Source organism: Trachurus trachurus, assembly GCF_905171665.1.
Source record: "Trachurus trachurus genome assembly, chromosome: 10".
Lineage (NCBI taxonomy): Eukaryota > Metazoa > Chordata > Actinopteri > Carangiformes > Carangidae > Trachurus > Trachurus trachurus.
Window position 1 is genome coordinate 21994749 of NC_139894.1, and position 71226 is coordinate 22065974.

Genomic DNA, 71226 nt, shown 5'->3' on the forward strand with positions numbered 1-71226 from the left:
GACATACTGTCCTCTCTGAAGTCTCACCATTTTCAAGTACAACAAGAGTTATCAATAACCATGATGACCGTGAAATGACCATCCTGTCCGTTCTCAGTTTCCTGGCAGCAAACCTCAACATCAAAAGCGACCTGTTTATCCTGGAAACTCCATCTAGGTATGTCACTACTGTAAATGTGAAGGCTCTTGTCTTGAGACACCTGAGATTGTAACAGCATTGTTTTGTGTGTGTGCTGCGGTAGGTGGAGAGAGTATGGAAAATATATCCCTGTAATTCAGGATAATTGTGGTTGGAGACACTGCTTTGTCACTGCAAGAACATCCTTTCAATAATGGTCAATAAATTTTTTCCCCCATTGTGCCATCGAATTATGATGCGTTGAGTGTTAAACCACACAAATACGAAAGTGTACTGTATTACTTACTCAATTAGGTGTTATCAGTCAGAGATGTCATTGTTCTTATATGTATATGCGTTTGAACTTTTGAAAAACTGTCCAAGGACTTGGCCCCCGTGGCAGCAAATTACTACAAGATGTACCACTGTCATAGGAACACAACTTGAGCCAAAAATATTTTGGCCAATGAAGAACTTCACACAATAGTTTTGAAGCTCTTTGTTCAGAGCCCAGAGTGCACTATAGTGACTCTTGAACGGAACCCTTCTGCTAGTATATTTTATTCTACCACATTTTCTCTAACTAAGAATGAAAAAGATGAGGGATGAAGAGCAAGGTGACCAAAATAATTAAGCTTTTTTTTTAGATTAAATTAATTCAGCTTTAGGGAAGAACACTACACCAAACAAAGTCTCTGAAATCTCAGGTTTTAAACTGCATTGGACACTGAGAGCACTCTGCTGACCTGTCTATCCAAACATTGTGGATAATGCCAGCAGGACCACCAACCCTCTGGTTATTGGACGACCCACTCTACCTCCTGAACCACTGTCACTCAGGAGAAACAAGAACATGTTGCTGGTCTTTTTTTTTATTACCATTTTTAAAGATGACCAAATGTTGGAGGGTAACACAAAAAAAGAGTAATTGTGATAGTTAACTACATGACTTGTGACTTGTTACGAGTGAGAACGGAGGCTCTCTGCCTTCCACCTGCCGTCTCACGGCACCAACCTTGCAACATCAGTGTAGTACCTGGCCGCTGCCCCGGTGTCCCAGCTCTCGTCTCTGCACACCGCAACAAAAACACACTCCGTTATCCACCACTCCATCTATTGATTTTTCGCCGGCTTCGTTGAAAACAAATGCATATGGGCGAGAGGAGCGTAACCAAAACAGCAGAAAAGCGAGCAGACTTGCATAGTTCCCCTTTAACTTACAAGACATAACATTCAGCACTTGACATTATACCCAAATACTGCAAAGAGATGGAGATGGATTTGGGTACAATACCCCAAAGAGTATACACCTAAAAAATTATGATGAATTATGATACAAAGTCAAGAGAAAAGTGAAAACATTGATGAAAAAGTGAAACAATTCTGTATGGCTTCTAGGACCTACAGTAATTACATTTTAGTGATTTGACCAGGTTGTTGTAAACTGTTGTGTTCACTACATTGTTAACTCATTGAATAACAGAGAAAAGTGTATGAAATAAAAGTCTGCCGCTGTCTGTCAGAGAGGCCTCACGTTAATAAAGTATTACTGGAAATTACTTCTAATCTCTTTAACCTCAATTGTGGAAACACCCTGTCCAGACAGGGCTGATAACTGCTGACCTAGGTGCATGAAACAGAGTGTGTCACCAAGAAAGGTGTCTGTTTCCTCCTCAGACTTATTGCCAATTATTAACTTTTGGACCACAAATTAGAATGAGGAAAACACCCTGTTTTTCCAGCACTTCCTTTTTATTTCAAACCCGGATGCTTATTTTGCTCAGTACAGTACAAATGCACTCACTTGAAATGGAAAACACCAGATTTTATGTTTTGTATGCATTGCAGTTACTTGTTAACTTATCTTGCTCTGCAAACGTCCTGCTTGCTTCAACTCAAGGACACAAAAATCTCAGTCCCTGTGATGAAAATGAGGTTTAATGATCTCTACAAATAATTTATTGTCATAAATTAACCTAATATCAGACTAATGTGCTGCACTATTCAACCTCATAAGTCACTAATGTTCTCTGCTTTTTTTTAAACCACAGACAACAGATTAAAAAACATGGTCCTCTGTTATTGGAAATTCTAGTTATTGAATATAAAAACACAAACAAAAATACTACATTTATGTAATATTTATTTTTAATGTCAAACAACAACATTAACATTTTAAGAATTAATTGTTGGCATTAATCAGTATAATCAGTTTATATTCAGTATAATCAGTTTTATGTACAATGGTAATATTTGAAAGTATGTAAATCTTCCTTCATTTTTCACAAGCCATAACATTGATCTCATTGATCTGGAATGAAAAAATACAATCCAATAACTTTGCAATATACATTTGATAAAAATGTTCAGATGTCCCAGCAGGTATTTCTGTGTTTTTCAGCAGTGAATAATTGAGTATAGTTGTAAAAACAAAACAAAACAAAAAAACTGTCGATTAGCAAGTGTAGTTTAATGGCCTATACAATAGCTACTTCCCATGCAAATGTTGCAGGTTTGGCATGTTAATTTGGACATTAAATATTTGTCACCATTAACCAAAAATGCATAACTTTAAACATATTTAACAATATATTTGTGGGTAAAATGTTATTTTATGTATTTATGTACAATAATTTCTCTTTTGCATTGATATGTGTGTCTGTAAATGTTCATTGCAGCTCTGAGAGAAGGGAGGTGCAGCTCTCATGTTTGTGCAGCTCGTCCACCACATCAATCAGCCTCATAACCTTCTCTGAGTGAAGCACCGACCCTGCGTTGTTTCTGAACTTCTTCCTCAGGCTCTCATCGGTCAGTGGGTTGCGCCAGTGACCGTAGAAGGTGTCACAGCGCCCGCTCAGAATGTCTCCTCCAACAAGTGTCACCTGGACCTTGCCATACATGCGGTTGAAATTGGCTGGGTTGTCATCAGGATGCTCCATGTGAACACGGCTCAGCAGAGCGAGCAGCTCAGGGCGGCTCATGGCAGCGGATGTGAAGGACTGTACCGTCACCTCGCCATCCAGGAGAGCGCTGCAGGCATTGAACTGGAAGGAGTGGCGCGCCTCATGCTCAGACTCAGGGAAAGGCCTGTTGATGTACTTTGATTTGGGGACTCTGAGCTGGATGTCCTGGATTTGAGCTGGGGAGACGGTGCCAGGGCCGAGTCCCACAATAAGCTTATGGACCGAGGCTGCGGCATCTGCCACCCAGTGCATCCCCAGATGGGCGGGGAAACGCTTAAAGCCCATGTCTTGCTCCTCAAGCAGGAACATATGGCTGTCATGACTGGGTGATTGTAAAGGCTGTGGCACATAGTCTTCATAAAAAGCACTGAAGCCGGCCACCCCTGCCACAGCATCCAGCACCAGGGGACTGGCCTCCAGGCCTCGGGAGGCCAGCAGAGCAGCCTCCAGCCCCAAACGTGAAGCATTGCCAATGTGGAGGGGTTTGGACTGAGTGGCAGCATTGGCCATGGGGGCTCCAGATAGAGAAGCAGCTATGGCCAAGGCGTGACTGCACTGGGAGTCATCCAAGGACAAGAGGCGAGCACAGGCAGCTGCACTTCCCATTGTCCCCACCACACTGGGAGGGTGAAACCTGGTGATGAGAGAGAAGAGAGCCTTTGGTTACTTGTTTTGGAGCAAATTAGTCTCGTGACTAAAGGAGCATTTTAAATTTTCCTGGCTTCAGCAGAAATCCTGTGTGTAAATATGTCCCAGCCTGAGTGACTACGTGACTCTCCTCTCCACAGACAGAGACAGTGTATTTCAGGGATGTTAAAGGAAGTTGAGTTTTAGTCATTTCAGTACTTGAAAAACAAGCAAATGCTGTGGTGGGTCATTTGACTGGGTGTAAACACTTGGCAAAAGGAGTCTAGTGTGATTCTCCTCCACATGGCTAATTGTGCTAACATTACCCACAGAGCCTCTGCTGTCCTCTCTGTAACACGCCTTTCACAGCTCATTGGCACCACTGACAGACTGCACATTACATTGCACCGGCTTTGTAAACCACACTGCAGAGATCAGCAGAGTCATACTGTATATGGATCTCTTGAGACTTTTGTAAAAAAAGAAAAAAAAATGTTTTAGCAAGGAACTGGCTTTATCCTTATTTCCACCTGCTGCTATTAGCCCATAAATTATAGTTGGCGTTACCAATAGGACTCTGGGGTTCTCACCTCTTGGGGATGTTGTGGGCCTCATTAGAGAACCTCATCAGTCGTCCCTGGATCTCGATGCCGACATTGAAAGCCAGCAGGAAGTCCAGGCCACTAGGTTTTCTATTAGCGGGCATCATGTCACTGAGCGCCAACACAGCAGGAAGAACTGCTCCTGAGGGGTGAGTGGCAGGGTGCCATGTATCATCAAAGTCCATGGAGTGAGTCTGAAACAAGAACATTTTCATCATCATCAAATGTTTGAACATAATAGTTTCTTGAAAACAGATTGAACATCAGATGATTACATTTCCAATACTGCACTTCTTGGTCAACACTCACTATAAGTGCCCCCTGTAGTCAGTGTGCTTTAACTGGAAAATCTTTTCATTTGCCATAACATATTAACCATCAAAGGAACATGCAGACTGGAGGCATCAGCTTTACATCCTCATGACTTCTTTAGAAGTGGTGGCCAAACTATGTTTGCAGACATAATGATGGAAACCAATATGAAAAGGTCAATTTTCATCAACCCCTACTGTGGCAGGCTGTCCAGATTGTGCTACATCTAGTTGAGTATAAGATAGCCATGGTTCGGTTGAGGTAATGATATTAGTGCATCTGAAATTGTCTGGTGTACTGCAGACAATGGTGACACATCGGTTCCACCTATTCACACTCACCGCCACTCCATTGACAAAAGCTGCCAGTGTCGGGGAGAGCCTGGTGCCCCTACGTCCATAAACAGAGCTGATGTCATCGGGTGCGTACATGTGCTGAGGGGAAAAGACAGAGACAGGTAAACACAGGGAGTCGTCACAGGGACATTTTTAATACAATATTTTCCAGTCATCACAAAGACAAGCACAAATTACATGAACTTTACTTTAAATAGCTCAGGCACATCACTCTTCAGGTAATGGAGACTGAATAAGTTTCTTTGTAAGTCCTAAACCAATCAGGGAAATGTGTGGAAAAAATGTCAAAAGCCATAAAAACCTGTCTGTTCCCAAGTTATATGAGTGCAATGTTATAATAATAACAGTGTTTGCTTTCCTTCATCTCGTCTGTCCACACATAGCATTCAAAGTAAGGCATTTGCTTTCATCCTTCTCATTGCCACAGATCTGATAAAAATGTTAGTCTGTCCCTTCTTTTTAATCTCTCCGTCCTGTGCCTCACCTGACAGTGCTGCAGGGCCAGTTCAAACACCTCTGTTGTGCTGCCAATCAGACCAACCCCAATGCTGTCCAGCACCATCCTTTTGCTGCGGTGGAGGACGGTGGGGGACAAATGCTGAGGCTTTATTTCACTGATGAACTTCCCAAAGCTGGCTGTGACTGTGTCCTCAGGGGCTGGACTCTTCAGAACTGCAGAGGGGAAAGGAGCAAGGGACATGGTGATCAAATAAGAGAAAAGAGATGAGGGATACAAGTGTACATGTTTATGTCGAATCAAGTGGAAGTAATGGAAAAAAAGGAAAGCTGAGTTTACCTTCCACTGCTGACTTATGCAGTCCTCTGGCAGCCCACATTGGTCTAATGGTTTTCTGCCGGACAAACAGGAAATATATTTACAGACCCACATTTACTGCACTAATACAACATTGTTTTGCATCTTATATCTATAACAGGCTGTGGACATGTGCAGTGATTTGAAGCCATTTCTTTGTCAAACTCATTACTAAAAAAATTCCTCTTTTGAAAGAGCTGCTGTGCCGAAGAGGCGGTGCTGTAACAGGTGAGATATGCTCCACATTTTGCCAATAAGGTGCAACACCCACACAGTGACAGCTTTGTTTTATAAGTTTTATATTAAATCCTAAAACTACCCTCAAGGTTGCTCCACAAAAATCAGCTTTACATAAACTTGATTTATGCTTCTTCTTTTTTTCAAATCACAAAATATCACATCTCTATTAATATAATGAATCCTTACCTGTAGTGTGGAGATCATAGCTTCAGTCAGTTGTTTCTCTCACGTTGCTCTTATTTCTTCTTTCCCCACTGGTGCAGTAGTTTTGCAGTCAACAAGTTGTTGAAGATGCTGATGCTTTTCATACTGAGAGGGCACCTGCCTTATATAAGCCAGGACACACAATGACCCCTGATACCAGCCAGGGAGGAACAGGGAAGGGCTAGCATATCCTTAACAAAACATTATCAGATTTAAACAAGGAATTTCCAGAGTAGACCTCATCATTGTCGTCATCATAAACAGCACCACTAACTTCGAGGAGGGGGAAGGAGGAGTGTAACTTCATTGTCTATGATGAGAGGCAGTGATGTCACCTTCCAGGTAGCAGGTTATAGGATAGTGTAGGGGAATTTTCATGAACTCCTCCTACACATAAGGAAGCCTTATTTATGACAAACCTTCTTCGTTGCTTCAGAACAACTCAACAGCTCACTTGTCTGAGCATCTTTTTCAGGTAAGACACAATTTTCAAATGTCTTTTTCTGCCTAGCACAAAAAAAACTTAACTACATGTTGCCTATGAAATGCTATATAAAGAAATTGATGATCATGATGTGCTCTTCTAATAGGCTTAATATCTACCCACAGCCATATTATTACAATTTGATGTTGTTATTTATAACATTTGTAAATGTCAGCTAAGAAGAAGTTTATTTCCAGAATAACTTCCTAAAATTAAAAACAGTACCTTAGCCTTTGGGGTAAACATCGGTGAGTTAGTTAAGGATAAGTAGTTTACTTATGTGGACACCTGCTTTCCAGTCCTTAGGACAGGGAAGGTAAATACAGCTATTCTTCTGTCATGTTGCACCGTGGGTGGGTCTGGGACTCTGAGGCCTCTGAGAGAAAAAAGAGAAAAAACTCTGAAAGAGGAGAATGCCCCATCTTAATTTTAACTTAAAAAATCAATTATCATATAAATTAATGTCATTACAATATATTTATATTTCCTACATGTGTTACTATTTGCTTTTAATCCTGTTTTTTGTGTTTGTACAGTTTGACTAATAGAACGTTTGTATTTGAGTATTTTCCACTCAGACACTCACAACAGTAACTTTACTCACTATGCTTATAATTTGGATGAAGAATTGCCTCATATTTTGCAAAATATTTTTAGATAATCCCACTTTGACAAGAATAACACAGTATTCTCACTTTCTGACTCACTTGTACTGTACTGTACTGTAAGTTTTGTGTTAATGCTGAGTGCAGCATCTACATTCATTGAAACGTTTCCTGTGTCACACCTTTCACTGTTCCCGTACAGTTTGACATTATGGCAACACTAGATGGGTTTCCAGCAAGTTTTTATGGTGAACCAGGAGTTTTGGGCATTTTATCCAATGGGATCAGTGCATTCCTGGTACTTCTGCAGAACTTCAATGCAGCACATACTGGCATTGCACCAAAAGGAGTGGAAAACATACTGGCAGGTAAAATTGTTGGATAACTCTGTTTAGACAATATAGTCGACGGCCATGTAAAATTGTGACTAAATTCAGTTTCATGGTTTTCCAGGTGTCCATCTCATTGTAATTGGTGGCATTTGCCAACTGGTGGCTGGACTGCTTTCCTTCAGAAAATACGATCATCTGAGTGGCACTGCCTTCATTGGCTATGCTGCCCTTTGGAGCAGTTTTGGAGCAACTAGAATCTACTTTGGTGCCCTAATAACTCCCACTACTCTATCAGATAAAATGATGAGTACTTTTTCCCCATCCAATATCACGATGACCACCACAGATATCCCTTTGTACAATGTATTTCTGGCCCTAAACGAGTCCGATAAAACTACTATTACAGTACCTCTAGTAGATCAAATGACAAACAACATGTCCTTGTCCACTAATGTGACAAACAACACATGTCTGAATTCCACTTCAGACGCTTGCAATATATTTCTGACGCTAAATGAGTCAGCGATTGCTGGTCTGGTCCCCTACATCCTTCTGTCATTCCTCCTAGCCTTCTGCTCGGCCACAGTCAACTACATCATGCCTTTTGTTTTTGGGGCCATCACAGCCACCCTGATTTTTGAAGCAGTAGCTGTAGTGGCGAGCTCCTGGGCTCTTGTGGTCTCCGGAGTTCTGGAGTTGCTCATTCTCCTTTTTGCCATCTATGGTTCGGCTGCATTGCTTGTCAAAGGTCTGACTCAGCGATGGGTCCTCAAAGGCTTTGGCACCCCTCTCTTTAATGTTCTCCTGCTTGGGACCACCAACTCAGGAAGTGCCCAGAGCATTGGCCAAGAGAAGAAGAAAAACACAAAATATGCAGAGCCCATGGCCTTGGGTTTCTTCTGTGACACTGTTGCCCCCTTTGTCTTTGCTTTCTACAGCTTTGGGTACATGGACTCCTTTGGCTTAGGAGTTACATGGGTCTCCATCATCTCAGTCACCCAGCTGTTCTCAAGCTACTACGCCTATCTGCGCCAAGATTGTTACCATACAACAAAGTTTGGTCTACATGCTACATATTGGCTTATCAAGGCTTGGGATGAGTTTGTGCTATCTGTACTGATTGTTGGGGAGAATACAGTGGTCTCAGGGAGGGCAGCAATGGTGGGGGACTGGTTCTTTGTGGCAGCAGCCTTGGTGCTCTGTGTGGGAGGCCTGAACATGGACGTCTTGGAACTGATCCACAACTTGCTCTTTGTCCTGCTCACAGTATCAACAATACCCCAGATCCCAATCCAAGGTTACTACATCTTCTTTGGTGTAGCTTGCTCCCTGTTCACAGCAGCCTCCTTGTATGGTACCTTCTCACGCCTCATCAACACAATAGCAGAGAAGTCTCTCATCCCTGTAGGCCCACAGCCCATCTCCACTGACCAACTACAGAAAGCTTTCACGTGTGGCAAGTCTAGAGCAGAAGACCAGGAGGTGCTTCAGGTTTCAGATGCCCTGTTTTACCTCTCCAATGGGGTTGCAGCTCTCTCAGCCCTCCATACACGTGTGTCGAGCACAAATCCTTCCTTCCTCAATCTGACTGTCCCTTGGGTCCTAATCTCTGGAGCCATCATCCAGATCTATGTCAGCCGGCTGCAAGTCACTGGAGGTGGACGCTTTGGATCTGTCATCTCGTCCTTCTATGTAGCAGTGTGGGCAACCTGGACCTGGTTTAGGTTTGCTGGTATGTTGGTTCAAACATCTGATTGTAGAGCTACACAATAATTGAATTACACAAAATTCTAAGCACAGCTTGTGGTTTTGTTGTTTTTCAGGTGACCTGCTACAATTTCCCAGTGAGGCATTCAATGGCTTTACAGCAGGAGCGATTGCTTTCCTGGTCATTAATGCTTTCCTCATGCTGATAGGTATGATTACCCATGTTTGTTCTTTGAAAAGATTTGTTATTGTGCTTATGATTTTGAATCATCACTAGTTGAGACAGTAATGTAATTCCTTCCATTGTTTCTATCAGCTGCCCACAGGAACCTGGTTTTGTTGTTTCTCACAACAATCATGGAGGCTGTTCTGGTCTGTTTCCTGCTGTCCACCCTGCAGCGACTGCCATACCAACTAGAAAGTTAGTACAGCCTAATTCTACACATATTCATAGGTTTTTTTTTTTTTTTTAAATGTAGATACGGTTAAAAACTTTATCAATCTTTTCCACAGTGGCTGTGCTTGCTCTTTTTTCAATCATTTGTATATATGGAGCCCTGGCATCTCTGGTCAACTGCATCTTCTCACAGAGACTACTACCTATGGGCCCTCCCTTAATAAAGGTATCTATCAAAAGACTCATGTTGTATTACCCACTGATAGCAGTTTTCATCCTGTTCACCCATTATGAATGTGTTCCTTCCACTGTGGCCTGCCGTAGGAGACAGTGAAACAGGACACCTCTGAAAAGTCACCCTGTCCAGTGGCAAATTCACGACACACCAGCGGTCTCCTGAAGATCGCTGGCCTTCTGGAGGAAGGTGGAGTCTGTGGTATTCCCACAGACACTGTCTACGCCCTGGCTGCTTCCTGCAAGAACCCTCAAGCTATAGAAAAGATCTACAACATTAAAGTGAGAATAAACAATGAGGCATTATGGGATATGTCATTAATTCCAGATTCCACTGTGTAATCAGTAATCAATCTGTTGTCTTTGATCTGCCTCAGGACAGACCAGCAGAGAAGCCCATCTGTATCTGCATCTCTAGTGTGGACCAGCTGGTAGCAGCCAAGCCTCCCTTCAGTCCTCTGCTCTGGGAGTTTATGAGGAATGTGTATCCTGGAGGAATCAGCTGCATTGTCAGCAAAGGCGACTGGCTGTTGAGGCTAGGTACACTTGGCAGCTTCAGTTAAACATATGACTGACTTTAACTCCAATAAATGACAGTTACCAGCATTTAACTTTAAACTTACAACCTTTTTGTGTGTAGGAGTGGGGCCAGCTTATGACCGTGTTGGTACCAGGGACAGCATCATGATCCGTGTCCCTGACCACACTGTGACCTGCCATCTATGTGACATCACTGGACCCCTCGCCATCACCTCAGCCAATCCCAGTGGAGAGGTAGACAGCACCCACCACAGCATGGTCATCAAGTAAGCGTCTCTTTACAGGACTAAACTGTACTCAAGTCCTTATACTGTAGGGGAATTATTTGACCTATATATGTGAGCATCTCATGCACATTTACATAGTTATCCCCTTTTCAACATTTTTGTCTTTTGCAGTCGACTTGGACACAAGCTCCAAGGAGTTCTGTGTGATGGAAACTCGAATGAACTTGTTGCTTCTACTATTGTCAACTGCCTCAAGATTGACGAAGGTAGGTTTTACGAAGGAAAAATACCTCCAATACATTTGTTCTTTTTGTCTGTTGGTTTCTCATCCAAACCTGTCTAACTCTTTCCTCAGGGACAATCACCATTGTGAGGGAAGGCTGCGTCCCGGCAGTAAAGGTTCGACAGATTTTTGACAGAGTGAAAAGCACAATGGTGTGATCATCAACTTCACATCTCTACAAGATCTATTTCGAGCTGCTCCTCCATCCATCCATCCATCTATCCATCCATCCATCCATCCCTTAAGCAATTTAGGAAAAATACGAGAAAGTCTGATATAAGCTTAAGAAGAATAGAATATGAAGAAAAATAGAAAAGAGCTGCTTATACATGTTTAATTAAACATCAATGTGTCGCTCACAATTTACTTTCTTGGGAAGAAATTCCTTTTAAGAATCTCAGCTCACATAGTGTGGCTTGCCACTGTTTTAACACTGTGAAGCACTTTGTGGTTTTTACCTGCGAAAGGTGCTATACAAATAAAGTTTCTTCTTCTTTCTTCTTCTTAATAAAGATGTGGTCTGTCTGTATAAGTTTGGCAAGAAAAATAAAAACTCTGAGATTAGTTTCCAAAATGTCAAAAATGTTTTTGTGAAATTGTTGTTACATGATGTTCGGTGTGATAACTGTGTAAATATGTATTTATTATACTGTATGTTCCTCATTCCACAATTAATTTTCAGGAAAAGAAAACTGTATGTTCTTGTACTTAATAATTCTGTGAAAATAAATAAAATTTGATTGATATGCCGAAGATTTGTGTCCTAATAGCAGCATAATAATATTATAAGCAATTTAGGTTTTTAATAAATAGATGTTTCGTTTCAATTATGTTGAAAATTTTATGTTAGAGTGCTAACATTTGTTACAGTAATAAACACAAAAACACAGTAGGCTGTTGGCTATGTCAGTGCAAACATAACTGATTTGATTGTTATGAATGAAAAGCAAATCAATCGCCAAAGTAATTACAATAAATGATACAGGAACATGAAAGTTGAATCTAAAACAGCAGAAGAAAAGTAAGGGGACTGCCAACATGAAAAAGGATCGATCCTTTAAGAATCATGAAAATGTGTTGCTAGTCCCACAGATCTCAATCTGCTGGCAGGAGTGGATGAAAAGTATATATGACCAACCTGATGAAAGCTGATTTAACATTCACATCACTGGTTTGACTAGATTCATATGCAATGTCATTGTGCTCATTGGGGTGGTTTTCTATTACTGACTGCAACTTTATTTATTGTCTCGTAAACCAGGGTGCTACAATGCTTAAAGACAAAGAAGTCTGTGATTTAATTTTTTTTAGACAAGCATCTTCATTTTCAGGCCTTTTCTGGAAAGTTTATTTTTGCAATATAGTGTTGTTGCAGGTTAAATTATATTCCAAGTGTCATGATGAGTGATTTGCAAAAAAAAAAAAAAAAAACGAACAAAAAAAAACAAAACACAAATGAGTTGTGACATTAAACAAAACACAGGCAAACAGCTCTGCTCAAATCTGATTGGGAACGTCATTCTTCCAAGAAGAAAGTCTTTTTCCTGATCCATCACATTTAAAGAATGGTAGAGTGGAAAATGACACTACTATAACACATAATAAGGAAATATCCCTTTAAAATAAATCTAGCCTTTAAATATGATCAAAGCTCTTGTTGACATATGAGTAGATAATTTTCTTTATGTCGCTTTATCTGAAAGACTTGGTTGTCTGTAACAGTAAGGAAATATCCTTGTAATTACCTCAAGAGGGTCAGTGGGTCAATTGCCGTGTCACCTTGAAAGTATGTCAACCATAAACTAACGTATCTTTGGGATTTCCTTATTTAGATGATAAAAGTAACAGAGTAGCTGTTCCTTCTTAGTGACTCATTATCATAAATTAGGATAAATTACTCTGAAAGGTAGCCTACATTATAAACATTTACGATTTGTGGGGCAATTTTTCTGCCACTGACCGGAAGGAATGATGCTGCAGGCACATCATAATGTTAAAGCTGTTGATAACAGGATGCTTTGTGATGTTCTGGGGAAGGTGAAACAGATCTCAGCTCACATACTGTGGCTTAATAAAGATAATGGTCTGTCTGTAAGTTTGGCAAGAAGTATAAAAACTATGCGATTAGTTTCCAAAATATCAAAAATGTTTTTGTGAAATTGTTATGACATGTTTAGATCTTTCTGTACACCAATGTATACAGCTCACCTCTGGTGTAGCTATAAGAAAAGCAGTATGCGGCGGCTCATAGTGGCCTACAATGATGGACTGAGGTTGTTGCTTCAGGTGCCCAGGTGGCACAGTGCTAGCCAACTCTTTGTTAATTTAAATGTACCCAATTGTGAAGCACTTCTAAGAAATTTTATGTATCGTTTTATGTGCCGTCTGGATGACTCAGGGAACAGCATTATTGGGGCTTTGACAAGCCCTGATTGGAGCTGCTATAGGTATTCCTCCAGGCTTAGAAAACACTGGTGGGATAGCCTGCTTATGAATTATGTGGAGAGTTGATTCTCTGTGTCTGTCTTTTTCTCTCTCTCCTTCTTAACTCTGTTTTTATCATGTCTGTTGTTGTTGATATGGACGGCTTGTTGTGTCTGCAATAAAGATTAATAATAATAATAATAATAATAATAATAATAATAATAATAATAATAATAATGATGATGTTCTGTGTGATAATTGTGTAAATATGTATTTATTATACTGTATGTTCCTCATTCCACACTTAATTTTCAGGAAAAGAAAACTGTATATTCTTGTACTTAATAATTCTGTGAAAATAAATAAAATTTGACTGATCTGCATAAGATTTGTGAAGTGTTACCGATTTGTGTCCTAAAAGCAGCATAATAATATTATAAGCAATGTAGGTTTTTAATAAATAGATGTTTCGAGATAATTTCAATTATCTTTAAATATCAAGATATAAGACAGGAGGCAGAAAAAGAGTCCAATATTAAAGATACCATTCATCCATATATTCTCATGTTAAGATGCTAACATTTGTTACAGTAATAAACACAAAAACACAGTAGGCTGTTGGCTATGTCAGTGCAAACATAAATCAAAAGTTAGATTTTTGACTTGATTGTTATGAATGAAAAGTAAATCAATCGCCAAAGTAATCACAATAAATGCTACATGAACATGAATGTTGAATCTAAAACAACAGAAGAAAAGTATAGGAGACTGCCAACATGAAAAAGGATTGATCCTTTAAGAATCATGAAAATGTGTTGCTAGTCCCACAGATATTTCACTGAAAACCTCAATCTGCTGGCAGGAGTGGATGAAAAGTAAGATCCTCAGAATCATCAGAATTGACCAAAGATACCAAATTTGAGATCAATTCAACCAACATGTCTGTGTGGACCAACTGACAGATCCTTATCCCCTAACAAAGGTGCACTGTTTTCACAATGTTTGTAAGGATATATGACCAACCTGATGAAAGCTAATTTAACATTCACATCACTGGTTTGACTAGATTCATATGCAATGTCATTGTGCTCATTGGGGTAGTTTTCTATTACTGACTGCAACTTTATTTATTGTCTCGTAAACCAGGGTGCTGTAATGCTTAAAGACAAAGAAGTGATTTTAATTTTTTTTTAGACAAGCAGCTTCATTTTTAGGCCTTTTCTGGAAAGTTTATTTTTGCAATATAGTGTTGTTGCAGGTTAAATTACATGTCAGGTTTCATTTGCAAAAAAAAAAAGAAGGCAAAAGGCCACCCAATGTCCACAAATACTTTTTGATCATGGTAAAACTTGCACAAATCTGAGTTGTGACATTAAAAAAACACAGGCGAACCCGGCTCTGCTCAAATCTGATTGAGAACGTCATTCTTCCAAGGAGAAAGATTTTTTTTCCTGATACATCACATTTAAAGAATGGTAGAGAGAGATAAGGAAATATCCCTTTGAAATAAATCTAGCCTTTAAACATGATCCAAGCTCTTGTTGACATTGGAGTAGATCATTTTCTTTATGTCGCTTTATCTGAAAGACTTGGTTGTCTGTAACAGTAAGGAAATATCCTTGTAATTACCTCAAGAGGGTCAGTGGGTCAATTGCCGTGTCACCTTGAAAGTATGTCAACCATAAACTAACGTATCTTTGGGATTTCCTTATTTAGATGATAAATGTTTCCTTAAACTCATGATGTTGCTTTAACTGAAATACTTGGTTGTCTGTAACAGTAAGGAAATATCCTTGTAATTACCTTGCATTGATTTCAGTGGGTCATTTGCCTTGTATGTTATATGTCAACCATAATACATCTTTGGGATTTCCCTATTGAGATGATAAATGTTTCCTTAAAGTAACAGAGAAGCTGCTGTTCCTTCTTAGTGACTCATTATCATGAGGATAAATTACTCTGAAAGGTACAATGTAACATTTACGATTTGTGGGGCAATTTTTCTGCCACTTCCTGAAGGAATGATGCTGCAGGTACATCATAATAAAGCTGGTGAAAACAGGATTCTGGGGAAGGTGAAACAGATCAGTGCACAGTCTAAAAATGTAAGAGCTATTTACACATGCAATGCAAATGCTTGCACATTAATATCAAAACACAGTCCGAAAAAAATCACTGGTCTGAGAGTTTACTGTCTGAGGTCCTGGGTGTGGATGTCGCTCTGCTGAACGTGTTGTTGCTCACAGTGGGTAACAGTGTCTGAAGAACACACACTGCTGCACCCTTTGGTGCAGACAGCCTGTTTATTCATTGACTCCCAATGAAGGAAATAACACGTTTCTGGAAATCAAAGCCCTGCCCTTCACCTCCATAGTTCTTTTCAGTCTGGTTTCTGGTAAAGGTCGATTTATTTGTTGAGGATTAACCATCACTCTGTTCATTAATAATGAGGAAGTGTTTTCCAGAGCACTTGCCTTACCGACATAAAATCAGGAAAGAACAGTATTTAATTAAGGCATCATTTGCTGTTTCAATTTGTTGTTGATTACCACCTATCACAGGACAAAGGTTTGCTAGGTTCAGGGCGCAGCAGCAGAGCCAGAATGAAGGAACTGACTGCCGTATCTCATGTACTTGGGACTCAAGTCAAGTAGCCTACTCCCTTTAACCTCAATTGTTTATCCATCCATTTAGCCATCTGTATTTGTATGTTCTGCATGTTTATTATTTGTATATTTATTTTGCTACTGTACTAATGTCTGTTATCTGTGTCGTTGTTTTCTATTATTGTTCTTTCATCTGTAAGGTGACCTTGGGTGCTTTGAAAGGCGCCAACAAATAAAATGTATTATTATTATTATTATTATATTTATTATGCCCTCTTTTCGCTTTAAGACTTGACAGTGTCATTTGTATTGTGAGACAGCTGTCGTATGTTTTATCTCTCTGGGTTTTTAAGAGGTATTTTAGCGTTTCGATTGAATTCTCTTTCATAACTGTCTCTGGCCTTTGTCTACAAAGAACCTCGCACTAATGTGTGACATGTGTTTAAATCAGAATAAACTTTATCAGGGATTTTCACAAGGTTGATTTTCTCAAGTCAGGTCATTATTTTATCTTATCTTATTATTTTAGCTAATCATTTCAGATAATATACTGTAGGCCTATACATTATGTTAGTGAAAGAAGCTTGACACGCTGAAGTACCAACAATAAACTCATTTTCTTTAAAGCAGAAGTAAGTGGTCCGGTCGTTTTCGCTAATGCTGCGTTCCAGGCAGGCTTTTGAAATCGTAAATTACAGCTTCAAGTCACAACTTACGACTTTGTAGCGTTTCAGGCAACCCACTCGTGTTTTTCCGACCTGTTTTACCGGTGAAAGTCACTATAACGGCCACTCGTAACTTCCGACCGGTGAACTCGTACCAGATCGAACTGGTACCACTTCACGGTCGGAAAAATACGAGTTTCCTTGAACGCACCATAACAGTCCTCGTCCCTACGTCGCCACATTCACGGCATTCCTTGGCTGCACACACAGCCCTGCATGCCGTTCTCTCTCCTCATTGGATAAAAACTGTAGGATACGATAAATGTTTTCTCTTCGGCTCAGAGCAGAGCAGAGGGACTGAGAGACCCGTGTTTCAGACCAAACACTCTATGTAAGTGATTGCTGTCGGAAGATATAACTATTTAAGACTTAAATTAACACAAATATATCACTTACTTCTGCTTTAACAATAAATTATGATAAATAATACTGAAATAGAACGAGTTAATATAAATGCATTTTTAGGAGTTATTATAGATGGGAAACTAATCTGGAAACTACATATAAATCATATAAAGAACAAAATATCAAAATCTATTGCAATATTAAATAAAACAAAATACATCCTCAACAAATACTCACTACATTTATTGTACCGAACATTTGTTGAGCCATACATTACTTATTGCATAGAGGTCTGGGGGAATACGTATAAAAAAATTATAAAACCAATTTTCATATTACAAAAGGGAGCAATAAGGATAATCAAAAGGGCTGATTATCGAGACTCAACAAACACATTTTTCATAAACCCACAGACCTTAAAATTCAATGATCTTGTGGACTATAAAACTGCTCAAATTATGTATAAAGTAAATAATAATATGCTTCCTGATGGTGTCCAGAGGATGTTTCAGACCCGAACCAGTAGATATGAACTAAGAGGGACTTATGTGTATACAAAAGCAAAAGTACGAACAAATGTGAAACAAAGATGTATATCAATTAAAGGAGGCAATCAATGGAATAATCTAGAATTAGAAATCAAACTGTGTAACACACTTAAAGCAGAAGTAAGTGATATATTTGTGTTAATATAAGTCTTAAATAGTTATATCTTCCGACAGCAATCACTTACATAGAGTGTTTGGTCTGAAACACGGGTCTGTCAGTCCCTCTGCTCTGCTCTGAGCAGAAGAGAAAACATTTATCGTATCCTACAGTTTTTATCCAATGAGGAGAGAGAACGGCATGCAGGGCTGTGCAGCCAAGGGACGCCGTGAATGTGGCGAAGTAGGGACGAGGACTGTTATGGTGCGTTCAAGGAAACTCGTATTTTTCTGACCGTGGAGTGGTACCAGTTCGATCTGGTACGAGTTCACCGGTCGGAAGTTACGAGTGGCCGTTATAGTGACTTTCACCGGTAAAACAGGTCGGAAAAACACGAGTGGGTTGCCTGGAACGCTACAAAGTCGTAAGTTGTGACTTGAAGCTGTAATTTACGATTTCAAAAGCCTGCCTGGAACGCAGCATTAGCGAAAACGACCGGACCACTTACTTCTGCTTTAACAGATTCAAAAACGTATTTAAAAATAATATTATTAATGAATAAAACTGAATTATAAATACCAGTGTGCTCATACTCATAAACTGCTGTATGTAGAATATGCAGGTTCTTTGTTCTGTCAAAATTTTTTAAATGAGTGAACGGAAAATGTGTGTGTGTGTGTGTGGGGGGGGGGGGGTGCTGTACTTGCAACAGTATGATGAATAGCCCACTTGGTCAACTGATATTTTACATTTACAATTGTCTTTTTTATTCTTTATATATTTAAAAATGTTCTTTGTGAGACAGTTTGATAACCATGTAAATATGGTGATACATGTACCAATGCTGAATTTCCCTTTTGTTAAATAATAAGTAATAAGGGTATCTATCTATCTATCTATCTATCTATCTATCTATCTATCTATCTATCTATCTATCTATCTATCTATCTATCTATCTATCTATCTATCTATCAGTCTGTCTGTCTCCTTTTGCATTTCAGACAGTATATTCTGTTGTGTGTGTATATATATACAGTATATATAGTTATATATATATATATTCATATGTTTTTGATGATGTGTTTTACTTTGTTCAGACATGTTTTCATGTGTATATGTAATTGTAATTACATTTTACAAGTAATTTTTACGTAATTATCAATTTTACAGTAATTTTATTACGTATGAAAGTATGCAGTCAGTTGATGAAATTTAAAATACAACATTTTCAAAAATAATACAGAAGTTCAGGCAATATACATAAAAATCAGCACGTATATATAAATATATATATAAATGTACAGTACAAAACACAAATTACATTTACGTAAATAGTCATATTACATTTGATAGTGCAATCGTTTGTGTGCTTTAAATTTTTATGCTTGAAATTTCACACATATGTATGAGAGGGTCATGTAAAAACTGGTTGGTGACATGTCTCTTTGATTAAGCATTACAGTAATATTTTTTGTGTAGCAAGCTACGCTCTGCATTGATCCTACTATCCATTTCTGAGGTCTGGGCTTTGTTCAGGTGAAACTGTGGATGGTGTTGTGCTGTCAGTTCCTCTTCCCGACTCTATTGTGTCTTCTTCTCTTGAACTTAGGTCCTGTGTATCTGGTAGAGTCAGATCATACTCAAAAGCTGGATTGGTCTGTCCCTGTCTGTGTCGCCTCTGAACCTCCTCAAAGATCTGAAGAACCTTACAGACAGAGACACAGATGCAGACAGCATTAGTGAGAACATACAATACACTCTGTACTCTGTATGAACACAACAAAATGGTTATATTACCTGGGATTTAGGAATGAGACCAACTCTGAAGAAACCTATGTGTCCCGTTTCAATTTTAGTACAGTCGACCACAGTAGATGCAATGTTCTCTGGGGAGGGGCCATCACACAGGACACCTTCCACCTAACCCAGCAAAATACATTAATACCTTACTGTAAAAAATAAAATCCGTGCCTCTTGGATTTAATAAAAGTAAATTACAGTAATATCATTACCTTGTCTCCCAGTTTGGCATAAACTTGGTTGTGGTGAGTTGTGTCTGCCTCGCCTGTAGGGTTGGCTGAGGTTACTGCGATGGGCCCCACCTGCAGAATCAAGAGTTATTTGTATTCACTAAAGGCTCTGCTGACAGGTTTCTTCCACAGGCCTTCAGTGTTTGTTATGCACTTACCAGATTAATGAGGTGGGTGGCCACAGCACAGTCTGGGTTTCTGATAGCTATGCTTTGAGGAGTCCCTATGTGTTTGGCAGCATCTCCTAAACCAAAAATGTCCATCCATGGACCTGTGTAAGACAAGAGACCAATATCATTCTGGAAAAACATGCAACATAGGGCACACACATCCTTATGCAATAAATGTCGACTAACGCACACCTACCTCTGGGTATAACCATGCTTATGGAGGAGGGCCATGCAGCCTCCATGAAGTCCAGCAGCAGGGGGCTCAGCAGGTGTCGCACAGGCTCCAGCTGCTTGATTGAGGAGATCCACATGGACATGGGTCTGTCCTGCGCCTGTTTCTTCACCCTGAAGTCAAACACAACAATTAGAGGGAAATGAAAGTAAATCAACAAATGAATGCAGATCAGGACATGGTCTTAACCTTCCTCTTGTGTTAGGGTCGGCACCGCCCCGTTTTTTAGGTTTTTAATGCATAAAAGTACCACATAAATTTGTTTATTGCATCAAGGCTTTTTGACTTTGTCAGGAAACTATTTACACCCATTATTTAAACTACAGTAAATAAAACAAACAAAAATCCTAAAATGCTCTGGTTAAAATGATGACATTTGTGTTGTTAGGGTCGGTTTTGACTCAGTTATAACACTAAAAACAATAATTAGAGTTAAAACTGAAATCATAAGTACAAAACCAACCTTTTCATGGATAAGGAAGCCTGACAACTTAACCAAGAGATGAGAAACAAATGGGATGATAAATAATTGTTTTACAGCTGATTTAAGACTTGGGTCAAAACCAACCCAAACACAAGGGATGGTAGCAGAAATCTAACACAAGATAGTTTAAAAAAACTGACTTGTAAGCTTTAACAACAGCATCAGGCCTGTTGCAAGCTGCCACCAGGACATAGACAGTGTCAGTAGGCATTCCACATATGCCGCCGTTTTTCATGATTTCTGCAGAAAAGAAGAGAAGAAAAATATCTCATATCAAGTACATAATCAAATATATATTTTAGAAATCTGCATTTTTGTCTTTTATATCTCACCTGCAATCTGCTGGACAGATGTGGCCTTACGGGCTGGTACATGTGGACAGACATTTACGCCTCCCCCAACACCACTCAGCTTGATTAGAGGATTCCCAAAGGGGATCTGCGGGGACTGGAAGGTGCTGTTGAACATTTGGCCGAGGAAACAATAAAAGCTGACGAGGCCGAAGATGATGGTGACTCCTATGTCATAACCAAAAGGCAGAGCACCCACTGCATCCAGCAGGAAGCTAATGAGGATGAGCTGGAAGGTGAAGGTGTAGGCAAACCAGGTGAGATTGAGAAACAGTGCTGCAGCTGTCACTAAAACATTAAACAGCATGAAGCTAATGATGCCGACAGCCACACTGAAGCCTCTGGTGTCACCGTACAGGCCACCGTACCGTGTCAGTCCCCAGATTGTCCACATCATGCCATAGACGATGAAAACTGTACTCTCGAAGGTTTTACCCCGAGAAAAAGCAACTGAGCCACAGAGCAGCTGAAGCACCCCGCCAGCCACCACCACCCAGGGCAGCACCAGAACAGAAAGAGGATTTCTGTCACCAATTGTGGCTGTGACGGCAAAAGCAGCCAATACGTTGCAGGCGTGGCCTAACACCTCAGCATCTGCGTATTTGGAGTAGCCCAGGTGAGGTGTGTGCAGCTCTTTATCATGTGCTCGGATGGTAATTTGCTGCGTCCTGGAGAATAAAACCTTGAAATAGCCCTGGCCTGTGGGAATCTTGGTGCTGGAGACCATGTTGAAAGTGGTAACTAAAAGCATGAGGGCAGAGACTATGAATATAGCTGCCTGGACACCCTGAGTGCCTGCTTGGAAGAAGCCTCGAGGCTGGGCTGCAATGGCAATACAATAGGCCACAAAGAATAACTGGTAGAGTAACTCCACCAAGCTCTTCTGAAAACTGAACAGAGCCAAGATGAAGAAAAGCACAGAGAAGACGACAGGGAAGGGAACTGGGGAGAAAGGCTGGATTGAGTAGAGCGATAAGAGAGCACTGTAGCCTTCTGCAAATCTCAACACAGCAGTGAAGCCACAAAAAGTGGCGGCTAATGTGTCCAGTGCTCTGTAAAAGAGGACACACATGCCGAGCTGGTAGACTCCAGCCGTCCACAGCCAGGGCACGTGACCGATGGAGAGCTGAGGGACCACACCTAACAGAGGACAGGCCAACACAGAGGCAGACAGCAGGTTCATCACCAAAGCCACTGACACCGCGTCACTACAGCCCTGGTCCTGCTCTGTTTTCAGCTCAGCTTTTCTCTTCAGGCCTGTTCCTGGAGGTTCCACTTTACCGTGAGTGATAATGGACAGCAGACGCCCAAATCCAAAGTAAACACCAACCAGGCAGACCAGGAGGTAGTTAGCAGCTGTTGCAGACTGACCGAACCCTGCAGCCACAAGACCAGCAATTTGATGGGCACTTGCTAAGCTAATAGCAATAGCTATGACCGCCAGAACAGCTTTCTTTACTATGAGGGCAACGCTGCCGATGATGAACAGAGCTAAAGTGAACGCTGCCAGACCTGGGATCAGAGAGGACCTCAGGTCTGTTGGCCGTACCACTCCCTGTCCCACCAGGATGTACACCAGACCTGAACCACACCACAGGGCAGAGACAGTCAGACACACAGAGGAAAACAGCTGGGCGTGGGACAGACTGCGCCGGACACCTGCAAGACAGAAAGGGACAGAGGAGAGAGACCAGGGAGAGATTTACCACTTTCACTCATGAAAACAAAACAGGCTTAGGCACAAATGAATTAAATGTGTGATTGCAGTTTTCAAAACCAACCTGCATAAGCTAAGAGAGCTGCAATGATGAGGAGCAGAACCCCCAGTGCAGTGTGGGGGATAAAGTCTTTTCCAGGAGAGCTGGCATAGTCGTTCACCAAAAGCAGAAGTGAACCTGTAGAATTCACACAGGCAACAACCTTTTTTTTTAAATTATTTTTTAGATTATATTAAAATCAAAAGTAACTTGTCATGTTTTTAATTTTATGTATTTTTTAATCAATCAGATAATTATTTTTTAAAGTAATTTACACATCTAAAAGTATGGCTGGATGTAAAATCTCCCTATTAAATAAAGTTGTCACTTAACCATTTTATATAAGTAGCCCACTGATAAGAAAAGAGTTAGTTTCTGGCTGCTGTTGGAATGTTTTTACGGTTTTAGGGTTTAAATAATAAAGACTTTTGATAGCTACCAACATAAACACCAACAAAAACTAGGATATTTAGCATATTCATATTGAAATTCCTTGCGACATAACATAGCTAACAGCAGAGTAGATATATGTCTGTTTGAATATAATGCTTAACACTGGTAACAGAATAATAAGAGTAACTTTACCGCCAGAGATGCCCAGGATGCCCACGGACACATGCAGGGAGCCGAGCTGAGCCATAGCAGGAGTGGTGTCCCTGGAAACAGGCGGCTGCGCTTTATACGTATGCACGTGACGTCATTACGCAGCGGGAGTAACCTGAGCAGAGAGACTGCGCCTCTCTGGGAAATAACACGGATCCGTCATTGCAAGAAGGGAGAAAATCGGCTTTTCCTATTGTGTTCCCGCATGGATCATCATACATACATCATGGGCAAGGTTATAATGTTAGCTAATGGGTGTAAGAAAACACACCTGCGTTATATAGGCTACCTCATTCAGTAATTCCTCTGTAATCTAACTTCACATTATTCTTATATCTAGTAAAAGTATTAAGTACGGTGATAGGCCTAAAGATACTTTGCCTCTTTGTGTTCCCCTTAATATATAAATTGAGGAGACTATTACAATACACTTGTTTCTTTGTTAGATTATCTCAAATGCATGACTTGACAAGGTGCAGGCGGTGTTTAAATGTTAGCTTGTAATAAATCATTTATGTGGTTTATGCTTTATCATCCCAATTGTTTATTTAACACTTTGAGAGGAATGATTCAGCGTTTTCCCAAAACGGACCATAAATATCCAACAGTGTTCCTGGTTTCCTGTAAGGTGCACGATGATGTCAGCCTGTTGGACAACAGGTTGGTGTGGGTGGAGACTGGCAGGACTATAAAGAGTCTGCCTCAGAGTTCAGTCTGTACACTTCTACTGAGCAGCTCCATTCAACACGACCACAAGGCCACCTGCACACACAAGGTGAGGAATATATAATACATAATACTACTTTTATTTCAACTCTGCTATAACTCAATCACTTTTATGTAAGACCTTAAAAATAATCAAGTTTAAAAAAGTTTTAATTTAAGTTAATTACAATGTCTTAATGTTTTAAATTAGTTGTGGAGAAAATGTACATGATCTTCAAGAACTGCATGAATTTATTCCAGCTGAGAATCAAACCTCTTCTTGAACATCTCCTAACTGGTGTCAACAGTGTTACCTGGCAACTGCAGCACACCCGAGACTCCTTTCTCACCTGGCTGTGTAAATTTTTTTTGTAAACATGTGTCAACAGTTGGCTCTGGCACAGTGTTCAGTTAACCAAATGTTCTTCATGTCTGATAGTGAAACAATAGGAGAGAAACACAGAATGATGTCATAGAAACAGAAGTTATGTAGTTTGGATCGACTACATATGTGCCTTGTGTGTTTATAGGAATCATGGCAAAGTGTGTTGCAGTCATCCTCTCAGGCTGTGGCGTCTATGATGGCACAGAGATCCACGAGGCCTCTGCTGTCCTCGTCCACCTGAGTCGTGCTGGAGCAAAAGTAATTTTGCATCCAAAATAACAACACCATCATAATCTTGAATTTTACACAGCCACTGGGATAAAGTCTAGTCTACAAAGACTTATAGGACGTTTTACATGTCAGTGTTTCATTTCAGGTGCAGATGTTTGCTCCGAATGTAGATCAGATGCACGTTGTAAACCACTGTGAGGGGAAACCTACAGCAGAGAAAAGAAACGTCCTGCAGGAAAGTGCCCGTATCGCCAGGGGTGAGGTGACTGATCTGGCCAAGTTAGATGTTTCAGCATTTGATGCCGCCATCATCCCTGGTGAGGATGAGTCAGCCATAAATGAACCTCATAAATGAACCTACTGTATGCTACTGTAAACTAATCCTGTGTGTGTGTGGTTCATCAGGTGGTTTTGGTGTGGCTAAGAACCTGAGTGACTGGGCAGTGAAGAATAAGGACTGCACCATCCAGCCAGATATGGAGAGGATCATCAAGGCCTTCCACAAAGCTGGAAAGCCTCTGGGCATGTGCTGCATCTCCCCCGTCCTCGCTGCCAAAATCCTGCCTGGCTGTGAGCTCACCGTGGGACAGGACAAAGACTGTGAGAAGTGAGTCAAAGAGTTTGTCATCAGCAGCAAATGTCTATGGATATTTATACATACAGACTGTATTGGACAGTTGTGTCTCTGTTGTCCTCTTCAGGTGGCCGTTTGCTCAGACTGCAGGTGTTTTAAAGGAGATGGGCTGCAAACATGTGAACAAGGAAGTGGAAGAAGCTCATGTTGATGTGAAAAACAAGCTGGTCACCACCTGTGCCTTCATGTGCAAGGCTCCCATTCATCAGGTTTATGATGGAGTAGGTGTCTTAGTTAAAGAGACGCTGAAACTGGCCTAAGACATCCAGTCTGGATATTTGTTTTTATTGACTTAATAAGAAGCAGTTGGTTGTGATTTTCCCTTAACTTGTTACACTTATCTCTGAGCATCTGTCTGTTGTTTTCAAGATTTTAAATAAAAGCTACTCTATAAATTACATTTTTTGATTTTCCTTTATTTTTGTACAATTGAACAACCCACATAATAAACACCTTTGGATAACTTTCTCATATACATATAAGTGTATTACGTTTCAGGAGATGCTATTTAAGAAGTACCAGCATAGAAACATCTGTATGAACCATTTTTTTAATGGATTCATGTTTATGTGCCCCACTGGCTTCAGACACAGCACATAACCACATTCAGAGTTATCTCTCTCAGAAAGTATGAAGCTTTAAGTGAAAGCAGTTAATAAGCTTTGAGTGGTGAGCAAGACTTTGAAAGGTGTTTTAAACATGTGTAACTAAGGAGTTACCATCACTTTGAACACAATTAACAGCAGCTGGGTACACACAAGCACACAAGCAAACACAGAGATACAGAGACACACAAAGACAAAAATGGTGCTGCCATTACAACGGCCCAGAGCACCAGCCATCCATTAGTCAGGTTAGCTCCAGCTGATCCCACTCTCTTTTTAATTCTTAGTTTCCTTAAGAAACTTCATTCAGTTTCAAACAACCCACAGCTTTATGAATTTTTAAACATTAATTCAGCTGTTTACAATCTTCATACGTTTTCTTCAACACCAGTTTGATTTGCATGCATATTTCAGACCCCTCCCGAAGCAATGCAGTTTGAACTACAACAGAAACCCCCAATCCGTCTGCTTGTCAAGTTTGATTTTGGTCATAAAATGCCAGCATCAGTATCTAAACATCAAAATGCTAATTAGTTTATTGCATTGTTACTTTCAGTTTTACCTAAACTAAGCACTGGCCGTAGAGTTACGTGTCTGCTGGGCTGAAGCAGACAGAAACTCGCTCGCACAGCTGTGGTACCTGGACAGCTGACACTCTCTGCTCTGTGTCCTGAGCTCATTACCTGTTTGGCCTTGACTTGAGCTCGGCCCCTCCATCATCTCACCATTCTTCCTGTGTGCACTGAGTGAGAAATCCATTTCATTATATTACATGTTTATTTTGTTCTCCTCATGGATCAATAGATATTGTAGTACAGAACTTGTTGAAAGTAACATTCTTTTGAACATCACACAGTACATTGTTTTCTGTTTTGACAGGTCTTTGCGCATTACTGTAAATATGCCAAAGGATAAACTTGAAGCAGAGGAGGGTTTCAGGTAGTAAATAAGATATCCATAGAGTTTAGTATGAATTTACATCACTCAGGTGAACCATGGAGTAATTCACTTTGACTTCACTGGTGGATCTTTTACAGATTTCTGTGTTTGTGCCTCGATGCGCTGACGTGTTCACCAGTGGATTTTGCATTTGTTTATCAAATTCTAATTACAAAAATAAACCCAGCAGTGTTTTTCAAATCAAATATACAGATACAGTTTGTTAAAGCAGCACAAGTAAAAAAAAATACTGACTTGCCAGTGTTTGGTTATTCACTTTTATTTGAAAGCTTACAGTTATAAAACAGTCAAATTAAATATGTGGCACAATACAATGTCCACTTTTTCTTAACAAAAACATTTAGTTCATAAACAGTTGAGACATTTTAAAGCTTTTCAACAAAATATATGACAGGGATCTGTAGCAATTTTTTCATATACAGTATTATATATAACCATCCGTTGTACTGTAGGTGTGATAGGCCTATATTACTGTGAAGTGTAGTAGGAGTAAATAGTTTTGATAGTAGGAAGAATCCAGGAAGTAACTTATTCATGTGCTTTTGCGTGAGAAATGGTTGAACTCATCCGTTCCACAGGCCAACATTGTAGCATGGAATTTCCTGGGACGATCAGGATCCTATCAGGAACAGACAGAGTCAGGATCAATACACCATGGGAGTTGCATTAGAACCTGAACATAGGAATAGATTTCTTCTCATGCTTGTCTCACCTGTATTGGATAAGCACAGGTGGGAACATATCGGATCACAAACCCACAGCGCCTCTTCTGGGATGTGTTGGCATCACTGGCATGGACGAGGAGTCCATCATGGATCTTAGAAAGCAAATTAAATCCTTAATTAACTATATTCAAACTTATTTATAATAACATGATCTTGAAGAAACAATCAATTGAACTTACAGACATCTGCCCAGCCAAGAGAGGGCAGAACACAGCCTCATCAGCCTGCACCAGCTCCTCTGGGACTTCCTGGTTGACTGACAGCATGTTTCCGGGGCGGACAGCTTGACGATGAGGCAACATGCCAGAACAGTGACTGCCTACAGGAGGAGGAAAAGGAAAAGAAGAAAAGAAGTTCACCTACAGTATGTCATCAAATAGTTGATTTAAGTTAAAGTCCAACCAGGTCAGTGGCTCTGGACATAAATGGTGAAAAAGCTCAACTCTGTGAAGCAGTTTGTTGATTTCAGGAGGAAGTAAATCCAGTGTTGTTACTCCACAATAGAGAATGAGGAACAGTTTTTTTTCCCCACGCTTTACCAGTACAGTTGCTTGTGGGGATAAATGTGCAAGAGAAGCATAAATGAGCAGCTGATGTACCTGGGATGACCTGAAGGGCTCCGTTCTCTTTCAGTGAGTCATCAAAAGCGAGCCACACAGAGAGAACAGGGCCGCCAGCAATACCCCAGTACCTGTGAACACACAACATTTACACTTAATTAACACGAATGACATAGAACAAAACCTTTCAGTGTTTTTTTCACTCTCTAAACTCTACCTCATGTCCTGATGCCAGGCCACATAAGGGAGTTCATTCTCTGCAGTGCTCCCATCAGCTTTGCTTTCTCCTTCTTCATTCTCCTCCTGGGTGCTGCTTGGTTTGAGTGCTGGGTATTTGCAGATGAAGCGTGAGTCCAGCAGGATGACGTCAGGGCCCAAGACGGCTCTGACCACGTTCAGGACTCGATGGTGTTTGGTCAGAGCCATCACCCACGGATACTGAAGGTGGACATTGTGGAGACTGTACTGGGTGTACTCCTCACCTGGAAGTCAACACAAATACACAACACACCTATTCACTGACAAATCGTGTGACACTTTATTGTGCTAATTTATGGCTGTGTAGAGCTACATTACTGTCAATGTTTAACATAACTATAAAGTATGGGTCATATCAGTTGTTGCTCCGACTAATTTCTGCACTCCTTTTGTGAACATGCGTATCTTCTGGTGGTTCTTACCAAATTCCCTCTCCAGCTCAGCGAAGGCATGTCTGGCTTCCCTCAGCTCCGTCTCGTTCAGTACAGGCAGGGCTGTGAGATAGCCCTGCTGGTTGTAGATCTCCTGCTGCGAGGCTGCGGTTGTAGACATCTCTGTTTGACTGTTTTACTGCTGATGCCTCAGGCTCCTTCAAGGTTTTATAAGTTAGAGACTGGCGGAGGTTGAGGGGTGGTGGTGGGACAGAGAAGGAAAGTGAAATGTAAGTAAGAAAGGGAAAATGATATTATCCTGTTTTCAAGACAATTTCAACTTCAGCTGTTTATGGAGACATAAAAAGAAAGCACGTCCCGCCCCCCGATGAGAAAAACATCTAACCGCATATACAGTACGTGGGTCACAGTTAACACCACCTTATTCCTCATATAAATATAACTCTGTGACTACACCTGCATGCATCTGAACCTTGTAACCCACGAACCACGTAAATTTGTTAAGTTAAAATTATCTGTTGGCAGGCCCAGAAAACAACACTTACAATTAAGTAGTTACAGGAGACAAAACAAACATTTTCATGACTATTTTTCAGATTTTTTTCAGGTTAAATCCTACAACAATTTCAGGAAATATCTTGTCTCCATACCTGTTTGCTGTTCCCGTTGCTGTCTTCTCTTGCTCTCTTTGCAAGTGCGGATGGCGGATTATATAGCTGCTGCACAGAGAATTTCTTGGAAACTCCACTTCCTTCTCAGAATACATTCCACTCCATACAATCCACTTCCATATGTCACTCATGACCGACTGCACATTTCATGAAAAACCAGTTTAAAAGAAAAAAAAACCCAGCATGAAAATGTTATTCATGACGCACACTTTGGTATTGTTGTGCCGCCAAGTTGTTGTGATACGGTATAATGAGAGTACAATGAGCGAAGTAACATGAAACATCTTCAGCTGATGTCACGTTTTTACGTGGATGATTTACAGACACAGGTGCTATTTCTGGTGCTGCCCTTTATTTTGAAATTGGCCCTGAATGATTCGACTGATCCCTATCCTTTTTTTTTTGTTCACACAGAAACTCATTATTCTGTCAGATGATCTCAGGCTCATATTCAGCCTTAGTGAAGAAATGATGACTGATCACAGGACAAAGACTTACAGTATTTCATATTCTGTGTGATGTATGTGTGTGAACATGGTTGAAGAAAGAAAATCTTGATAGTCCCCGTTCTCATTAATAGATATTTTTGAGCTCTTTGAACTATTTTTTATTATCATTAGAGCTGTGTTTTTCTGTATGTGTGCATAAGAATATTAGCATAGATGTAGTTTATGGATGGTGTAAAAAGAAAAAATAATGGTCTTCTTGTGTGGCTTTACTTTACATGTCATGAACAAATCATTAATTTAACGTAAAATAACATAAAAAAGTTATATTTGAGGATGCAGATACTGCTGTGGGTAAAAAACAGAAGCTTACAGGACACACAAGTCCTGACACTTGCTATCACTTTAATTCAATACTATGTCACTATGTATAAATCAGCTTAATCAATAATCGTTTAATTAACAAAAATTCAACTGACATAAATGATAACTCTTAACCTAATGTTTTATAAAATGGAGTACAAAAGACACAGGATTTAAAAAAAAAAAAAAGTCTCTGACAGGAACTATCCAGGGATACTGAGAAAATGTACCGAGGGAAACCCCTGACAACCGAATGGCCCCTTTTGTTGTGTGGTGAGATGTGTCAGTAGTTTCAATGGACCAGTGACCGGGAAAGAAAAGCAGTAAACCTCTCAGCTTCCTTCAGCAGCAGAGAAAACATTAACTCTGCGGTTCACTCAAGGAGCAACCCACCACTCCTCCACAGTTGTTGCTCAACACATTTATTAATAAGACAAGGAAACAGAGATGGAAATATTTCACAGAAGCTAAAGACAAGAAACAATTATCATAAAAATGATGATGAATGTGATTAGTTTCGCCCTGTTGAGACACATAACAAACTAAACACACAATTAGATCAGTTCTTACTGTGAATTTTATTATTCTGACTAGATATAGCTTTTAGAGTATAAACATCAGAGTTAATACAGAAATAGAACTTTGGGGATAATGATATATTAAAAAGAATTATATTAGAATACATTAAATATATAAAAGTACCAAAGTGTGAGTGTAGCTGTGTGAGTTATGACAAGTAGAACCCCTGGTAAACTATGAGTTTAACTTTGAACTTATTTCTACCAAAGAGAAATCCTATATAGAACAAGGGAAGCATTCAATTCCATGTCTGTCCATGCAGTGGCGGACTGGGACAGAAAATAGGCCCTGGCATTTTTGACAGAGAGAGGCCACACATATATATATATATATATATATATATAGATGATAAGCAAGAGAAAAAAAAACTGTGACGGCTGCGCAGCGGCCGCCAGCGGCCGTCCTGCCGCACCGGCCGTTCTGGTATTTTCCAGAACGTCCAGATGGCCAGTCCGCCCCTGTGTCCATGTGATATTTCCTGTCAGCATTAATTAGATAAAGTGGACAAGTACAAATCAGTGATTCATTTATTTTTTCACCTCCCCTGTATAAACTCATGCTCTTATACTTAATGTGCTGTGTGTGCATGGTCATGGTTTTCTCTCCCTCTGCGCCTCAGTCAGACGCTTTGTCCCTGTTCAGGTGCATGGGGCAGAGTGGGTGGTGCTGTTTTCTTTTCTCTCCGCTTTGTGTCCTCTTGTCTCCCCCTGGTGGCTGCTCTTCATTATTGCAGCGGTGGATAAGCACAGGGTCCTTGTTAGGAGGCGTTTTCTTCAACAAGAGCCGCTGCAGCATCTGTTTGTCAGACCTCTCCCGTCTGAAGTCATCCTCGTACACCTTGAGCTGTAGCAGTGTCAGAACAGCAGACAGAATCAGCACAAGAAAAAATATCTCATCAAGGGCTCTGAGTAGGTTTTTTTTAATTAATTAGGCTTAAATTCTGCTCTTGTGACAACTACTCTCTGCTCAAAGTGCCATAGCGCTATCAATACACTTCATTTTGAGTGTATTTAAGTTACACATCCCACATTTAACCACTTCAACCTAGCACTGAAGTTGATTGACACAATTAACAAAATTATTGCAGCATTGCATGTATTTTCAGATGCCGTAGCGCAGACTGTTTTGTTTGTTTATCAGTCATGATCATATTAGAGACACATCGAATTGCTTATGTATGTAAATGTGTGTGTACTGTATGTCACATGCATTTCTGTGTGTGTTTATGTGCATGTCCACCAGCAGTTTAAACGCTACCTGCTCTTGCAGCAGTGCCACCTGTTGACGAGTCTCCTCCCTCTTCCTCCTCAGCCTGCGGTTCTCCTGCAGTGTGTGTTTGTGGTCGTTGTGCTCCGTCTGAAATTCCGCTTCATAAATCTGGGTCTGCCGATACAAGACATCAACATGTCAGCGTGCCAATATCAAAGCCATATCTTGTGATCTGCAGATATCTCTCTTGGTGTGAGCACATTTCAGAGCAGTGCGGAGCAACCACTTGGTGGTGCAGTTCACCATCTGATTTGCTGCTTCAAAGCATTAGGCAAATCTTTCCCCGGCAACAGTGAGTTGACATCAGTTCTGCTCTCATCACAACTGAAATGGGAACATTTTTTGATGCTGTGCTGAAGAGAGCAGCCCACCTGACATCTTAGTGCCTCCAGCTGCTCTTTTAGATCCTGCACTTCTTGGTGGGAGTCTCCCAGCACTCCTAGTGGGGTACTGTTGCTCTGGCTTTTTCCCTGGCATCCTGCTTCTGAGCTTGAAGAAGCTTGGGAAAAGGAGGAGTGTGGGTTGTATCCAGACAACTGGTTTGGTGACAAGCCAGGTTCTCTGGATGGTGGATTGCTGGTGGGGCATGACGGAGGACTGCTTACCGCAGCACTGAAGCTGCCCTTAGGTTATTAAAACAAAAGACACAGCAATGATAAGAGATGACGGCAGAGAGATGAAAATGCTCCAACTGATGAGATGCACAGATCCAGCGACAGGTACCTGTCTGCCCGTTGTGCAGCCTCTCTCTAGGTGTTGCATTCTGCTCTCCAGCAGCCGGACGTATTCCTGCAGCTCTTGGTTCTTCTTCAGCTCCTGCATCAGAGCTTGCTCGTAGTACTCTTTTGCACTCTGCAATCCAAAGTGAAATAGTATACATCACCCATGAAACCATACATGTTATCTACCACAATCAAAACCTGCATCACCATAACTCACAATTGAGGAATTTCCCCATGCACCGTATCCACCCCCACCCCCCATGTACTGGGTCTACACCAATGCACTGCCACAAGAGCATGCTTAAGGTGTTTGTGTGTATTCACCTGTTGGTGCTCTACTTTGAGCAGCAGTCTACTGTTGAGCTGTTTGATGGCAGAGTTCTCCAGCTCCAAAGCCTCCAATCTGTGCTGTAGGCCCAGCGTGGCGCTGCGGTACACCTGGTCCCAGTCCTCATTCAGCTTCATCAGCTGTAACAAACCCACACCTTCAACATCACATCACTGCAACCACTGATAGCGTCAATCATGTCATCTCAACCACCATCACTGTTAGTCTGTCATGTGCATCAGGAAGTGAATCCAGGTCACTCTACACTCACTAAATACACAACAGTTTACATCACATGAATAATCTCAAGTCGCCTCTTTTCATTGAGCAGCAGCTAATTAAAATCAGGAATAATCTTGGAATTGTATGATTGTGAACATTTTTCCTTTCATGATGATTCTTCACAGCGTAGCAGCAGTTTTCAAACAACGCCCACATTCCTCCTTTGGTATTCAGAGTAAAAGTAATTGCCGACATCAGCAATAAGGCGACGTTGTACCTCTTTGTTGACTCTGCGGAGCTCGGTGTTCTTGTTCAGCAGCAGCAGTTTCTCCTGGTCAGTGGAGGTGACTGTCATACTCTCTGTGATCAGTGTGACCTGCTCCTCTGTCGACAGCAACCTGTCACCTACGGGACTCACATCCTCTGTCCTGCACACACACACATCTACAGTTTATGCACGGTTTATACACATACACAAAGGAAATGTGCCATAAATAAAGTCATGATGATGAACATTAGCAGTGGGTTTCCAATAATAAGCAAACACATGTACGCACACAAGAACGTCAGGGTACTTTTGAACACCCACTCGCATAGAGTGCACTTACAGAGAATCGAATCTGAGTTATTATGCGCTCCCACGCACACACATGCATGCACAGTCACATTATGCACTAAAGACACTCAGATACACACACAGAGTGGTGCATTTTTATGCATCTGCTACTCTGTCCAATCACAAACTCTGTTTACTATCCGAGATATTTGCACGATAGCCCGTGGAAACAATGTGAGATGATCCCGAGAAAATGTTGATTTCTATTAAAACCACTTGGAGAAAAGCATCATATTTGCAAAGATGAATTAGTCAAGCCAGCTTCCTTTCCTCCAGCCCTGTTGTGAGGTCTTGTCCAAAAGGAGTAGCTGAAATAGAGGAAGCAGAGAGCCCAGGAGGAATCAGCTCAGGGAAGAGCACACAGCTCGGCATGTAGCCCCCAGGGCTTCTTCACACAAACATACAGTAGGACTACTGTAACCTTAGAGAGCCAAGTGCTACGTACTACGAAGAATCGACCACCTCTGATCCCCCTTAAGGCTAGACTCCCCCGCAAACACATGCTTCCATCCACTTACGTAGTGTCCTGCTATGAGAAAACTGGTGTTACACAAATTCAGAGAATTCTGTTCTCAGGTCAAAGCAGTACAATTAAGAGGATGTAGGTTTATTTCAGGCTAAAATGACATTTTAGTTTTCAGTATTTTGCAGTTTTCACAACACATAGCCCCCTGAGACACAATGGAAATATGACATTAAAAAGTGAGCCCTCCCTCTTTAGTAAACAGGCATACCATCATGTCATGTCAGTGGGTTAGCTTAGTGAGTTACAGACAGGAAACAGGGGGAGACAGCTACTGTAAAGGTCCAAAGGTAACAAGAGAGAAAGAAAAAACCCAGCTAGTTGCATTTTTACAGGGGGTTATGTGTGGGGCTATTTCTTGACTGGGACTGGTGAATTCTGGGAGTTTCCACTGACTGCCTGGCAATGTCACAGGGATGACCCCCTTCTGTAAGATCTCAACTTGTTTCACTATGATTCTTGGATAGGGGGCTACCAGGAGAGATGTTTCCCCATGTTTCCAGTCTTTATGGTGATTTAACCAGCTGCTGTCTGTAGCCTACAGGCATGAGAGTGGTATCAATCTTTTCCAAACTTTTTGAAATAATAATTATTTGTCTAAATAATCTAGTATTTAATAAAAACTTCTTCAAAGCCCCTGGAAATGTTAAAAAATGGAATGAAATATATTGCTGTCATTATCTGACACACACCAGATCATTAAAAAGGGTTATTATATAAAAGTAAAGATGAAGCAGAGCCAAAATATTTGTCAAAATCTCCACTCTGAACCATGCTGTATGTCATCCCTCTGGATTCAACAAGGCAGGGAAGGGCTTTAATGAAGGTTGTTTTTGGCCACTAATGAGTGAATCATCCACACTGAACCAACAGGGTCTGCGCTGTAGGATGAAGCCAGAAGCTAAAATGAAATAGAGTCTAATTCTCGTGGCCAATATGAGCACAAACTGTTATCATACCCATGTCCAATACCCTGTCTTGGCAAGTGAGTACTGTATATTCAGCCGTCCTAGTGGGACCACACCAATGCTCAATGTCTCTCTGATCCACCGCCTCTTCTCTCTCAGCTCCTCTGACAGCAGATATACACTGTGTGACCCAGTTTCACAAAGTTTTGAGTCGTATGCCGTCTTGGAGGGACACCAAAATGCCATCGCTTCCCGCAGCAATATGCTAATTTACTGTCATGGCATATGATAAAGGGAGAGATAATATGTCTCCTTCTTGCTGATGGCAACTCTGACAAATATCAGTCTGTCTGGATAGATCACTGTGTGTAGCTGTTCGATGGCTGCAGTCAGATCCCTTTACACAGGAGAAAAGTGTGGTTTCACAGTTCAACGTAGTTATTTTAGGGCAGACCAATCATTCGTGTAGGTAGTGTGGTCACGGCACTTACCAAGGGTGCCCACATTAAACACCATTACTATTAGTCACTAAAATATAAAAGAAACAATATTATATAATAAACATAACATTACTAGTTTCTCTTTCTTTGGTTTTTTTTTACACGATGGTCTGTCCGTGTTGTGAAATGATGAAGTGAAGCCTATATCTACATGACCTCACTGGAAACTCCACAGCCACTCTATTCCTCCGCTCTGAACTTCTCCAGAAAGCTTCCCTCTTGTTATCAGAAATACAGTTTATCTACGCACTGAGTTTCACACTGTTTCGACTACTTGACAAATTACAGATAATGATCTGATATTATCTAAAATTGCATATTTACATATCAAACTAATCTAAAACATTCAGTTATGAGAATACATGAAATACAATACTTTTACAATAAATACAATCTAATTAGTTGAATAATATTTTACATTTATTATCACTTAGGAAAGTGTTGATTTATAATATCTAAAGATGCAGTTGTTAAAGTTCTTACATCATACTATACTATTATGTGTTCCTGTTTTTGAGCCCACCCTGTGTGAGGAGAAATGCGAACATACATACCATAATGCCTCCATTGATTTATGTTTCTCTTGGCTCTGAGCGAGGCTGCTGTCACTCTGGGGTGAAGTATCTTTCTGTGTTTCTGCTGCCGCTGATGAGGACGATAACGATGAAGAAGATGACAAAGACAACACGTCTCCATCCATGACTGATCAAATCTTCAAATCCTTATAAAGTCCACAGCAAAATTGAAGCTCCACTGTACGCGCAGGGCTAAACCTCTTTCAGAAATCCTCCGCTAAGCGTGAGGTGGAAAGTAAATACCGTCGCCAGTACTGATACATAGCAAAAGAGGAAGTTGCTGAGACCAAGAGCCACATGATGTGAAGTTTAGAGAATAGGAAGTGACACAACCAAACTGTGTCAGCTCTATGTTAAAGAGGGCCAGTCCCTCTGTGGTGAATTGTCTGAACTAAAGTGCCTCACGATGTGACTGTAATTTTGACATGGTGTTTGGTTTTTACATTATTTGGAGAATCAGGGAAACTCCACTCGGGGGTCAGAAGTGTGCGTATGACTGTGTGTGTCTATGATTACGTTTGTTTCTAGGAGATTGTTGCCTGCTGGCCAAGCTATTGCGTCTTATGTTTTTTAAATGAGCAATTCATGAAAGAGCAGAGAGGTGGGTACCTGAATAGATATGCATAATTTTTGCATGATTATATATTGTAGGACGTGTAATTGATAATAATGGCAACGCATACATTTATTCATGACAAATAATGATAGGGTCAAGATGATTGCATTCACCACTCTGCTCATTACTGGGATTGAGGGAAGTGGGCTGCAACAGGTTAATTAGTAAATCACATGTTCATCCAAGGGACAATCAAGTAAATTAAAGGATTTTTGTTAATTATGTTCCCCTTAGTCAGGGTAAGCTGTCTTTTATTAACACGAAGAGAATTAATTGCCAACCTCGTTTGCTACATGTTCTCCTCCACCAACTGAGTCCAATAGATTCAAGGCCACTTTGGGTAATGCCTGGGAAATAGGTCCCAAATGAAAAAGACAAGAGCTGCAGTGTTTAAAAATACGCTGCTCTAAAGATGGTGAAGATCCCCAGTAGTTTATGTTCAATCACAAGATGGTCAAAAGTAAGTAGAACCAAATCTCCTGGATCTTTATAGGTTAAACATTTAAGCATTACTCTTTCCTTTTTGTATTATCATGAAAACATAATGAGATTTTTTTTATCCATGTTGGAACAATACACATCTCTATGATTGTTGGATGACCACTTTGTTTCTGACTAAAATGTTTGACACTTATTTACATCTGAAATAACTGATGTATTTTGGCGTCCGTGGGGCAGTAGAAACAAGTTCTGAATAGTACACAGTGTCAGTGTCCAGCACTTACAGAGCTATATCATCACATCAGCTGCAGTCGTTCTCTTGTCAAAGAGCAAGTTCAAGTTCAACATTCACTCTCCTCTTGGCTCCTTTCTTGGTCTCTACCAACTCCCGTGGGAAATATAAGGCTCTTTAGCTGCTAAACGCCCCACTATGTTCACCAGCTAGTCGCAAAAATGTGTCTGTCTTGCTGTTGGCTGCTGAGCACGGTGAGATTTTAGTGCTTTTTGTGCTGAAAACAGCTGCCCAGTGCACTGTAATCAGAAACTACACTAGGAGAAAATGAACCAAAACAGTAGTTACTGTCTGGACCACGAAACGGAACGAAAAAAGATGAAATTACGGTGCGTGAATCCAAGTGGAGCTGCTATTGTGATAATAATCCTACCATAAGAGGTATGAACATGTTTTTTTTCTTCTACATTAGTATTGTACATAATGTTTGATTTTTGGTTTTGCAACTGCAGTATGTCTTTGTACATTTTTCTCTTTACGTTTTTTTTTTATGTTTTATATACAGCTGGCTTATAATACTATATGGGATGAGCCACATGTGGCAAAACACAGGACTAAACACTCATCAACCATTAAATTACTGCCTGCGGCATCCCTTAGCTCACAAAACAGATCACTGGAAACATATTTTTGAGTGATAGAAAAAGTAAACCAAGAGTTTAAACTGAGTGTTGTTATCTACCCCATGGTATCCAGGGGGCTGAGTCAAAGTTGCTGTCATTTTCCCATCTGATGTACTGCCATAAGATAAAAGCGGGAGAGGCAACAGAACGTGTCAGTGCTGCCCAGCGGCTCTGACTTGCTCCAGTGATTCCATTCACATGCCTGTGCCATCTATCATGGACGCCAGTCAGAGTATTGCTGTGCCAAGCAGAGGCTTTGCTGGGAGGCCCAACGAGGAAGTAGCGATGCAGTGCCTTTATTGACCCAAGCTTCTGTCGAAGCCAAGGACAAATGGGCTCCTGCTCCACAGTGGGGATTGATTTTTAGTCTAACAGGAGATCCTGGAGAGGAATAGAGAGTGTCCCACAAAGTGAGGGTACTGACACTTCTGTGTGTGACTGAACATGAAGGAATTCTTCACTAGCTAAGGTGGAGAAGTCTGGGTTTAGGATGCAGTACTAAATAAGCTTATTTAGCACTTTACCACCACTCTAAGAGTTTCTTCACCTCAGTCTCCAGCTGCAACAGTTTGGCCGCCTCCACCAGGGTCAATGAGTGAATTTGACCAACTGATCCCAGTTTAGTCAGCGAGTGTATATCTGCAGAAGAAAATGAGCCTTGGGGTAGCAATGTCTGGACTACACCCATGAGGGTGAGAGAGGAAGTGTAGGCTGCTGAGCATTTTTAAGCTTAATACTGCATTAACCTGGCCTGCCCTGGTTTACCACAAAGGGAAGTGACACTTGCGCAGGGCAGCATACATGTGAACCTGCATTCTCTCACACAAAGGCTGCATGGTCGTGATCAAGGCCTCAAAACGTGGACAATCTTTTGAGATTTGCAAACATGTTATATTGAGGTAATTATTTTAAAAAGTTCAATTGCTGTTAACTAGCCCATTGTTCGTGACTGACAGCACTGTCTAGGGATAGTCCATAAACACAAAGTGAAACTTGGAATTCGATGTGACACAGCTCATATACAAAAGAGCAGTGAGAGGACAAACATTCAAAAGAAGCATCAAAGCAGCAGAAAGATATAAATCACAACTTCCACTCAGGACTTTCAGAATAAAGTCAGAGCAGAAAGAGGATGTGGCCTTCAGCCTTGAGCTGAAGTGGCAAGCTTTGTGTCCAGGCAAACATATCCACAGCTATACATGATGTTTGATTGATTATCATTAATCTTTTGGCCAGATCAACCAGCTACATAAAATCTATCTATAAAAATGTCCCTATGTTTTAATACTAGCATGAAAAGAGAGGTTTACAAATGGAAGAAGAAGAAAAAGAGAAAGAAGAAGAAGCTGGTATTTAGCACCAAGAAAATTGTACCAGCCTTGAAATTCTCTAAGGTCAGATTTTCATTAGAAATGCTCTGCACTGGGCTGCAGCAGGAACAGCAGGAAAACAAACAGTGGGCCGTGTCATTGGAAAATAGAAGATAGTTGTACAGAGAAAGAAAACAGCACTCCTAAATTGAAATTGATCACATGTAGTGAGTTGTAGCTTACTAGTTCTTTGTAACAGCTCTACTGTGCCACAACAAAACACACACACACACACGCACGTGCGCCACACAGACCCTGAGAGATTTACAGACATGAAAAAGACTACTGCAACGTCAGAGACAAAAGAAAGTGTTACAGGTAGAGCTTGAAGTGTTGACATGCAGGCAGGTACAAGGGCTATAACAGAGGGAAGGATCAGCTCTTGTGTCAGAACAATGACGACTGAACTCACAAATATGATAAGTTCAGAGCTCTCATAACTGATCCAGTTTCATGATAAAAGAGACGTGAGGGACATAAGAGGTTTAAAGGAGAACTAAGTCGTCTGGTGTTACAGAGTACTACTGGATACAGTTTGTAAAAAGAAAGGTTGATCAAAGACTGTACAAAGAGTACAAAGAGGCTCCAGAGGGAGCTGTAAAATCTGATAAATCCAACAGAACTGCTGGCGGTCATGCTGCATTGTGGGTAATGTAGGCATCAGGTTATGGCTCACAGGAAGGATATGTGGAAAAATAAAGATAATATCTCTGGTTCTGCTGCATCAATTTCAAGCATACTTCAAACTTGTCCATTAGGAATCTGACAGTGTCAGTCATACACAATATCAGCAGAATACTGTATAAAATGATCATGTTGGTGATATCTTACTTTCCTTATTGTCACCATAACCAAATGTAAATTGATCCCACTTTTAGTATTCTCTTCATGCCCGCAGCCTCACCCATTATGTTCCTCTGAGCCACAGATCACCACCGTTGTTCAAGAACTATTAAGACATAATAATCCACACCACTGCACTGGCTCAACACTAAGTCATTTACACATACACCATCCTGCTGCTGTGAATATTCACCAGAGAACAAAATGCGCATAATCCCTTTGCTAAAAATAGTTCTCAAAAAATGCAGAGAAACAGTTCCTAAAAACTACGGAGCTCAGTGGGTTTAAAAGGAACTTGAAAAGCCACAAACTACAGGAAGTACTGATGGGTGGACTGGTTTGGATTTTTAAAGTGATTTACTGACATTACAAAAAGCAGACGACCAATCCTGTAAGAGCTTTAAGTTCCATTTATGTTTTTTGTGCAGTAGTTTTAGCTGTTATTACCGTCTCCTCTGATTGCATAGTGAGGCCCTGTGTTGCAGAAAGGCAGACAGTCTGAGTTAGGCACATTTTTAATGTGACACTTGCTATTAATTTGGCCAGTTAATCACAAATGCTCACTATTCTCCATTAACTAAGCTTTTAATGCTCCCATTAAGAATTAATGTCACCCTACTTTGCACTTCAACATGGGTGAGCTCATTAGAGACAATCTCTGAACATGGCTCTTCTCTGCCCGACCATGACACAATACAGTACATCAAAGCCTCGGTTCACTGTCTAGATTACATTGTTGAGGAGTTCATCTGATCTTGTCAGTTTATATCTGTAGCTGAGCCAGGTCCATCATTATCTCCTTGTGAAATCTAAATCTTCGTTTTGAGTTTAGTCTACATGTCCTTCTATTTTTTATAAATCAATCATCGCTTCCCTCCGTCCTTCTCTCTGTCCTTCTATCTTTTATTTCTCTTCTATTTCTCCATCAGGATAGGAAGAGGAGAAGAGCCAGACACTCTGCATATCTGGCCTACATAGACCGCCACTGGGTAGTTATGACCCCCATTTATCAGCTGTAGATAGTAATAGGTGACAAAAAGATGGAGCATCACTGTGTTCTTCAGCTCCTTACGCGGTGAATCACAATCACAGTGTATTGGGAGAGTTACAGTGAACTGCTGCCTGGCTCTGTTTTTCTTTTTTTTTCATTTAATTAAAATATGGTGCTGAGCTGGAGTGGCTCTGCCTATCAGACTGAGTAGCAGATGCAGAGGGACAATGTCCCCTAGCCACACAAGCTTCCATCAACACACTTATCTGTCTTGCGTGTGTGTGTGTAATGATGAATACTGTACAGGTAAAAGGGTGTGTGTAGGTGTGAGGGCAGCAGGAGTTTTGCAATATCACAGCAGGCTGCAGCTGAAAGATTTCATTTTCCACATCTGCTTGCACCCTAATCTGTGTGCCGGCTTAGAGCTGCAGTTGTAAATAGAGAGAGAGGGAAGAGTTGTATGGAACATGCAAAGCATCAAAGTATCTGGGAAAACGCTTCTCTCAGCGATGTGGAATTTAACTCCACCGAGTACATTTAACATTTTACCCTATTCACTCCTCACTTTGAGCATCCCACTGCAATGGCTGCAAAACATGGATCAATCACTATATTTCCAACAGACTTGTACATTCTGACACCCCCGCACAATCTTTTGCATTCGCACATGACACCACGCTCTATAATTTCAGCCTTTTGTGCATACTTCCTCTGAAGTTCACCCTCGGCACAGAGACGAGAGCTGCCACCTGATACATGTAGGTGATTATCAGCCAAGACACAGTCAAGTCAGTGTCATTCATGCGCTGATCATTTGGCCACGATGTGACCTCATGTACAATGGAGCTGATCGATCGTCAGCTGCAGGCTCCTTGCCGGCCACGCCAATAAACACTCTCATAACTCAATCCTGCTGCTTCTGGAGAACTAATCTCTCTGGCAGTGGCATGAGAGTTGCGAAATGTGACATGTCATATTTCCTGGCAAGCCTCTTATTGAATTACAACTGCTCAGCCATATGAATGGACGCGTAGAGCAGTGCATATTTGCTGAGACAACAGAAATTCCCACTTTAGGTAATTTCAGAATAGTGTGTGGTCATTACGGAGCAAGAGTACAGTAAATAGAAGTTCCGTGACCTGTGCAATATGTAATTGGAAGCCGCACCTTGAATTATTGAATTGCTGTGTGTATATGTGTGTGTTGGCCAAAGGAATATGAACTGAGTTCTGCATGGATGTGAACTAAAAGGGGCTGGATCGCTGCGAGCCTGCAGGCTCTGGATCAACCTGACAGAATCAATAAGATCAATTAACATAGAGCCCGAATGAAAGCAAACACTACATCAAATCCATCTGTAATCCACTATTTGTTTCTTCAATGAGTGCTTAGATTGACGCATGTGAATATTTTGAGGATCAGCATATGGTGTGCAGAGAAAAGAGAAGATAATTTCCCACCATTGGCAGATGATGATTGATGATTGATGATTGATGATTGAGAATGAACGGGAATTTTTTAAAATCATATAACTGACGAGTTTTACTGTACAATTTGACAGGTTTGTGCAATTCATAATTAACCACTCTTGGTGGGGGAAAAAACATACCAACAATAAGCCTCTAAAACAACTGTGATGAGGAGAATGCAGTATTTTCAGTATTTCAAAACCTGTTGTACGGAAATATCTTGACTTTTAAAGGTGAATTTTTTACCCGCAATTACCGGCAGTCCTCCCTGGGAAATCCATGGAGGTGATTTGGATTTTTAAGTCATTATTAGATATCACCCATTGATAATGCCACTGGATTGTACAGTATACAATCATACTGCATCCAGCTTTAATTATATTCCACACAGTAATTGTATTTTTTTCCGATTTATTTAGAGATGTATTGCAACGATTGTAAAGGTCACCTCATATTAAACATGCCATGCAGCTGATGCCTTTACAATTTTTCATTTGTGGTGAAAGAGAGCAGGGGCAGCAGCATTATGTTTGCAGGGGAAATGGCTTTGCTAGATTTGGGTTACTGAAAGGGAGAGGATTATTGTTATTTATTCCTGTCTCTTTTCTTCTTCCTTGTATGCTTGAGCCGCTTTAAATTTCCCCATTGAGGGATGAATAAAATCTTATTTTATGTTATCTTACATTAATCTCATCTTATCTTAGTTCATATTCCTTTTTCAACTTTGTAAACATTGTCTTCATTATGACTTACCGGGCTGCAAAAATTGCAATTATATAATAATTATATAAGTATGTGAACCCTTTGAAATGTCTTAATTTTCTGCATTAAATGGCCATTTAATGTGATCCGATCTACATCCAAGTCACAAGTATAACCTAATACCACACAAAATATTACATGTCTTTATTTGACATTTCCATTAAACATTCACAGTGCTGGTGGAAAAAGAATAAACTTCATGACATGATTTTTTGTTGGGTCTTATACCAAACAAACACGTCACTTTACACCTTGAGAATATGATTTGTTGTTCAGGGTCTGCCTGTAGCAACACAACACTTATGGTGCTACAAAGTGTCACAAGTTCAAAAATGTTTTTCGCAGCAGCTGTGATCTGGCTATTGCACTTGACCTATATTCCAATTTTAATTACAGTAAACTGTGATTACTGTAATTATGCAGACACCTGAAGAAGAAAACGAGCATCGCATCCGTTGGTATTTACATTTACATTAGCTATGGTGGCCACTTAGACAGGCTCCTATACCTAATCTCTTATTGCATAACTAAAAATGCCCCTTGTGTGAGTTAAGCTCTGAAAACACTAAATCCTACACTTTCTTTAATGCAACTCAAGCATTTTTCTTCAGAACATCTTTCAAAGCTCAGTCCTTATCCCTTTCATATAAAACTGTAGTCTCCAAAACTAATCCGCTATAACCCGGACTAAATCATTAGAGGTTATTTTCTCACACAAGACAAAGTTCCTGAAGAAAACATTATGCAACTGTTTCCACAGGTGCTGTGTTCCCTATGAAGATTAAATTGACTTTGATTTGTAAAATCCGTGGAGACCCCTTTCAAACGACCCTGTGGTTCCCCAGGACTAGATTGTTTCCAGTGAGAGCAGATGTGTTGATGTCACAACATTAGCAACCATTTTATGCATTTATACCATGGATCTCAGAAAGACACTTGAAACTTAAAACTTGGTTCTTTCTTGGAAGAGAATCAGATGTGTCAGTAAGACAGAATACCTACTCAGGGACTCTAAGAGTAAATGGGGGTATTATCCCTCCCAGGTTCCAGACAGCTAGTTTCTGCCTTTGCCTGCTTCTCATCTACTCAAAGCCAATATGGCTATTTACGTGCAAAGCTGGGAAATGATAAATGGTGGTATGCTGCCTAATAAATATGAAATCCCTGGATCATTAGCTGGATTAGATTGGAGGGAAAAGTGCATAATCAGCTCATGGATGCACTGTAGTCACAGGGAGTCATATATCGTCGCTTCAGCTCACTCTGAACAGAGAACAGAGATAGTTAAAGACATGGAGGGAGAGCCAGCTACACAGGGGGAATAGGAGAGAGAAAGACAGAAGTCTGAAATGATTAATTCAGTAATGGACAGAGAGCAGGCCAAAGCAATTACAGAATATGACCGTCTATTTAGCATTCCAATAGGACTGCTATTGCCATGGATAGTGAGATTGTTGAGCCTCGGAGCGTGAAGAGAATGAAAAAAACAACAAACAACAAAAAACAGAGATTAAAGTTCCTTGTCAACAGAATTATCCAAAGGAGAGGGAAAACAGTGGAGATGAAGACATTCTTTCCTGTGTTGTCAAATTTATAGTGCTGACATCACCTAACATCCAGCGTTGCTCTTCCCTTTTAGCCTCCAGCTAAGGCTTAAAGATTGGGGAGCAGTGGTGCCATGGAGTGCAGTGGGCCATCCCTCCAGCCTGCTGACAGGCCAGTCGATGTGTTTAATCAACCAAAGACACGCTATAGGGAAACAGGCTCTGCATCAAAGAAGTGCTGATACATTGATTCACCTCACCTCCAGCCATCTCAGGCTATCTGCTTTGCCTGATCCAGGGCAGCCACGTGTGCACACATACAGTCGTCATGACGGTAAGAGACAGAAAGAAAACTCAAAGAAAAGATATTGAGGAGGAAACCACTAGAAGATCAATACGGTGTTCAAGCACTGCCGTGTTCTAACATCAGTACAGAATTGATCCAAACTTCCTGTTCACTCCAGTGGTTGAAAGTGTGTAGTCATCATAAAATATATAGTAATACTTTTGCTAAAAAAGTTTCACTGCCAGGCTGCAATGCTGACTATAAAGCTCCCCTCATCTGCTAATACCCATCTAGGTTTGGAAGCTCTTCGCCAAATCATAAAGATGAGATATTATCTCCTCCACACTTGGGCTCTGCCTCATTTCTACTTTATCCTGTGGGACAGTAAAAATGAGCAATACAAGATGTCATTGTCTTTCATGGGACAGTAACTTTTCCAAAGCAGCTTTCTTTGCGCAGTAAAAGCATCAAAGCTCTGCAGAGTTCTGGTCTGGTGGTCTGGTCTATCTCACCAGGGGTATTAGTTTGTGGTGGATGTAGCATCATGTGTTTTTCATTCAGTTCCTCTACCTTTGTGCAGCAACTTCAAGGTCGCTTTGTTTACAGTACGCCATGTTGATAGCGCACAAAGAAAAGAACAAAGGAGTCTAGACAAAGGAAAGAGTGATGAAAAGAAGAGTTCATTTGCAAAAGCAGATAAGTGCCATTTTGAAAAAAATGAGCTGAGGCTTTGTAATTATTCTTTGCATAGTGTTGTTTTAAATAAAACTTTATTTTTTTGAGATACAGTATGTCTGTTTTGTTACATCTCAAAGTCACTCAACTTTGGTTTGACTGATATCACCTTATGTAAATAAAAAATAAAAAATGAAGATTCTAGAATTTTTTAAAAACTGAGTTATCTGCTTTTGCAAATGAACTCTTCTGTATTCCTTTCTATCATAATGGACAATGTGAGATGGTCAGAGAATTCGATGGACCAGCTGGTGGCCCCCGTGAGGAATTGGGGGGAGTTCCCTGAGTGTTGTGTCATGTGTTACACAGAGGCATGGCCGCAGGAAGGTACTCTGGTATTACATCCCTCCATCTGCTAACAGAGGCATCATCCACCACTTTGACTCTGAAACCCAGTGCTTTGTTAATCATCTCCATGCAGGGACTTGAATGGCATGAGACTGGACAGATCACTTAATATTTAAATGTAATATCATGTGTATTGGTACTAATATTTAATAGTTGTTTTTAATGTTATTATTTTGTGTATGCTGACCAATTGTAACAAATAACGTCTTTGCATGGATCAATAAATGTTTTCTGATTCAGTGTGTGATATTTACAGGATGAGCTGGAAAAAATCTGATCGCACACATGTCCATCATATCAACATCAAGCTTTTCACAATATGTCACTGTTCTATTCTAACCGAAGACATTTATTCCTGTTACAAATATCATCCCCAGTGTGGAAAATTGGTTTTCTCTAATTTCGTCCATCTCCTTATCCTCTGACGCAGGCCGTCTTTCATAGGAATATTCCACAGAAGATAAACCCCCCCTTATTTCTTCTCTCATACACTCAAAGAGAATAACAGCAAAAAAAAAAAAAAAACGATTTCTTTGAGGATATGGCTTGTAAGATTACATTTCCTCTTACATCATCCTTTTTCATCAGCTCTGCGTCCTCCCACTCCCAGAGAAGGGGCTGATGGAGGCTCTGCTGCATGCAACCCTCCTGGTTTCCTTATTCATCCCACTGCCCCACGCCCCTGCCCGGCATCATTAGCTCACTGCAGGCCTAATTGGGCTGTGTCTAATAACTGTGGTCCCCAGGGTGTGCTCTAATGAATAGAGAATATAATTAATGCCACAGTGACGGATATTGGCTCACAAGCCTCAGGCAGGACCTGTTCAGCATTCGACTACTTCACCAACTTATCTCCCTCTGTCTCTCCATCCACTCTGCTGAGAGACCAGCAGCGTGTTATTACCATTGTGTATTCACCCCGGTTTCACCCATTGGGCTCCGCTCCAGAGAGACCGCCACTCTGAAAAAGCCACAGATGCATAAAGTTCTATTTGAGATAGCTGATCGAGTGAAAACCCTGAAATTGCCTGGCATTACATTGATATTAATCCTATTGTAAACAATGCTGTGGATGTGTGAGCCGCTGCTCTGTGCTCTCAGTTTATTTTCTATTTGCAGGGCTCACTGTGAATGTTAAGTGTGAGTATGTGAACCTGTGTGTGTATGTGTGGGGTACGGGCTGCTGTGTCAGCGTTGTGTGTGTCAATGGGGCAACCAGGTGAATCCAACAAAAGACAGAGAAGTGAACAGCCAGCTGCTCTGCCCCTCGGTGAGCACACATACAGGCATCCATCTAGCTGTCCGGCGCTCTGTCGTGCCTCACAGGAAGACGCTGATGGATTCACCCTCGATCCTGCCCTTTCTCCTCTCTCTCTCTGCCTTCCCACCTCCATCTGTCTGCCATCTGCTCCATCCTTCTGACTCTGACTTCCTTGCTCCCTATGCTACCTCACGTACAGTTTGATTTCACTTCTCTTCCCTGCTTACTTCCTCGGTCATGTTTTGGCTGCATGGTACAGGAGGTTGACTGCCAGGGTGCAACAGCATCTTTTATAAAAGGAAGCACAAGAAAATGTGTTTTTCAGATAAGATTAGTCCCCTCCTGGAATATGAGATAGTCTATATAATTTGCTGAGCTTCGGAGCAATGCTTAGAATATAGAAATCCTCAGTTTGAAATGCAAATACTTTGTGGCACACTAGCACCCCTGAGTGGTAGTTCACTGACACTACACAGCATGGCTATTAATTCCAGTTTGACTGGCAGCGGCTCCGGCCAGGCATTAGTCCAGGGTAAGCTCTAAATGAGGCTCCAGCAGGGAACAAAATGAGAGAGGAGAGGAGAAGAGCAGGGAGGAGAGAGATACAGGGAGGAAAAATTATGTTGGCAGGACAGAGCTGCAGTAAGTGGGGTTACAAAAAAAAAGAATAGAAAAGCTGAAGTCATAATGAGGTGTTGCTCTGTTGCTTCATTTGGATAGGTGCTAAGCCAGGCTGATATGTAACTCTTTGTCAGGATAAGAGAGGGAAACAGTATCTGTATCTGCACACCAAGAGGCGCCACGTTAATGACCACGCTAGAGATAGATGGACAACTGACTGCACAGATGCCCTCCTTTGCTTTTATATCTGCACAAGAGTGCGTCTGTGTCGGCCAAGCATGTATTTATGTGTGTGTTCAGGTCATGTTTATTTGCGGTGAGTGTATAAGTCATTGGCTGCAGTGGTGCCGTTCCTCCTTGACTGACAGGTCATTAATGAACATGGAGTCGCACATATTTATCAGGCTGACAGAGTAAAGCCAAACCATTATGTTAAATCCATTAGGAGGCTGCATTCATGACATGCATGGCTTCCATGTCAGTTGACTGAAAATAGCTATAAAGGGATTAAATTAAGTATGCAAACATCCTGACTGACATAGAGGAAATGCTGCATTACTTTTATGATTCCGCAGAACGCTTTGGCCTCGGCAGTATATTTCTGTGAGATATTAATAATGTCTTTGTTTGAATAAAATGATGAAGACTCCCTTTCTGTTTTACTCATGTGTGCATACTGGTATGTGTGTGAGTGTGCATCAGAATAATGGTGCCATAAAAGCTTGCATTCAACATCTTAACATCACTGTACACTACACTCTACTGCACTGACCTTGGCTGTAATTGCAGCAGGACCTTTTCTTTTATGCATTGGCCACCAGGATAGAGAAATTAAATGTCAACTGAGCCTGAGGGGCGAAGAAGCAAGGTATTGCACTGTATCGGATTGGACGCCATCCAAAATGTCTGATATTCAGTTCCACTGTTCCCTCTGCTCCCCTCATGAGACACACACACACACACACACACACACACACACACACACACACACACACACACACACACACACACACACACACACACACACACACACACACACACACACAGTATACAGTATACACCTACAAGTATTTGAAAAGATGTCAGAAACAGTAAAATCTCCCAGATGAAATGAATACTAATGTAATTCTGTGGAGGTGTATTTAATTGCAGGGGAAAAAGAGAAAACAGTGGGTGTGCGGACGCACACACGCAGTCACGCACACACACACACACACACACACATCCATTCATTCATGCAGACAGGCCCAGAGGACATACACAAGCATACAAATTTACAAACTGTACGCTGCGGACACACAAACACTTGCCACTTAGTGGTACAGAAGACAGAGGGATTGAGAATATTCACATTTGGAGGGGAAATAGAGCATGTGGTGACAGCGGAGTGGTGGGAGCGTCCGGAGGGAGTCTGTGATGTGCAGCAGAGAGGAACAGCTTTGAGTCAAGGTTTCTCAGTCACGGGGGGAGCAACACAACACCAGCTTTCTAAAAGGTTTTTCTGATTCAAAAAGTGTCCGAGACCTTTTTCGGCTGCACACTGCAACAACACCAGCAGATTGGAGCGCTGAGTGTCCATGCACTTGAAACTGATTCTAGATGAACATTTGCTCGTTTTTATGGAGCAAGTCCATTTTTTACTGCTCACTCCCAAGTGATACAGTATTACAATTTATTACACATCAATTTTTTTTTTCATACTGGCTGATTAGGAAAGACTTGAAATGACTGACTGAAACCCCTTGCATTAGGTTATAGCACAAAATGGACTAATTTATTTGATATTACCATCTTGTCTGACACACAGGAAGAGTGCTCTTCTTTAATGTTGTTCCTACGGCATGGCAGATTTTTCTCCTTTTCCCCCTTCCCTTCATTTTTTTCATCAGAGCAACACTCAAAAGACCTCAGTTTCCATCTTAAAGCAGAAGTAAGCGGAATATTTGTGTTAATATAAGTCTTAAATAGTTATATCTTCCGACGGCAATCACTTACATAGAGTGTTTGGTCCGAAACACGGGTCTGTCAGTCACTCTGCTCTGCTGTAAGCCGAGGAGAAAACTTCTTGTATACTTCCTTGTATCCTACAACCTTTATCCAATGAGGAGAGAGAACGGCATGAAGGGCTGTGTGTGCAGCCAAGGGATGCGCGTGAATGTGGTGACGTAGGGACGAGGACCAATAGATCCATGACGAGGGCGGGGGCTGCTAATCCATCGGCTGACAAGAAGTTAGTCAAAACGACCGGATCGCTTACTTCTGCTTTAAGAAACACTATACTCTGATTTTAGACTTAAAGCAGAAGTAAGCGATCCGGTCGTTTTCACTAATGCTGCGTTCCAGGCAGGCTTTTGAAACCGTAAATTACAGCTTTCCGCGTTCCAGGCAACCCACTCGTGTTTTCCGACCTGTTTTACCGGTGAAAGTCACTATAACGGCCACTCGTAACTTCCGACCCGTGAACTCGTACCAGATCAAACTGGTATGACTTCACAGGTTGGAAAAAACACGAGTTACGAGTTGCCTTGAACGCACAGTCCTCGTCCCTACGTCACCACATTCACGGCGTCCCTTGGCTGCACACACAGCCCTGCATGCCGTTCTCTCTCCTTATTGGATAAAAACTGTAGGATACGAGAAATGTTTTCTCCTTGGCTCAGAGCAGAGCAGAGTGACTGACAGACCCGTGTTTCGGTCCAAACACTCTATGTAAGTGATTGCTGTTGGAAGATATAACTATTTAAGACTTATATTAAAGCAGATATCAGTGGAATGTTTTTGTTAATATAAGTCCTAAATAGTCCTATTTTCCGTCAGCAATCACTTACATGAAGTATTTCAGCCTAAACACGAGTCTCTCCGTCACTCTGCTCTGCTGTAACCCGAGGAGAAAATTTTCCTTGTGGGATACAAGTGTTATCCAATGAGGAGAGAGAACGGCATGAAGGGCTGTGTGTGCAGCCAAGGGATGCGCGTGAATGTGGTGACGTAGCACGAGGACCAATTGATGCCTGACAAGGGCGGGGGCTGCTAACTCATGGTGCGTTCAAAGAAACTCGTACTTTGTGTTTTTCCTTCCTGTGAAGTCATACCAGTTCGATCTGGTACGAGTTCACGGGTCGGAAGTTACGAGTGGCCGTTATAGGGAACTTTCACAGACAACAGGATGGTAAAAACACGAGCTACGGGTTACCTGGAACGCTACCAAGTCGTAGTTGTGACTTGAAGCTGTAACTTACGGTTTCAAAAGCCTGCCTTGAACGCAGCATTAGCCGAAACGGCCGTGAAGCTGATATCTGCTTTAACACAAATATATCACTTACTTCTGCTTTAAGCACTGCTTTTTGCAAATCTCCAAAATCACAAAATCTGACAAGAAGAAGAGCTTTATGGCATGCTAGCCTTACTAGAAATTAATTGTCTTGTTTTTTTGTTGTTTGTTTTGTATCAGTGACTCCGATACACTGTAGTATCCCAACCCTAGGACACCAAAAAACAAAGCTGATGTATCACCTCTGTTGTCTCAAAAAAAGCAGTTTGCCTTGTCATCCCAGAAATTTATATTCTGCAGGTTTCACCACTAACTTAACCTGTCTCGGTGGGTTTTAGTGGATTTATTGCCGGTACTTTCTTTTTCTGCTGGGACTCTCTCCTTTGCAAGGTGTTTTTCAATAAGACTCCTTCTTTTTCCAAGCTCTAGTGATCAAAAACTATTTTACATTCCCAGGGATAAAAATAAGAGCAGCTGTATGAAACAACATTTTTGGGTTCTTAAATCTGTCCCCATGAGATCAGAGATGAATCTACACCTTATGATGAGCTGAGGTTGAGCCCAAAGTTGTCACACAGCTCACCAGGGGAAGAAAAAACATACATCTGCAATGAAAACCCTCCACCTTGTGGAGATATGCCCCAGCATTTGAAATAGAATATGACAGTCAACAATCATTAACAGGCAGTTAAATTAAAGGACAATTTTCTTGTTCAACCAATTAATCGGCTGGCCGACTAATTTGCAGCAACAGGATGTCGGATCTGCAGAACTTCAGCTGACGGCTGCACGACCTTCACCAGTCACACATGGACACACATCATCATACATTTTAATGTACCTAAAATCATTTGTTTGAATTAACATTAACCATATATAAATCAGTTAATTTTAATTTAAACAGCTTTAACTTTTATCCATATTATGAGCATGATAAGGTTGTTGGGTATAGTATGGCATTATTAATGTTTTGGTTGTTGGTGTGATCCATTATCCTTATTATATTAGCCTTTAAAAATACCTCTATCAGATGACTTCTATTCGGTACCACCTCTTGTTTCAAATGTGATAACAGTCTTGTGATGGAGGCTCCTTCAAGGTCCACTTACTGTACACACCTGTAAATCTCAGTAACTCTGTATTATATGATTTGGAGTTATTTTCATGCAAGACATGACTAGATGCTGAAACAGCTTTTGGCTTGTTGTGAAGGAATTCTCTTGCTTTGTGTTTTTCACTTTTTTATTTTAGGTCTCACTCACACTCCAAGAGTTCAGGTCAAAAAGACCTCCGCAGTGTTACACAATGGTTTACTGTTTAGCCATTACTTTGACTGATCTGAAGACAGTTATTATGACTGATCTGGAGACACTTTTATCCTCTGTTGCTAGGGCAACCGAACTATGCTCGGAAAGGTAGAAACTTAGAAAATACTGCCCAAATCCCTTTCTAGTGAATGATGAACCACAGTAAAAAGGGGACAGGATGAGACGACCCTAATAACATAACATGTGACTCACAAATAGAGTCTTCACATATATAATTTTTAATGTAGTTGAGCCTCGCTTGAGCTGATATAAAAAGGTGCTGAGTGAGTGTACACGCTCTGTCAGACAAGACATCTTCAGAAAATTGGTGCAGTACTACTCTGGTTCATTTGCTGTCATTGTACCGCTCATCATTTTCTCTGCAGCATACAGTATCAAGCTTGCAATAAATAGTTCTGCCTGAGACATCTGAACTCCTGGTGATCATCTTTTCCCACAAGATTTTTATCTCACTTGTAACTGAAATTAATTCAGCTGAAGGCAAATAGTCTGTCCTCAATGTTGCAGATCCATCATGCAAAAGGTTCAAGAGGGGGAAATCATAGCTTGTATCAGCCTATTAAACCATGTGCAAACTTACATACACAAACAAGAGAGCTTCAGAAGGATAATGCTGTTTCTTTAAGTCACATTCATCATCAGCACAACTCTCTCTGACATTAAATAAATAAGAATTTTTGATAAATCTCATGGGCTGAACTCCTGAAACCACTTTGAGTGGCACATTTTCTTGTTGGTGAGCCAGCTATGCTGTTTTTATCATCAGCTGCCATCACTGTGCTCTGTGAACATTTTGGGGCCAGCATGTAGTTTTGCAGTACATTTGTTTGCGTGTCTGTGTGTGTGTTTTTCTTCCTCCAACCAAAAACCTAATCACACAGTAAAACTCAGCTCAGTTTGTCACACCTCAATGATCCCGGCTTGTAATCACATCATATTCTGCAAATGTTTCAAAAGTCTAAAGGTACATAAAGCAGGAAACACAACTCACCCAAAACCCAGCTGCCTTACAGTTATTTAAGGTGAAGGAAAATACATTATGTGCTCTTTGAAACTTTAGACTGGAGATTTGATGTGCAATTGCCACACATGTGGCTAATCTCTATCCAACTGTCAATGTGTTGTATACCCTTTGGAAATTCAGTTTTTTCTTTCATGTGACTGAATATATGTTTTGCTTGCTATATAATATCAGATATGGTTTCCTGGTGTTGTCCCATGTCTGTTACTGTATGAGCTGAGCTGTGTTTAATCTTCTGAATATAGAACAATTCTAATAACTAAAACAATGTCTTAAATATAACATACAGTGTGTATAGAGTATATAAACAAACAAAAAAAACAGACTGAATACCATATTTTGTCGTGCCTAACATCTGGACTGCCATTCCTGACAACACTGAATATGCTTGTTCAGTGTCCTCGATGGCTGCAACTCTGTGTATATCTGTGTATTTGTTCTATAGGGATTTTCAAATCAAAGGGTTTAGTGTGGGCATTATCAATGAAATTACATGGGAAAAAAAGTGTTGGATTTTGTCAGTAAGCGTTGGTGTTTGCAGGGTTCAGCACTTTCTGATGTGTCACATAGAATTCCTCCATTCACCGTTGACTAGCAGTCAAAACTGCTCTGTCCATCAATCTTTTTGCCATTAACACTTAACCAACCAAAACCATCTTGCCTGCAGCTCTCTGCAACAAGTCCCTCCCTAATCAAATGGTAGATGAATTTTTGGTTTCAAGCAGTCAAGGATGCATACAACCACAGGGCAGAGAACACACTGGCTGCATGTCATGAAGGCTGGTAATCGACATATTTTGCTTTTAGTGGTGACACATCCTGCTGGAAAACAATAACAATCAGTTTTAAAAGCAAATAAAATATTTTTGACACATGTTGAGCTACATGCTCTAGTTATTGTGGCATACTGAATCACATCATCCCAGATGAAGACTAAGCTGCACCATGTTTACTTGCAACAAATGTCAAAGCCATTTGCCAGAGTAACACTGCTGACAGCAGCATCAAATTTAATATGTGATACTATAGATCACTGCAATGTAAAAAACAAACAAAAAACATAGGCAATACTTATAAATCTGTGTCAAAATAGGATTTGATATGTAAAATTAGGGGAACACAAACATACACCTACCTGTGCTGTTTGTGATTATTCCCCCCGAATCTGAAAAGTCATAGCTAATAGGGGAGAGCGGGGTAAGTAGTGCCAATTTTTACTTAAATTGCCTTTAAAGCAAGGGGATTATAATAATGCCCCCAACTAATATGTGTACATATAGTTTAGGATGTTGTACATCCCTGGGAACAATCACTTTGAATCTTAAATCAACTGTTTCAGAAATATAGCTTTAGAAAAGAAAAAAAAATTCTGGCACAACTTGCCCCCGGTGCGGGGTAAGTTGTGCCATTAGAGAGAATACACTGGGGTAAATTGTGCCATTGATAATTGAAGTAAAACAGATCATTCTAATCTCACAAATGTTAATGCTATATAAAAGCAAGACATTCAATACAAAATTAAAGCTGGAAGTGGCGATGATCGGGCCTTCGCTTGTCCCCATGCAGTCGCGGGGGCCTGAGGCACGCTGGGGGCTGTGGCGCAAAGAAACGCCATGTTTTGTTCATCCACCAGGCTACGAGCACAACCAGACTGGGCAGGTGTGTTCAGGGGCGGTCCCTCATCCCACATGTTAAGTTTCAAGCAAATCAGTGCCCACTGCCATGTTTCTCCTATACACAGACAGCACTGCCACTGGCACAACTTAACCCAGGCCCTTTGGCACAAATTACCCCAAGCCCAGCATTTTGAGAAAAAAGGATTCCCCAGCTGTTTTGAGCTGGCATCATGCTAACTGTATAGACTCATGGTGTAGCTTAATAAAGCACTAAAACATGTGTGAACTGTTTTCAAAGTTATCTATAATTGTTCAAACACGGCAATCAAAAAACCTTGATCATAGAAATGTTACTTTGGAGGGCAAAAACTTGTTTTTTGAACATAAATGTGCTTTCCTCTCAAGCCATGTGTCTCCCTTCTTGATAGGATGAGTGAAATGGATGCCCCTTCAAAAATATGTGGTCACATGACCAACTTCTTCTATGGTTTTCTAGATAACAGGGGTGGAACTACTTGCCCCATGACACAAATTACCCCACTCTCCCCTACAACAATGCATCTTCCAAACCATCAGTCTAATAACTTAAGAAGTTCTGATTTGCCACTCAACTTTAAACTGCAACTCTAAATTTCCAAGAAAATACTTTCGTTTTGTATTTATCATTAAAGCAATGATCATCAAATCTGACAAACTGTTGCAGTCACTTGCACTCAATCCAACCATTAGTGACAATGTTATGGAAATAGTTTTGAGGTGTAATAATGCAGCATCAGATTTCTGCATCTAGGTCTGTGCTCCCAGCTAAAAGGAGATGAGATTAAAAAAAACTGCTACAGGTTATACAGTATACAATTCTATGCTTGTTTACATATACTTTGCAAAATGCAAATGCAAACTTTGAAATTGTAATAAGTTTTAGTATGCATTTAATGTAAAATGTTACCATTGTCTTTCAAAGATACTGGGAATACAAAGGCTTAGTTTGGTAAAAAAACAAACAAAAACAAAAAACATAATTTTAACAAGCTTTTCAATGCTTCCCCTGGGTAAAACATCATACTGTGAACAAATAACATTAGATATTATAAACCTAATTTATTTATTCATTTAATGATGTGTATTAAAAAATGGAAAGCATGTGCTGATTTAATATAAATAAGATTAATATTCCACATTTATTACTGCCACAATGCAGACTTTGTCATCACACTGATTTCATCAGGCTGCAGTGTTTACCCTGCTTAACTTCAGCTTTTGCCTTAATTGCATCATAACCACATTTCCAGAAAAACATCTAGATTCTGAGGATGAATCTACTGTAAATGTTTTAAGGCTTTGCAATTCGAGAGCTAGTGAAAGACAGGAGAGCGGAGACAGATAAAGGAGGGGAGGTGGTGGGGTATGGCAGGGAGAGGCATGGGTGTCAAGATTTTTGGAGGAAGTCAGACTGGGCGGGAGAGTGTCGAGGAGATAAGAGTGAGACAGATATGACTGCATGAATCAGCTCAGAGTTGATGCTCTGACAGTTGAGGTAAAACTGCCTTCAGAATAAGAATTAACACAAAATTAGTACATTTTATCATAATCCCTTCCTTCTGTCTTTTCTTTCGGAGTTCTGCCTGTCTAGGACTCGCACTCTTTTCTCGTTTAGTCTCCTTATTACTCCAGTCCAGTATCATTGTGAGCATTTGCTTCCACAGTGAACTATAGCTGAAAGCCAAATCCGCTGAATTGGTTTTTGCTGCACAGGCCGATAACAGCTATAAGGCATTAGTGATCCGAGAGATAAAAACTATAAGTAATAAATATACATAAGACTTATTAAGGAGAGAGGAAGTCGGAGGATTATTGAGGAGTCGCTGAGGCTGTTGCTCTGCTCAGAGGTGAGTCACAGGCACTTATTGAGTAACTGGCAGTCCCAATACAGTTATCAACTGCACCAATGAACACAGAGGACCTGAGAACAAGACTGGAGTACTGATGAGGAGATTTGGATGGATGGGGATGCTGTGTGGTCATGTGTATCTGGGTATTTACAAAAGCTCAGCGTTTATCTATGAGGCTGGACATTGCTTGATAAAATCTCATTAATAATGTTAATGTGATACTGATACCAAACCAATACTTTTTAGCCATGCTTGTGATGTGCTCTACTTGTATCAGCCAGTCGCTTGGTCCAGTACTTCATGGTAAATGGACTATATTTATTTTTACCACTTTTCTACAACCACTCAAAGTGCTTTGCTTATTACTAATCACATTCACACACACATTCATACTGTAAACAGACTCAGTGACATGTCGACTATACTCTCAGGTGATGTGATGTTATGTGTCACTGTGTTGAAACTGATATGTTCAGCTAAGACTGGTAACAGCACTGAGTTTTCCTGGATGTCATTGAATGTGTTAGATTCTTGTCAGTGACTGTGTTGTGCATTTAGAGGCTGAGAGGCCTGTCAGCTATTTTAGTCGTCATGAGAATGAGTTGATTGGCAGAGAGGTAGGTGGGAACTATTGTTAGTAATGTTAGTATGGGGGCCGCACTGTGAGAGGTTTGTTGTTTTGTTTCCTGTGTTCTGTTTGCAAACGAAGTACAGAGAAACCAGCGGACTGTACTAGCTTCCTTACTGAGGAACAATACAATACTTTCCCCATGTCATATTGCCTCCAATGATACATCACAGGCCTTTTGGGATTAAGCATCTTGCCCATTTCTGGGTATAGAACTACCGAACTTCAATATCCATTATGTTATTTCATATCGAAATACCTGAAAAACAAATGTGTGTATAGTGGTACAGGGCAAATATTAGATGCTAACATGCCGCATTAAGTTGATAAACATGATAAACATAATTAGCATGATAACACACTCACTGTTGACACGTTAGCATACAGATGTACTACTCCCTATCTAGAGAAAAATTACCATTATTATCACTGGAAACACTAGAAAGAAGACACTAAAAGCCAAAGTAGATTAGAGTGTTGTTATCTGCCCCCAAACAGAAATGATGAATTGGAAGAATATCTCTTAATTATCAGAGATAGAAAGCAGAGGCAGATCCAAACTAAGAATCAGCTCAGTGGCCAAGGACTGGCATCAAACCAACACGACACAAAAAATCGTGACCACCCAAAGAAAACAGAACTTGTGGTCACACCTCGACAGGTGCTGGTGAGACGCAGAAGTACTTCCCCGCAAAATGTTAATCATTCAGTGAAATATGGAACATTTACTTGATCCAACTCAGTCATGTAATTCTTGTAATATCATGAGCTTAATGACAATGCAAAATTAAAAGTAGTCCCACAGAATGAGTCCCAATGTGATAAATAAACAGAAACTGTGATATATCCACATCTCCTGCGTTGTGAACGCCATAGAGGCAATGTTGTAAGTAATTTCATGGTACACTTATAGATAATGAATACATATAATAAGTTGATGTTAAAATACATATTTACAAAGAGAATATTCTGTTGTAATTAAAAACAATAATTCAAATGTACATTGAGTTAGGGTTGTGAATAAGCTCATATTGTGGATGTAATGGTTTTTTGTGTTTATCACAGTTTTCACTCTGTCTGTGTGAGATGGTAAAGAGCCCCAGTAAAAGAGGACAAAAAGCTTGCTACGACTCCTCAACATTTCTCGCAAACACAAGTTCATCTGTTTGTATAGCTCCAGTCGCTACACTGGAGCGAGGACAACACAGTAACAGATGACAGTAAATACAGTATATAGTTTATACGTAGTTTATTGTGCATTATGCATTGTGTATTTTTCATGCCAATAAAACACCTTTGGATTGAAATGATTTGTTCTGGTGGTCTCAGTAGCAGCTTCACTCTTGTCATGACAGCTTGCCATACCAGAATTTCAGTAGTTGATACCAATACCAGTGAATTTCCACAATTCTCGATACTCATTCGATAGAGAGCAGCAGCAGCAGCATGAAGTTAGCAGCAGAGTTAAAATTGTAAATATGGCATCAACACAAACAGAAAGTCATGGACTCATTACTAGTACAACAACATTCATTTACACACTGTTTCATTTTTCAGCTGGTACAGTTCACATTCACACAAGTTTGTTTTCACTTTGGTCCAATAGGCTGCACCACCGGCAGAGTGTCATGTTTCCATGAGGACTGACCGGAAAAATACGCGTTATGTCATGTTTACTCAATCAAACTTGTGGCATACACCAGGCAGTTGTACGAAAAAGTTCATTGAAGTTTCACGAAAAAAAGCAGGTACTGATGTATTTTTTTGCATGTTGGCATCGACTTGGCTCCGGCGAATCGGTTCTCATGACAACCCTACTCCTGGGAGTGGCTAACCATGCCTAAAGGCTATTTTGTGTTCAATACCAAATAAATATTAAGATCTATATTGAAGAATAATGTCCAGCTTATGCAATATGTCCTTCAATAAGAGTAACAGTTGCCACGACTCTCTCACTTTCTCTCCACTCTGAAATCGATATCCATTTCTAGAAATATATCAAGGGTGGGACTGAAGTGCTCGTTAAAAGCAATGATGCCAGAATCCAGGAGAGATTTGCAGAGAGACCAGTGTCTTAGCCTCAGCGTTTAAAAAAATGAAGTAACACGTTCAGAGACTCTGACAGAGAACCTTACTGAACAACACCACCCAAGACCTACTGTGCATTTCCTCTCACAGACCCACAAACACACACACACCTCCCTCCATCTGACCCGCCCCTTGCAGCTAGTACTGCTGGGTAGCGACGTCATGCTCCCGCTGCCTGGCAACGCCTCTTCACTGGAGGACGAAAAGTGCTTCATTGTTTTTCTGCCAATTACAGTGGCTGTCTCAAGGTCTCTGCCTCTGAGTGAGCAGAGGACACCTTTCTTTTTCCTTTTCTCGGTGCATCTGTGTGTGTGTGTGTGTGTGTGTGTGTGTGTGTGCGTGCGTGTGTGTGTGTGTGTGTGTGTGTGTGTGTGTGTGTGTGTGTGTGTGTGTGTGTGTGTGTGTGTGTGTGTGTGTGTGTGTGTGTGTGTGTGTGTGTGTGTGTGTGTCAACATAGCATTGCTGAATGAAGCAAACACAGTGGACCCTTGGGCTCAGGAGGGATGCGAAGTGTCCAAGGTTTCCATTTAAGTGCACAATGCTGCTCAGTTTTATCTCCTGCATCTCTTGGACTTCGGAGATTTTGAGACATTTATTTCAATTACGGTGAGGGAGGAAGGCGAGAAAAGAGAAAAGTGAGAATGGGGGAAAAAAGACAGTTATATAAGAGGAGAAGATCCAGTGGGGGAAAAAGTCTATCACTGTCACAATTTAAACATCCAATCACGTAATGCTACCTCACTCATGTCCTGCTTAGCTCCAACTTGGCTGCAGATCAATAAAATGTCACCCATCACCAGAGGCATGCTCTCCCATACTAACCCTGAAGACAGCGTGTCTTTAGCTCAACCACTACGCCTATTTATCACACCCGTCCTCTACCCCACGCTCTCTAACTTCTTTTCCCTCCAAGGTATTAGCAGTTTCAAGGCAATGTTCTCTTCCTCCTTATACTCTTTACACATCGGTGCCTTCACTGAGAAAAGTCTTGCGGCTGACCCTGTATTTTTACAGTAATGACCTGTCCTATCAAATCATCTGATAAACAACACACAAAAAGCTTCATATGCTCTTATAATGCACATGCACACACACACTGTAAAGAGTAGGGATGCACAGAGGCATGTGCACACATAATCTGACAAAAGCACGACAGTGGAGTGAGGGCAAAGACACTTTTGTACTTGAAACCAATTGCACCATTGGGATCAGAGCAGATAAAATGAGGTCCGGTGAAAAGAAAAAAGAAAAAATGCTACTCCATTTTTAAACCTTCAATATAAGAGCCACGGCCTCCCTTTGATTTCCAAGGCCTGTGAATTGGAGTGATGGTAAGAATGCACCTTATCTTCTCTCAGCACCCTGTCAGTCTTTTGTGCTCGTTTTAGTTGGTTCCAGAAAAAAACTGGTGTCTCTGATAATGGTGCTCAGTGTCAGACTCTTTCACCTCCATTAAAAGAGCATTATTACTCATTCATTGGATCTGGAAGAACAAGGAAGAGTACGGCATGTGTGGTTTTAAAATTATCACAGAGTGAGTGTACAGACGTCAGCAAGCAATTACAGTTATTGGTGAAAAAAACTGCTAAACAGCAAAATGTGATTAACATGTTTTATGAGTTGTGGTCGGCGAAACAATTGTGTAAAGTCTGCAGAAACATTTTCTTGTGTGATATCTTCGTAAAGTTTATTTTTTTAAACGTCGCCTGGCTGATGTATGGGCAGGTGCATTATCAGAGCACAACAGGAAAACCAGAGAATGGCAGCCATGTGTAAAAATCATCAAAACAAATGTCTTCATGCCAGAGGTTATGCCCCAGCTGCACTGGTGCGCATACAAAGATCTACCTGTTCCAACATCTCTACTGAATTCTTCATGGCAGAGGTTTAATTATATAAAACCTACGCTGATAAAATAGCAGATTTTCGTTCCAAACAAAAGTGGCAACCTTGCACTACAAAGCAGACTTATCTCTATTACAAACATAACTCCAGGACCTGTAAATAGTTATGGTAAATTGTGTAATGATTAAAGGTCACTGTTGACTGAGTTAATTGACCGAAGCTTTCCACCAGAATAGTTTAATTTCTGCTCAGAGAGCTAATTACAAAATAAAGAAAAGAGAAAAACAGATGCGATAAAATTGCTTAATACGCTTTATAAAAGCTGTTTCCGATCAAAATCTGATACAGTTTTGTGTAAAAATTAATCCTTGCGGTGATTGTTTGCTTCCTCTGACTAAACTGTGTGACAAAAGACTGCTGGAAGGGCTTGTTAGATCGACAACATTATTGAAGTTGAGGAGTGATTTTAGCCTTAATGGACTCGTATAGGCTCGGATGATTAGGGGTTTCAACAAATGATTGATGGTGTGTTCCCCTGCTTTTGATATCTTACTGTACAAAAAGCATTTTTACAGAAAACTCTCTGTGGAAGACAAGGATTTTTGAACACGCTGTTCAGTACCTGGAGATAAAGATCGAAGTGAAATGAAAACCCTGGCAGAGACTCAGAGGGTACCAACAAAACCTCCAGCAAGGTTCAAGCTGTTAAAATGAACTAAACATTTATTTTGGACTGTTTTACAGGCTTCATTTTATATCTGGGCCAATGTAAGCAATTACTGAGTGGAGCTAAACCCCAAAGACCTGATTTAGATAAGATCTGACCACAGAGGGTTGCCTTTAAGTACACTGATCTATTACCTTAAGCACAGTGGGAGTTATTGGTTGGTCCACTGTCTCACTTAGTGATTAGAAGCTTGTTTACATTTAAGCAGGAGCAGTGAACTTAAATGAACAACATTCACAAATGCAATAAATGGCAAAGAATGTATTGACCAACCCTGAAGGTATGATTTAAAAGTTCAATATTTTCATTATCCTTACTTAACACTTTTAAAGAGAGAAAGCACTTTAAACATTACAAGTTCTGACAAAAGACCATCTAATATTCCTTTATTACCAGACAGCACACCTCAACTCAATGAAAAGATGGATCATGCCTCCATCCCATAATGAAACTTAAAAGCTTTTCACTGATTTATGGGCCCAGTTAGAGGCAAAAGCAACTTTTTAGGCTGCCATCAGAAGGCAATGTTCTGAATAATTATATATGCTGCTGGCTTTAAGCCTGTTCTGCTACGTCTGAATCAGATACATTGAGAATGAAATTATTTAAGTCTAGACCATCACAGAGTTTGACACACACTCATTCAGGTGTCTAAATGTATTCTAACAACATCTAATCAAACATCCCATTGTTGTTGTGTGTCACTAGTGAAATCTGACGTTACAGGTTGGGTGGATTCAAAGAGAAAATCCAGTGAGCCCTCGTTGTTTATTCAAGCAGCTGTCCAATCAGACAGTCACATGGCAGCTGTGCAGGTCGGGAGCTTCAGTTAATGTTCACATCAAACATCAGAATGAGGAAAATGTGATCTAAGTGACATTTACAATGACATGATTGTTGGTGCCAGATGGGCTGGTTTGGCTGGAGCAGACAGAGAGGCTACACTAACTCATAACCACAGAAAGTACAACACGTCACATCGTAAGAAAGATGTTCTGCAGCCATGCAGGCTCAGTTGATTTTTGAAAATGTAATATCTTGAGACAGCTCAACCCAAATATCATATACATTATCATTGCAGTGCTGTTGGTTAAAAAGATGTGGAAACTCATCTGCTTGCATTACCTTACTCTGGGCTCAAGGAAAATTTTGATGGATGGTTTTCACTGATATCTAAATCAGATGAATTGTGTTACTTTTCCTATTTCTGGGTTTTTATGCCTTTATTTGACAGGGAAAAGAGAGAGAGATAGAAAATACAGGAAAGGGAGTGGGGGAGATACATGAAGTAAAGATCTGAGCCACAGGCCGACCATGAATGAAACAGCAAAATGAAAGGACCTATTAATCAATACTAAACATAATGCTTATTATCATATTGGTTTCCAAATGCCATCTTAGCCAAGACTAGGCATTTACTGGCAAGCCCTGACTGAGACTCCAACATGACTGATATAATAAGACAAATTCAGCTTATTAAAGATACAATGGTATCAACATGTCTGCCAGTAATTACAAGACATTGCATTAAAATTATATTTGATGCAATTCAGACAGACAAAGTCTCTAGAAAGAAAATATTCTTACCTTCTACAGTATCTATAAACCATCTAAATCAACACATATGTATATAACAATTTTACCTGATCCTTCATGGGATATGAGAAACTTTCAGAGAACATATTGTAAATGTTTTTTTCTCAAATATTGATATACTGTATTGGTATTGATTTCACAACAACAGACATAACCAAAATCAGCAACCAGGGAAATCACAACAAAACTAACTGGATACTGCATAGTTTGTGGACATGGTACCCCGTTACAGTACCCCCACACACCCACACACTCGTCCACACACCCACACAAACACACACAGCCAAAAGAAAAACAGCATTCACATGAAAATACTAAAGAGACAAATGACAAGCATTAAAGGCTAATTAACAAGCCTACCAGACACAACTGGATTACAGCCTAGCACGCACACGCACGCACACACACACACACACACACACACACACACACACACACACACACACACACACACACACACACACACACACACACACACACACACACACACACACACACACACAGAAAATGTAGAAACATTCTCCCATTTCTATATGTACCTGCTTATCCTATCAGGGTGGCAGGAATAGCATCGTAAAATCCAATTACAACCATTACGTCTCCATTAAAAAAATACACCCAATAAACAATGAGTGGCAGGGGATAAAGAATGGAAATAGGTTTCCTTTGATGAGTACAGAATATTGCCATTATTTCATTTCCATCCAATGAATTAGTCAGTTTTCCTTCAACTAAACTTGGTGTCCAGCCACAGCTGAGGCCCTGATGGGAGTGTGTATCAGACCTTCCACTGCACTGCTTTTCACAGGTGGTGTGACAAGAGGGCCTGAGGTGAATGTTCATCTTGGAAACTATCTCATGCCGAGGGCTTCAACGAGTGATGGAAAGTCTTTCGTCTTTGTGACCTTTCTCTTACACTGATGTACAAACGCTGTACATTGTGTCCTCTACAGTGATAGAAAAGCAGTGCTGCTTGTCTCCATTAGGGCTGAATTAGCACCAGAGGGGACATCAGTGAAGGAACAAGCATTTCAAAAAAAGCTGCCCGAACTTGACCTCTATTCAACCTGCTCTTCAAGTCGTTTTTGTGTGACAAACTCATGGAAAGTGCTTAACAGTCGTTGGATCTGTTGCTGGGTGCTGAGTGAAAAGAGAGGAAGGTCATGGGTAAATAAAGCATCTCTTAGAAAAAAGGTGGTAAACAAGAAACAAGACACATCAAATATTTGATTTTTATGACACATAGTGCAGATGGAATTAGTCACTGAGGCTTATTAACTGCACATTCCTGTTTATATTAGCCTATTTGAAGGCTTGCACTGGGGTGGGTGGCATTACAAGTCCTTAAGCCCATCTCATCCACTGTGCATGAAACTACAAGTTCACATCTTATCTGTATTTGACATTTGAATCAAATGATTTAATAAATTTGGATTCATAGCTTAAGACACAAAACCTTTCAGTGATTTATACCTGCATATGGATAATGGTTAATTACTGAATAGGATCTAGCCTACAAAGCACAGCATTGCTCTGATTGCTTAGTATTCTGTCCAATAAGTGCTTGTTTAGAGACCAAGGGTTGAACATAAAAAGAACATTCATTCCAAACAATACAATCCCATCCACTGCAATCTAGTGGGTTTGCAACACAAAATATAAGCTCATGGTCTTTAATTTTAGTCGACACTGTGCCATAGAGCTGTCAAACATTGAGAATATAATCATTTTGGAGGCGGTTGCTGTTGTTGTGTTGATTATACTGTCAGCTTCTCCTGCCATTGTGTCAACAATTGTACAATGACTGGGCATAAAGAAAATGAAAGGACTTTTCATCATAGTGACAATTTTCCTATTGCTAAAAAGTTTACTGGTTTAAAACCTCGATACTGAGTATTGTTTTAAAAACACACACACAAAAAAATAATGGCTCTGGCCTCCTGAGGTCATCCAGTCTCATAATCTTGATTACTGATACCTTCTACATGTATAACATAATTTGATGTTATCTATCTTGATAATAAATACACTCTGAAGCTGCTTTGACACAACAAAACAACACAATTACTGAAGGGTTAAACATTTCATGAATGAAAAAAAACAGGACTGATTTAGTTGTACTGTTAAAGTTAAAAAGTACAGTAGGGGGTGAATGTGAGTCTAAGTGTGTGTGTGTGTGTGCGTGTGTGTGTGTGTGTGTGTGTGTGTGTGTGTGTGTGTGTGTGTGTGTGTGTGTGTGTGTGTGTGTGTGTGTGTGTGCATGCATTATACCCTCTGTTCCAGGAAATGCTCGGGGCACCAAGCAGCGAAAAAGATGACAGATGTTGAAAGTATGGTGAATGCAGACTATCTGTGGGTGTTTGTTGAAATAAGACAAAAGTTTGAATGTGCTATTTTTCTTCTTCTTTTCTTTTACTGCCATTGAGTCACTCTTCAGACTAGGGCCCCATGTTGGAGAAATCTGAAGAAAAACTTTTCTCTACCAAAGACACCAAACAAAAGTGTGACAGAGGTGCGAGCAGCAGTAGTTCTCCTGTGTGGACTGTCAGATGCTATATACTGTAGCTTTTATGGCAATGCACTTTCTTTTCCACACATCAGCTGGCTGGTTCACCACATGGCGCACACATAGCTCAAAGCAAGTGTTCAGACCGACAACAGCACCGTGTCAAAAGACACAATGTCCTCATTCATTTCAATGAGGCCACTGCGTTGGCTCAGCAGGGCTTGAACAACAAGAGTTAAGCCAAGTTCAACTTTTGCCCCCAGCTCCAACTTGCCACATTACAACATAAAACCCTCTGATAAAGCACTCTGCTGGCAAATCAAATACACAGAAAATATCAAATACAAGTACACATTTCTGGTAGATTTCTCACAACATCTAGCCTTGTTCCAGACCTCTTGAATCGCCGCCCACATCTCAGATTTTGTTCAGTGATTCAAATGATTCTGGTGCTGTGCCCAAGGATGGCTGTTCACCCTGGTTAGAGAAACAATTAACCAATCAGAGCTTTGCAGACGGGATTAAGAATGGAGATATTATCTTCCAACAGCTTGCTATATACCAAGATACATTCATGTAAACAGTGACAGAAAAATGAGGACAAACGTGGGAGGCGAGAGAGGTTGACACAGCTGCACAGACTGTTCTTAGTCAACCAAAGAATGTGAGATTTTAGCAACCTGATAACTTTATTGTAGTCCAGACTGTGAAACACGGTTCTACAGAATTATCGTCGATATGCAGTTTACAATGATTACCGTAACACCAGACTAACCATTAAAGGAAACCTGCCAATATGTAAGGATAAAATGTCATTTCTGAGCTGCTGCAGGGTTAAAATGAAGCTAAGTATGCATCAAGTCCTAGAACAGTGTTTTTGATGTCCAGCATCCAAAGTAAAAGGGAGGTAAAGGTCAACTTGCAATGCCAGCTTTGCAAAGGAAGGAAACAGCTAATCAGGATATGTCAAACTAAAATCTAACTCCCTGCATTTCTAAAATCACTAAACATGTTGTATTGTAACCCTGTTTATCCGTATGAAAATCAAGGTGTAATAATACTGTAACAATGGTATGATGATTACACATCACACTACTTTCACCTGCAAACTGTATAGGCGCAATATATACAGATCTTCCAAGATGAGAAGTGTGTTCTGTGATTAAAGGGGATCCACAGAGGATAACATTTTTTATCATGCATGCGTTATGATGTGTATGTAAGGGAACATTTTGGTTTTAGTCTGTTTAATTATTTTAGAAACAGAGGAATGGTTGTTTAATCAATAAGGGTCAGCTGCTACTCTGAGTGGTAGCTGATGTCGACAGTCACTATGGACTGTCTTTTTAGACAATGGTATTTATGTACTTTGAACTGTTTGTTAATCTGTAACTATCTTGTATTTAAGGCTGAGTCATTCTGACAGTAGGTGTCCAGACTCTTGAGACCTTTGTGGTTGACAGAGGCTGCACCCTATTCACCTGAATAGTATGACTATTTATTTACTATTTACTGGTTGTTCCCTTTTGTTAGACAAAGAGTTGTAATAAATTCTCAAAACCTCTGGAGGTTTGTTGTTTTTTATTCCTCGGCAGAGGGCGACGTTTTTGCCACCAGTGTATATTTGTCTAATCTGTCATAAACAAGAGATTACGGGTCACGGGGTGCGTTTGTGTTGCAGTACCGCCAAGACGAGAGCTGGGATACTGGGTTGGAGGTGCCGATTTTGCAAGGTTGTTTTTTTTGCCAAGAGACGCTAAGTGGAAGGCAGACAACCTCCATTCTACAAGTCATTTATTTAACCATCACAATTACTGTTGCTGTTTATGGTAAAAATATAGAATAGCTCCTCTTTAATGACATGTAAACATGCCAGAAAAGATTGTGGAGAACTCAGGTGGGTTTCAGACTGTGGAGTGAACAGAGAAGAACCTTAGCTGAGATGAGCAACCACACCGTTGCTTCTAAGGCTGCGTTCAGACTGCCAGCCAAAATCCGATTTTTAGCCCATCCAGATTGGAACTGGATGGCTCTTTTTAAGTCTGAACAGTCCCAAATCACATGAAATCCGATTTTTGCAAAACGGATCGAAACCACCTCCAGGAGGTAGTTTCAGATCGCATTTGGACAGATGCGTCTCAGTCTGAACAGCTCCAAACACTCAGATCGGTTTTGACTGTCCGTGACGTCACTCTCCGCGGCGCTGTCACTGTGTTACAGGTCCCGTATGGTCCCGTGAGCTCCAGTTAAACATCAATTTCCTTCTTATTACTTTTATTTTATGCAAACTACCGTGTTGTCGGCGACAGGAGTGACGGCGACGGCGCGTTCCCAGCTCTGGGGTGCTGGAGTTTCCCGTCTCTGTGGCTGCACAGTGCACACGCACACACACACACACGCACACACACACACACCGGGCGGGCTGAGGTTGAAACTAGCGGGGTAGTGCGGCTGCAGCACCGGGCAGATCACCGTGCTGCAGCTGATCTGTCCGGTGCTGCCTGCAGCCGCCGCGTCCGCGAGGCATCGCCTGTCACATACGGCGGAGCCTCCGCTCCGACGTCGTTGCTACAGCAACCTGTCAGATGGGTCAATAATGTGGCCCAGTCTGAACAGAGCCAAATGCGATTTGGACACTTGCTAAAACAGTGTGGACAGTCAGCCCTAAAAATCGGATATGAGAAAGAATCAGATTTGAATCAGATATGCCTGCAGTCTGAACGCGGCCTAAGTGATGGGACAGCTGAACATCAAGAGGCAGAGGAACAAAATGGTCAGGTTGGGGTGTTGGATTTTCACCAAGCATCAGTTCCACTCACTGTTGGCCGCTAACCCTAACCCTAACCCTAACACTTCTCAAATGGATGAATGCAGCAGCAGGGTTCTGGCATGGAAACCAGAGGGAAGGTGCTAAAACACCAGATGGACAAGAGCATTCTGGATTAGTTGCAAAAGGTCTGATCTCAGCTGTGCAAGCTACAGCAAGGAGGGAGTTACCAGTAGTCCATGCTCCTGGATGAGCACCTGGGTGTGTCAACAGGAGCTAGCTACTGCTCCAATATTTGGACAAGACAATAATTTGTTATCATCGTTCACACCACCACCTTGCTGTAGGTACTGATGGGCCAGTCTGGATAAGGAGACACGTTTACCCAGGTTTGGCCAAAATTCAGTATAGTTCAGGCTTTACATTCACTCTGAGACACCAGCCAAAACCAGCAGCAATGCTCCCCCCATGGCATTTCACTATAATTATCAGACTATTAAGTGATCTATTCATGTGATTAGAAACATAAAAAGCTTTTGTTTACCCCGCCGATCAATAACAGCTATAAAATGGTTGCTCCTTTGGAGAGTAATAAAAGTATCGTAGTATAAACTGCTTTGTTGTGTTTTAGCATCTGATAAGCCTTTAAACTCGTGGAATTATTTTTCAAACTGGACATGGAGCATTTTGTTTTCTCACAGTATCTTGTATTTCTTTTCAACACTGTGCTATTTTTGGTTTTGAACACAGCCCATCAGAAGATGAAGTTAGCCAGCTGAGGCTTTGAGTTATCCGTATCAGTATTGGCATAATGGAGCACTTCATTCTTTCACGCTACTGTGTCTTGATATGCTGTCCAGCCTGCCCTCAGCGTCACCTTTACATTATTGATTTGATCGTAAAAAATCACGACCCAAGCCCTGGAATCCATGATGAGGAGCCGAGCTCTGTTGGAAATCTCATTGTTTGTCCTCTGTTCTCCATCCATCAAGTCTGTCAGCCACTTCTCCATTGTTCATGACCAATAATAAGGCTAATTCCTCTGGGTCCCAACTTATTGTGGGCACTGTATGTTTGGTTAGTATTTAATTAAATACTGTGGCCTGGGAGTTAGGCCACAGTGATTGTCAATCATGATAGTCTATTACA

General features: G+C 40.8%; 6 protein-coding genes across 6 annotated transcripts; 2 read left to right on the top strand and 4 right to left on the bottom strand.

The window, feature by feature from the left end:
- Window positions 1-2351: 2351 nt before the first annotated feature.
- LOC310992157 (cis-aconitate decarboxylase-like) lies at window positions 2352-6319 on the bottom strand. The gene is made up of 6 exons (XM_083980166.1): window positions 6219-6319; window positions 5775-5829; window positions 5463-5650; window positions 4964-5056; window positions 4299-4504; window positions 2352-3715 (listed from the first exon to the last, which is right to left on the bottom strand). Exons 1-6 carry the CDS (start codon window positions 6234-6236, stop codon window positions 2788-2790), a joined length of 1488 nt encoding a protein of 495 aa, XP_083836292.1. The 5' UTR covers window positions 6237-6319; the 3' UTR covers window positions 2352-2787.
- A 320-nt stretch (window positions 6320-6639) lies between these two features.
- Window positions 6640-11562, top strand: LOC310992344 (uncharacterized protein). Its single transcript, XM_083980363.1, has 11 exons — window positions 6640-6711; window positions 7528-7693; window positions 7779-9389; window positions 9481-9573; window positions 9681-9785; window positions 9878-9987; window positions 10086-10277; window positions 10373-10535; window positions 10636-10801; window positions 10934-11028; window positions 11118-11562. Exons 2-11 carry the CDS (start codon window positions 7537-7539, stop codon window positions 11201-11203), a joined length of 2778 nt encoding a protein of 925 aa, XP_083836489.1. The 5' UTR covers window positions 6640-6711; window positions 7528-7536; the 3' UTR covers window positions 11204-11562.
- A 7454-nt stretch (window positions 11563-19016) lies between these two features.
- On the bottom strand, window positions 19017-23453 carry LOC310992448 (uncharacterized protein; the record flags this gene model as incomplete). Its single annotated transcript, XM_083980503.1, has 9 exons — window positions 19017-19495; window positions 19588-19710; window positions 19803-19892; window positions 19979-20091; window positions 20187-20335; window positions 20847-20946; window positions 21039-22715; window positions 22838-22951; window positions 23399-23453. The coding sequence occupies 9 exons, from the start codon at window positions 23451-23453 to the stop codon at window positions 19295-19297; spliced, it is 2622 nt and encodes an 873-aa protein (XP_083836629.1). The 3' UTR covers window positions 19017-19294.
- A 620-nt stretch (window positions 23454-24073) lies between these two features.
- On the top strand, window positions 24074-25771 carry LOC310992197 (glutamine amidotransferase-like class 1 domain-containing protein 3, mitochondrial). Its single transcript, XM_083980213.1, has 5 exons — window positions 24074-24191; window positions 24652-24764; window positions 24883-25054; window positions 25143-25344; window positions 25439-25771. Exons 2-5 carry the CDS (start codon window positions 24657-24659, stop codon window positions 25629-25631), a joined length of 675 nt encoding a protein of 224 aa, XP_083836339.1. The 5' UTR covers window positions 24074-24191; window positions 24652-24656; the 3' UTR covers window positions 25632-25771.
- A 1577-nt stretch (window positions 25772-27348) lies between these two features.
- LOC310992092 (putative alpha-ketoglutarate-dependent hypophosphite dioxygenase) lies at window positions 27349-29083 on the bottom strand. The gene is made up of 6 exons (XM_083980072.1): window positions 28902-29083; window positions 28439-28703; window positions 28261-28352; window positions 27841-27980; window positions 27649-27753; window positions 27349-27555 (listed from the first exon to the last, which is right to left on the bottom strand). Exons 1-6 carry the CDS (start codon window positions 29029-29031, stop codon window positions 27469-27471), a joined length of 819 nt encoding a protein of 272 aa, XP_083836198.1. The 5' UTR covers window positions 29032-29083; the 3' UTR covers window positions 27349-27468.
- A 2338-nt stretch (window positions 29084-31421) lies between these two features.
- On the bottom strand, window positions 31422-36828 carry LOC310992559 (uncharacterized protein). The gene is made up of 7 exons (XM_083980642.1): window positions 36573-36828; window positions 33749-33899; window positions 33246-33389; window positions 32923-33051; window positions 32571-32822; window positions 32188-32313; window positions 31422-31773 (listed from the first exon to the last, which is right to left on the bottom strand). Exons 1-7 carry the CDS (start codon window positions 36716-36718, stop codon window positions 31546-31548), a joined length of 1176 nt encoding a protein of 391 aa, XP_083836768.1. The 5' UTR covers window positions 36719-36828; the 3' UTR covers window positions 31422-31545.
- Window positions 36829-71226: the final 34398 nt, after the last annotated feature.

Bases quoted from the DNA above. Each gene is read 5' to 3' on its own strand.
- LOC310992157 (XM_083980166.1), bottom strand. The intron at 5,651-5,774 runs GTAAACTCAGCT...TCCCCTCTGCAG, and splicing joins GCATAAGTCAGCAGTGGAAG to TTCTGAAGAGTCCAGCCCCT. The intron at 5,057-5,462 runs GTGAGGCACAGG...TTTTCCCCTCAG, and splicing joins TGGCCCTGCAGCACTGTCAG to CACATGTACGCACCCGATGA.
- LOC310992344 (XM_083980363.1), top strand. From the start codon at position 7,537: ATGGCAACACTAGATGGGTTTCCAGCAAGTTTTTATGGTGAACCAGGA. The intron at 9,988-10,085 runs GTATCTATCAAA...GGCCTGCCGTAG, and splicing joins TGGGCCCTCCCTTAATAAAG to GAGACAGTGAAACAGGACAC. The intron at 10,802-10,933 runs GTAAGCGTCTCT...TGTCTTTTGCAG, and splicing joins CACCACAGCATGGTCATCAA to TCGACTTGGACACAAGCTCC.
- LOC310992197 (XM_083980213.1), top strand. From the start codon at position 24,657: ATGGCAAAGTGTGTTGCAGTCATCCTCTCAGGCTGTGGCGTCTATGAT. The intron at 24,765-24,882 runs GTAATTTTGCAT...GTTTCATTTCAG, and splicing joins TGAGTCGTGCTGGAGCAAAA to GTGCAGATGTTTGCTCCGAA. The intron at 25,345-25,438 runs GTGAGTCAAAGA...TGTCCTCTTCAG, and splicing joins CAGGACAAAGACTGTGAGAA to GTGGCCGTTTGCTCAGACTG.
- LOC310992092 (XM_083980072.1), bottom strand. From the start codon at position 29,031: ATGTCTACAACCGCAGCCTCGCAGCAGGAGATCTACAACCAGCAGGGC. The intron at 28,353-28,438 runs GTAGAGTTTAGA...GTGTGTTCACAG, and splicing joins GCCTGGCATCAGGACATGAG to GTACTGGGGTATTGCTGGCG. The intron at 27,556-27,648 runs GTGAGACAAGCA...TGTTCCTGATAG, and splicing joins CCTGTGCTTATCCAATACAG to GATCCTGATCGTCCCAGGAA.
- LOC310992559 (XM_083980642.1), bottom strand. From the start codon at position 36,718: ATGGATGGAGACGTGTTGTCTTTGTCATCTTCTTCATCGTTATCGTCC. The intron at 33,900-36,572 runs GTATGTATGTTC...GTGTGTGTGCAG, and splicing joins AAATCAATGGAGGCATTATG to GACAGAGGATGTGAGTCCCG. The intron at 32,314-32,570 runs GTGGGCTGCTCT...TTGTATCGGCAG, and splicing joins TGGAGGCACTAAGATGTCAG to ACCCAGATTTATGAAGCGGA.